The sequence below is a fragment of the Macrotis lagotis genome, chromosome 3 (genome assembly GCF_037893015.1).
Source record: "Macrotis lagotis isolate mMagLag1 chromosome 3, bilby.v1.9.chrom.fasta, whole genome shotgun sequence".
NCBI lineage: Eukaryota > Metazoa > Chordata > Mammalia > Peramelemorphia > Peramelidae > Macrotis > Macrotis lagotis.
Window position 1 is genome coordinate 61,780,379 of NC_133660.1, and position 72,089 is coordinate 61,852,467.

Here is a 72,089-nt window from a genome sequence, read left to right on the forward strand (position 1 = left end):
GGACCTTGAGCCTGGAGCAGAATGGGAACGGAAAGAAATAAATATTTACTAAGTGCCTATCCATGTGTCAGTCACTCTGCTTAGTACTTTTACAGATATTATCTGTTTTAATCCTTACAGGCATGAGGCAATGTCTTGACTAGGGTCATATAACCATTTATATTTGAACTCAGGTTGTCTATATTCTAAGTCCAGTACTTCATCCATTTTACCATATAACTGCTGTTGGAGGTAAGATAGGAGTCTATGAATATATTTTGGGGAGCCAGAGATGATAAAAAAATACATCTTTATTTTTACTACTTCTAATTGAAATTTATCATTCTTGTCAAAAATGAATTAAATAAATACAATTTTGAAGAAGGATAAGTAGACTGTACCAGATTGCCAAAGGAGTTTGTGACACTAAAAAACGATCAAATATTTAGATTGATGAACTGATGAATAATTAAGGTCCTCTTTTTTAATATTTTATTTATTTTGAGTTTTATAATTTTTCCCCTAATCTTACTTCCCTCCCTCCACCCCACCACAGAAGGCAATTTGTCAGTCTTTACATTGTTACCATGTTGTACATTGATCCAAATTGAGTGTGATGAGAGAGAAATCGTATTCTTGAGGAAGAAACAAAAAGTATAAGAGATAAAGAGATCAGACAATAAGATATCAGGTTTTTTTCCTAAATTATAGTTAATAGTCCTTGGTCTTTGTTCAAACTGCACAATATTTTTTCTTTGGATACAGATGGTATACTCCATTGCAGACATCCCCAAATTGTCCCTGATTGTTTCTCTGATGGAATGAGCAAGTCCATCAAGGTTGATCATTGCCACCATGTTGCTGGTAAGGAGTACAGAGTTTTTCTGTTTCTGCTCATCTCAACATCAGTTCATGCAAATCCCTTCAGGCTTCTCTGAATTCCCATGCCTCCTGGTTTCTAATAGAACAATAAGTGTTCCATGACATACATATACCACAGTTTGCTAAGCCACTCCCCAACTGAAGGACATTTATTTGATTTCCAAATCTTTACTACCACAAACAGGGATGCTATGAATATTTTTATACAAGTGATGCCTTTACCCTTTTTCATCATCTCTGCAGGGTAAAGACCCAGTAGTGGTATTGCTGGATCAAAGGGTATGCTCATTTTTGTAGCCCTTTGGGTGTAGTTCCAAATTTCTCTCCAGAAAGGTTGGATGAGTTCACAGCTCCAACAACAATGTAATATTGTCCGAAGTTTCCCACAAGCATTCCAACATTATCCAGAGGATAATGATCATTATCCTTTCTGGTCATATTGGCCAGTCTGAGAAGTGTGAAGTGGTACCTCAGAGAAGCTTTAATTTGCATTTCTTTAATAATTAATGATTTAGAGCAATTTTTTATATGGCTATGGATTGCCTTGATCTCCTCATTTGTAAATTGCATTTGCATATCCTTTGACCATTTGTCTATTGGGGAATGGCTCTTTTTTTAAAATTTGACTCAGCTCTATGTATGTAGAAATGAGTCCTTTGTCAGAAATACTAGCTATAAAAATTGTTTACCAGTTTACTACATTTCTTTTGATCTTGGTTACAGTAGTTTCATGTGTGTAAAAGCTTTTTAATTTAATGTAATCAAAATCATCTAGTTTGTTTTTAATGATGTTCTCCATCTCTTCATTAGTCATAAACTGCTTCCTTTTTCCATAGATCTGACAGGTAAACTAGTCCTTGATCTTCTAGTATTGTTTTTTATGTCAAAATCATGTGTCCATTTGAATCTTATCTTGGTATAAGGTGTGAGGGGTTGGTCTAATCTAAGTTTCTTCCATACTAACTTCCAATTTTCCCAGCAGTATTTATAAAAGAGAGAGTTTTTATCCCAATAGCTGGACTCTTTGGGTTTATCAAAAAGCAGGTTACTATATCATTTCCTGCTATTGCACCTAGTCTATTCCACTGATCCACCACTCTATTTCTTGGCCAATGCCAGAAAGTTTTGATGACTGATTATAACTTTAGATCAGGTAGGGCTAAGCCACCTTCTTTTGCACTTTTTTCATTAAATCCCTGGAAATTATTGATTTTTTATTTCTCCATATGAATTTACTTACATTTTTTTCTAACTCATTAAAATAATTTTTTGGAATTTTAATTGGTAGGGCACTAAACAGATAGTTTAGTTTTGGTAGAATTGTCATTTTTATTATATTAGCTCTACCTATTTATGAACAGTTGATGTTTGCCCAGTTATTTAAATCTTATTTAATTTGTGTGGAAATGTTTTATAATTGTTTTCAGAAAGTTTCTGAGTTTGCCTTGACAAATTATATTGTTTGAGATTACTTTGAATGGGATTTCTCTTTCTAGCACTTCCGGCTGTATCTTTCTAGTCAAATATAGATAGAAAAGTTGAGGATTTATGAGGGTTTATTTTATATCCTGCAACTTTGCTAAAATTGCTAATTGTTTCCAGTAGCTTTTAGGAAGACTTCTTGGAATTCTCTAGGTATACCATCATGTCATCTGCAGAGATTGAGAGTTTTTTCTCTTCCTTCACAATTCTAAATCCTTTAATTTCTTTTTCTTCTCTAATTCCTGAAGTTAATGTTTCTAATATGATTTTGAATAGTAGGTGATAATGGGCATTCTTGTTCCACCCTTGATCTTATAGGGAATGCCTCTAGCCTCTGCCCATTGAATATAATGCTTGTTGATGGTTTCAGATAGATACTGCTAATTATTCTAAGGAACAGTCCATTTATTCCTATACTCCCTGGTGTTCTTAGTAGGAATGGGTGCTATAAATTGTCAAAAGCTTTTTCGGCATCTATTGATATAATAATATAATTTCTGATAGTTTGTTGTTGATATAATTAATTAAACTAACAGTTTTCCTAATATTGAACCAACCCTGCATTCCTGGGATGAATCTTACTTGGTCAAAATCCTAATGATAACTTGTAATCTTTTTGGAAGATTTTTAAAAAGATTTTGGCATCTATTTTCATCAGGGAGATAGGCCTATAATTTTCTTTCTCTGTTTTAACTCTTCCTGGTTTAGGTATCAGCACCATATTGTTGTCACAGAATGAGTTAGGCAGAGTTCTTTCTTATCCTATTTTCCCAAAGAGTTTATATAGAATTGGAATGAATTGTTTCTTAAATGTTTGGCAGAATTCACTTGTGAATCCATCAGGTCCTGGAGATTTTTTTCTTAGAGAGTTCAATGTTGGCTTGTTGAATTTCTTTTTCTGAGATAGGGTTGTTTAGGTATTTAATCTCCTTTTCATTTAACCTGGGCAACTTATATTTTTGTAAGTATTCATCCATTTCACTTAGATTGTCAAATTTATTGGTATATAGTTGGGCAAAATAATTCCAAATTATTACTTTAATTTCCTTCTCATTGGTTGTGAGTTTACCTTTTTCATTTATGATACTAGGAATTTGGTTTTCTTCTTTCTTTTTAATCAAATTGACCAGAGGGTTATCAATAGTATTGTTTTTTTTCATAAAACCAACTCTTGGTTTTATTTATTAATTCAATAGATTTTTTTTGCTTTCAATTTTATTAATTTCTTCTTTAATTTTTAAAATTTCTAATTTGGTATTTTATTGGGTTTTTTAAAATTTGTTCTTTCTCTAATTTTTTTAGTTTCACATTTAGTTCATTGATTTCTTCTTTCTCTAATTTATTCATGTAAGCATTTAAAGATATATTATATCCACTGATGGCCTCTTTGAGTGAATATCACAGGTTTTGGTATGTAGTTTCATTATTGTCATTATTTAGGATAAAATAATTATTTCTTTCTATAATTTGTTGTTTGATCCACTCATTCTTTAAAATGAGGTTATTCAGTTTTGAATTAGTTCTGGGTCTATATCTGGGTCCATATATGCATTGTGATCTGAAAATTATGTATTCACTATTTCTGACTTTCTGCAGTTGATCATTAGGTTTTTATGGCCAATTTTTGTATAAGTTCCATATACTGCAGAGAAAAAGGTATATTTCTTTCTATCCCCATTCAATTTTCTCCATAAGTGTATCATATCTAGGTTTTCTAACCATCTATTTGCCTCCTTAATTTCCTTCTTGTTTATTTTATGATTAGATTTATCTAAATTTGAAAGTGGGAGGGTGAGGTCTCCCACTAGTAGAATTTTGCTGTCTATGTCTTGTAGTTCTTTCAGCTTCTCCTCAAAGAGTTTGGATGTTATTGCATTGGGTGCATACATATTCAGTATTGAAATAACTTTATTGTCTATGGTACATTTTAGGAGGATGTAGTTTCCTTCCTTATCTCTTTTAATAATATCTATTGTTGTTGCTGCTTTGTCTGAGATAAGGATTGTTACCCCCACTTTTTTCACTTCAGCTGAAGCAAAATATATTTTGCTCCAACCTTTTACCTTTTATATATATATATATATATATATATATATATATATATATATATATATATATATATATATATATATATATATATATATATCTGCTTCAAATGAGTTTTTTGTAAGCAGTATATTGTAGATTCTGGTTTTTAATCCACTCTGCTATTTGCTTACATTATAAGGGAGAGTTCATCCCATTCACATTCAAAGATATAATTACTAACTCTTTATTGCCCTCCATGCTATATTCCCTCTGTTTGTATTCTCCCCCTTTTTTGTCCTTTATCTGTATTCCTCAGTATTTTGCTTCTGAATGCCACCCCCATCAGCGTTTTTGCCCTCTTATATCCACTCCCTCCCCTTTCTTTTGCCTTTCCCTTTTTCCCTTTTCCCTTCCCTTTCTTTTGTTAGTTCCCCTTTTTTCTCTCCCCCTCCCTTTCTCCATTCCTCCCTCTTGTTTTCTCCTTTTAGTACTTGAAAGGTTAGATGTTTTTTAAGTTAACTGAGTATGTGTGTAAGTTGACTTTAAGTCAAGTCTGATGAGAAGATTCAGGTGTTTCTTCTAATCTCCTCCCTTCTTCCCCTGTATTACCATAGGTATTTTGTACCTCTTAATGTAATGAGATTTACCTAATTCAATCCCCTCTCTCTTCCTGTCTCTTTCTGTTCCCCCTTTTAAGGAGGAGGTGTTTTTAAATCATTCTATCTGAGTCATAGAAAATTCTGAGTATCCATCACTTCTAGCTAAGTATATCTATTAGAGTTATAATTCTTGAGAATTATTAGAGTCTTTTTCCCAAGCAGTGTTATAGCCAATTTCATCCCATCAGATAGCAGTCTCATGGATAGGTCATGCATGTCCATCACTTCTGGCTAGGTATATTCTCTCTGTCATAGTTGCAATTCTCAAGAGTTATGAGAAGCTTTTTCCCATGCTGGGATATAGCCAGTTTCATCTTATTGGATAGCAGTTTTTTTCTTTACCCTCTCCCTTTTTGAAAACATTTTCATGTGTCTCTTGAACCTCCTATTTGATGTACAAATTTTCTATTTAGCTCTGGTCTTTTCATCAGGAATTTTTGGAATTCTTCCATTTCATTAAATTTGCATCTTTTCCTCTGAAAAAAGAAGGCTCAGCTTTGCTGGATAGTCGATTCTTGGCTGCATTCCAAGTTCCTTTCCTCTTTGGAATATTTCATTCCAGGCCCTTTGATCCCTTAATGATGATGCAGGTAGATCCTGCATAATCCTTACTGTGGATCCTTGGTAAATAAATTTTTTCTTTCCAGATGCTTGCAGGATTTTCCCTTTTATCTGATAGTTCTGGTATTTGACTGCAACATTTCTTGGTGTTTTCATTTTGGGATCTCTTTCCAGAGAGGATCGATGTATTCTTTCAATAACTACTTTGCGCTCTGGTTCCATGCTATCAGGGCAATTTTCCATCACTAGATCCTGTAATATTATGTGCAAGATTTTTTCTCTTCAATGTTTCCAGGAAGACCAATAATTCTCAGGTTATCCCTCCTCAATCTATTCTCGAGGCCCGTGGTTTTGCTGATGAAGTATTTTACATTTTCCTTTTTTTCTATTTTTTTGTTTTGTTTATCAGACTCTTTCTGTCTCATGAAGTCATTAATTTCTGCAGACTCCATTTGTTTTTAGAGAGGACTTTTCTTCATTTACCTTTTGCAACTCCTTTTCCAATTAGTCAATTCTATTTTGAAAGAGCTTTCCATTTGACTAATTGAGATTTTGAGAGAATTATTTCTTTTTGTATTTGTCCAGTTGAGGATCTGAGAAAATTATTCTCACTTTGTTTTTATCCAATTGAGGATCTGAGAAAATTATTCTCATTTTGTATTTGTCCAATTGTATTTTCCAATGATTTGTTTTCTTGTTGCAGGATGTTAGTCTTCTCTTGGGTTTTTTTCCCAGATTTTCCAGTTGATTTTTACGTTCCTTCCTTCTTTCTTCAAGGGAGTCTTTCTGTGCTTGAGACCAGATCATATTCTCCTCGGAGCTTCTAGGTCTCTCTGAGTTATAGTCTTTTCCTTCCAAGAATTTTTCTATAGGTCCACTGTTCTTCTGACCTTCCTTCATTTTGCTAAAACCTTGAGTTGGGGAGGGGCTGGTTCATAGTGGTTTGATGTAGGGATCCCTAGAGGCTTTACTTACTGAGTGTAATATCTCCAGCTGGCCAATAGGGAGTGCTAGAGGATTTGTTCACTGAGTGTAATTTCTCCAGCTGGCCAGTAGGAAGTGCTGGTTGCTTTCTCTGGCATGTCTGTGACCTTGATTGAGGTCTGGAGGGAGTGATAGGAGCTGTTAAATACTTTTTCTTCAATCAATGGTGGGTTATACACTGGGGTGAGGTCATCCCTCTCCCTGTTGTCAAGCTGAGGTGATTCTGTTGCTCACATACCTGTGCCTGGGGCAGAGTATCTTTAATCTGGGAAGAGGCTTCAGCTGAAATGGAGGCATGAGCTTGGAGTTCCTCAGACCAGAGGAGCCCAGGGATCACCGGTGTCTCCTGCACTGGAACTCTCCCCCCAGCCCTGGCAGCAAGCTGCAGATGGTTAGTGCCACCACCAATGCCTCTGTTCCTTAGATGACCCAAGCCTCCACAGTCAACCAGGCTCTAGCCCCGCAGCTGATCAAGCAGGTCCAGTTCTTGGGCCCTTAGGCTCCCAGGTTCCAGCCCTACCACTAATCAGACTGATCCATGGCTGATCTGCCCTCTGTGCCTGGACTCACTCATGACAGAGGAAGACAAATCCACAGGTAGATGTTCTTTCTCCTGGCTTTTCTTTCTGGGTTTTGTTGATTGGATTTCTGTTAAGAGGTTTGTTTCATATCATATATGGGGAAAGATCAGGAGATTTTTAGAACTGTGCCTTTCTTCTCTACTGTCTTGGCTAGAAGCTGGAGGTGTTTCAAATAGAGTCTCAAGAGTAGAGATTTTTAACCTGTGGTGGTTTAATTTTTTAGATTTAATGTTTTGAAAATTATTTTTCAATATATTTGACTTCTTCCATGGGGTTCATCAGATTGACTGTCAAAGGGGGCCTTCCTAGCCATGTGTTACCTGAAACTCAAGGTCCTCTATTTCTAACAAGTTAGTAAACTCTTTTAATATATTCCCCAGATATGAATAGCTTCATTGGGTATGAAGTAAAACTGTGCAGCAATTGAGATCAATGCTTATAGTACAAGAAAAGGATATCTCTCTGCTTCATCTTACATCTTAAAACTTAGCTTGAATAATGCATTGTGACTGAGTTGAACTATTCTACATACATATCATAATTAATAATTTGCTTTCCTTTTACATTGAACAACTTTAGAGACTGAGTGAAGCATTTTTTGAATCTGGTTGTAAAAAAATTAAGCAAAGTACTAGTTTTAGTCTCTGGCACATCTTCAGTAGGGCACATGGGCAAGTTGGATGCATCAGACAAGTAGACAATGGATCTATACAATGTCAAAACCACCAGTCACAGAGATTTTTCAGTCATTAGGTTAGTAGATACTTGAGAAACTCTAGTCATCCACTTGTTCAGTTATACTTCTCATTCAAATGATCATTGACTTCCTTGCTGATATATAAATGTCACTCCATTTCTCAATTCTAGGCATTTTCCTTTCACTTTTCCCCCTAAGTCTCCAATGCATTCCTTTCTTATCTTTCCTTACTTTAAGGTGCAATTAAAATCTTATTTTCTATAATTAAGCCTTTCCCAACTCCTCTGAATTTTAATCCTTTTTTCTCTTTTAATTATTTCCTATTTATCCTATAATACTTTGCTTGCAAATGTTGGCTTGTCTCCTTCATTTGATTGTGAGCTCCTTGACAGCAGGGACTTTCTTTTGCCTTGCCCCCTTTTTATTCACTGGGTTTTGTTGCTGTTCATTCATGTCCAATTCTTTGTGAGCACATGACTTAAGCAGACTTTGGAGTTTTCTTGGCAAAGATACTGAAGAGCTGCACCATTGCCATCTCCAGTGGATTAATGCAAACAGAGGTTAAGTGAGTTTCTCTGTAACACAGCTATCTGTGTTTATTTGAGAATAAAATCTGAAGTAATTGAGACCAGATATAAACCTAAGTCTTTCCAACTCTAGGTCTATCCTATCTAGTGTTCTATCCACTGAGTCATCTAGCTGCCTCGAAAGCGTATTCTACAAACTATCTAATCTATAATATTCTGCCTTAACTTAACTATAGAAGAAAAGAGGGAAAATACAAGAGAAGAGAGTGGTCATCAAAGTAGGGCCTTAGAAACTATTTATTAATTGATTGACAATCAAGAATCTACATACATGAGTTTTCCAAGTAACTTTTCAGGGCCATTTCTTCAGTCTACCTTTAATTATCTTTCTTTCTTTTTTTGTTATTTTTGTTTTGCTTTTGCAAGGGTTAAGTGACTCACCCAAGATCACACAGGTAATTATTAAGTATATTAGACCAGATTTGAACTCAGGTCCTCCTGACTCCAGGGCTGATGCTCTATCCACTGAGCCACCTGACTGCTCCTGGAATGCCTTTAATTAAAAAATTGCTTCTCTCAGAAATTAGAAAAACAAAAAGAATCACTTTGAGTTTTTATTCATAGGAGAAAGTGAGAGGGAAGACTATAATTTCTTTTGTCTGTTTTTATGTGTAAATAAGTACATTACACTCAAGAAACGAGGAGCCTCAATTCCTTGCACATCAGAGTAAACACTTAAGATATTTGCTTCATATGAGGAAGAGAGAAGACATGTATTTTTCCATTATTCATAAGGGAATCATTTCCTATGTTTGCAGTTTTCATTCATTACTATTATGTGTAGTATATTATACTATCAAATATGCTATGCTATATATAACCATCACCACCATATTTGTTTGGCTTTCCAGATACAGTGCCTTGCACTCAAAGATTATCTTGCAACTGCTTTGTATACACACTAACTTTTAGTTCTCTATAACTCTTCCTTCCTTTCCTCCAGATTAGTTCAAGAGGGATGCCATATCATTGGCTTCTGTGGATGCTACACTTTCCTCTAGAGAATGTAAACTCCTTGAGGGTAGGGGCAGCTTCACTTTTGTCTTTGTATTCCATAGTTTAGTACAGTGACTGGTTTATCATAGATGTCTCAAGGCAGAGCAGTTGTATAATTGAGCAAGCACTGGACTCTGAGTAAGGAAAACCTTAGTTCAAATATTGGCTCTTTTTTGCTATGTGACACTTGGGAAGTCATTTACTCTTGGTCATCTTCAGTTTTGTCATTTGTAAAATGAAGATAATAGTAGCATCTACTTCACAAGGTTGTTGAAAAAAATCAAAATAAATAGCATATGTAAAGAGTTTTTCAAACCTTAAAATACTTTACAAATATCCACTTATTATTATTATTATTATTATTATTTCCTTAATAGATGCTTGCTTACTATCTTGATTATTATACTATGATTTTGTCTATGCTTTTATAAAAGACAGTTGACTAAGCCTCTACTGAGGACTAGAGCCCCAAGAAACATGGGAAGGGGAGAATTGTCACTGACTTTGATGAATGATCAGTTGGCATTGGAATATAGAATCACATAATTTCAGAGTAGAAAGAAATTTCAGTAGTCTTATAATTAAAACTGTACCTGAAAAAAATTACTTTTTAATTCCTGCATAACTAATGATCATCCAAGCCTTGTTGGAAGATCTCTAATGGGGAGATATTTGCTATTTTTTTCAAGTAACATATGTCCCACAGTCTAAATTTGACTTATTAAATTTTGTTTTCCCCCTGAAGCCAAAAAGAACAGAAAAATTTAACCACCCACCTGATAACCTTCAAATACAAAGAGTGCTAAGAGCCATCATGCTCAAAACACCATCACCCCACCTTCAAAACATCCCTCAATCAAAGCATGCTAATTCCTTTAGATGATGATATATGGATTAGACTTAGGTTTTATGAAGCATTTTTAAGCATTTATGAAAATATAGACAAGGATCTAAATTCTTGACAGGAAAGTATTTACACATGAAAAGAATCACACTGGGATCTTTTTCTTTCTAAGGGCACATGAATTCATTGAAATTGAGAGCACCAAAGAATTCTTAGAACTCAAAGATACTTTTTAGGTGGGGCAATGGATAGAGCATTGGGTTTGCTGGAAGTCCTGATTTCAAATCTAGTTTCAGACATTTATTCACTTTGTGACCCTAGGAAAGTCCATTAATCTCTGGTTGCCTCAACACTAAAAAGCAGAGAAAAACAATCTACATTGAAGAGTTGTTGTGAGGATAGAATGAGATAATAATTATTTGTGCTTAACAAAGTCTCTTGAATATAGTAGGTATTTCATAAATGTTTATTTTCTCCCCTTCACTCTCCTTATTGGCTGGGTGATATAACCTATCCCATGAATTTTCATATGAAGAGATCTATGGAAGTTAAATGCCTTGCCCAAGGTCAAATGACATGCTAGCAGGTTGGCCAGGTCTATTCTACAGTGTCTGACTTTCTAGGGGAGTTGCTCCCCCAGCATGCCTCTTGTATCACTACCTCTTGATCTCACAAAGGATTAAAATTAAAGATCAGAATCTGTTTCTCTCCATAATTGCTAATCACAGTAACTGATACTTTTGGATTCTTACCAACCACCACTCCTTATATCTTGTTTTTTATTTCAAATGGAAACCTTAGTCCAAGTAGTACTACCATCAAACATGAATTCATAAATAAAGACAATTCAAAGAATGTTAGTGTATAAATGCATTTTTGGAGTGTTTTTGCAAGGCAATGGGGTTAAGTGACTTGCCCAAGATCACACACTTAGGTAATTATTAAGTGTGTGAGGCCAAATTTGAACTCAGGACTCAAGTCCAGTATTCTATCCACTGCACCACCTAGCTTCCCCAAGAATAAATGCATTTTAATACAAAGTTATTCAAAAGAAAAATGAAGCAGAGGTAACCATTAACAGTCAGTAATGGTAGGTATGGCCATCTATCCAAGCACTGACCAGATCCAAATCTACTAAAATTTTAAAAAATTAGATAAGACCAAGCTTATAGAATTTTCTTGGGGAACTCTTCCTTAAGCATTTGAATTTTTGACCCTTAATAGCAGCTGACTTTGTTTTCATTATTTATTCATCCCAAGATACACTTATAAATATGAAATATCATTATTTGAGTTTGTTATTCCATTAGCTTTAAAATTTTATAAACTATTGAACAGGTGACAAATTGAAGAAATTAAAAAGGGTTATTGTGGGAAAAGTATATTAGCATGAAATACTCTATCCTAAGCAAAGACACCTATTTCAAAACCATTAAAAAATTTGCTAAATGAACCCAGAGAAAATTATGCTTTTCAATCTTTCAAAAATACTTATTTTTTTAAAGTTTCTCATGAAGAACAGTGTTGACAGTGTCAATAAGGATTTAACCCTGGCAATAGCAAGACCTGAGTTCAAGTTTTTCTTCTGACTTATGTGACAAAAGCTAGGACAGTTAATTTCAAGTTATGTTAGGCCACAATCTAAGACTCTACATTGCTGATCAGTTAGCAATCTGCATGAGTGGAGGATATTTTGATGCTAGAATTTCCCTCCACTGATGAAATCATAAGTATAGGTAAAAAATAATTCAAGATAATTGAAAATAAAATCAACAGCCAAAACTTATAACAATTGTGTTTTAGTATTTAATCAAAATGATCATTATAGATTATTAAATGAGATAATGTATAAAATATTATATACATTCTAATAATTTTGTATTATAACAAAATTATTTTAAAGATACAAAAATATCAAAGGCAAATGTAACTGCAATAAAAATAATCTAACTACATGAATTCTAGGAACTAGAAATATAATGGAAAAGCATTTGGAAGGGTATAAAAATCATTTATCAATGTAGTTAGATGGTAGAGTGGATAGAGTGCCAGTCCTAGAGTCAGGAAGGCTCATCTTCCTGAGTTCAAGTCTGGAATCAGAGATGAATTAGTTGTGTTATAGAAGAAAATAGAAAACCACTCTAGCATCTTAAAAAAAAAGCTCACAAAGAGTCTGACACAACTGAAATGAGTGAACAAGAAATCATATATAATGCCTTTACTGTGTATCAGAAACTTTGATAAGCACTAGGGAATACAAAATACAAGCTAGTAATGTGACCTCAAGGGGCTTACAATTTAATTTAGAAAAATAATTCATATGGAGGAGTAGTGACTAGGGAGGCATTTATTGGTAATGGTCATTTATTTCTTGTTCTTAGAGCTGGAGAGGGAAAGAGAATAGGGAGAATAGGTATTTATGGAATGGGATGGTAAGAATGAAGAATGGAATAAAGATGGGTGAGTTATTAGATTGGAAGGTCTAGGACCAATCTGCATTTGATGGAAGTTTACCAAGTAGGCAGAGGTCCAGGGTCTTAGAGTGGGATCTTATAATGCCTATTGGAGGTGGAGGTTGGATTACAAAGGTGTAGTAGCATGAAATGGAGATGAATTTTGAGATGGATCTGGGTCTAGGCTAAACTCTGAAAACTCTAGAATGGATTGCTAAACAGTAGCTTTGGGACTACTGAAAAAAGAAAGGAGTGAGTTCAAAATAAATATAATACCCAAATAACTTTATTTTCTCTCTGATGAGATTGCTTAGCTATTAGAAGATTGTCATAATTATAGATAGTACATCTTGAATTCATAAAATATTTGACAAAGTCTCTTGTGATATCATTCCTCAACATGTGCTAAATACCTATAAGGTGTTAGGTGGTGAAGGAAATATGAAGATAAAGATAAAGTTTCTACCCTCAAGGAGATTATAATAAAAAAATTATTTACAAATATTAGAGACAAGACAGATAAATAGGAATGGAATGATTACACAACTAAGTTTGATTAGGAGTCTAATGCATTTATGCCTTCAAATTTATCCTTAATGGGTAGTTAATAAATACCAATCTAGAGAAAATTCAGTAGTGGCATGCCAGGAATGTCGGTCTCTGGTCTTGCCCTGCTTAATGTTTTTATCAATCACCTAGTTGTCAAATTAATGACTATATAAGACTGAAAAGGGATAGGTTATAACACAGATTAAATAATAGGATCCAAATACATTTGCATATATATATATATATATATATATATATATAGATACACACACACATCCAACACATATATCCAAATAATTAAATATATGTATATATTTGTATCTATATATAGTATATATATATAGTATATATATTTGTATATATATAGATGTATATATATATATATACAAATATGTGTGTATATATTTGAGCCTAGATGGGTATTTATTTATGTTTCAGTGCATCTGTGTATAAATATGCATTTATGTATTGTTGAGACCCTGTTTGGATGTCACATGTTGAGTCCTTTTCTAGACTCCCTCAATCTTCCCCAGGTGAGCATCGAAGGGGCAGGAGATAAGGAAGACAAGGATGACAAGTTCTCCAAGATCCCCAAATACTCCAAGGTCTCCATTTATTCACCAGAATGCAAGTGCTTAAATATCCTCTGGTCTTCAATCCACTCCCACTACCATGACATTTAGTAAAACAATGTTCTGGTGCTCAAGGGCACCAGGTGATGAAAATTTACAATGCTCCCACACACAATAGTCCCTAACAATGTATATGTACATATTTACTTAAAAATTTTAAAACTGGGGCGGCTAGGTGGTGAAGTGAATTGAGCACTGGCCCAGGAGTACCTGAGTTCAAATCCGGCCTCAGACACTTAATAATTACCTAGCTGTGTGGCCTTGGGCAAGCCACTTAACCCCATTTGCCTTGCAAAAAAAATTAAAAAAATTTAAAACTAACCTGTCTAATATAGATATAAATATATCACATATAAATATTATATATTTATATGCATATTCTTTTATATATAGATTTGCTAAAGGATAATTTGAGGGAAGAAGGCTTTACCTTCATGTAGGATATGGAGTTTGGGGAAGTCATGGAGGAAACTAAGAGGGAGAGTTGGGGAGTGAATTCATTCTATTTATTTCTAGTGCAAAAGTATAGGGATGGGAGAAGGTTTGTGAAGGATAATTCATGTAACTCCAATTCGACTAGACCATAAGTTATATAGAAGGCAATAATAAGTGATATGACTGGAAAGGTAAGCTGTATCCAGGTTGTAAAGAGTTGTGAATCCCAAACAGAGGAGTTTATTTTTGATCTTTGAGGGGATAAGGGAGATACTGAATAGGGAAGCTAAATTATTATACCTGAACTTTAGGAAAATCACTCTGACAGTTGTATGTATGTGGGAGAACTACTCCATTGATATATGGAAGGCTTTGAATCTGGGAATTCACTTAGCAGGCCAGTGTCTGACCTGAATTATGGTGGGTTCAGTAGACAAAAAAGAAGGAAGGAATTATGAGAAACATTAACATTTGATAGAACCAACAAGATTTGATAAATGATTTGGTGGTGTGGGGGGGCAGGAGGGAGAATATGGGTAAGAGAAAAAAGACTAACCCTAAGATTTTGAGTTTAGGCAATTGGGGAGATTGGCGATCCCATTAAATGAAATAGGGAAGATGGGAGAATGAAAAAGTTTAAGGGGAAAGAAGATAACTTCAATTTTGCATGTAGAATACAAGAACTGTCTCCAAATATTTAAAGAGCTGAAGAATGAAGTAGGTTTTCTTTTGTGCAGGCCCAGAGGAAGGAACTGGAATCAATGGGTGAAAGTTACAGGAAGAAGACAGATTTAGGATCAATATAAAGAAGAGCTTTCTGACAATGAGTCATCCCAAAGTGGAATGAGCTGCTTCAGAAAGTGGTGAACACCATGTCTTGAGAGGCATTCAAGCAGAAATTGAACGGTCATCTGTTAGAAATAGAAATGGTTTCAGGGTTTATGTTAGTAAAGTACTTTGTCAAACATTAAGTGCTGTAGAAATGTGAGCTGTTATTATTATTTTTATACTGAAAAGGTTATGCTAGATAGATGACTCCTACGATTTTTTCTATCTGGAGGATTCTGTGTTATTTGGCTACCATCCATCCTACCAACTCGAACAATTCATAAGAACTGAGTTGCAGGCCAGTCTTCTTGTAACCTGTTACTTTTCTAGGGAAAAAAAAAACTATTTAAAAGAGAGCTTAAGAATTCTCCAAAGCATCCATCATAAAGATGAGCATATAAATTGATATTCTCCAAATATTCAAATGTTCATAACATTTTAAAGTGACATTTTAACATACCATCTTCTTTACCCCATTTATATAATTTTTAAGGTATATGAGCACATAACTATGCTATTTGTAAGATAGGGAAAATATTATTATCCTCATTTTAAAGGTAAGAAAATAGACACAGAGAGGTTGCATTATGGTCCAAGGTCACATAGTTTGCAAAGTTAAGTGATTAGGATCAAACTCAGGTTCTCTGATTTCAAAACCACTGCATTTTCTAATACTCTATATAGATTATTATAAAAATACTCTATATAGATTCTTATACAAAATAATTATTTATTTCATGAAGTATCACCCAAGCATCATATTGGAAGAAATCATCTAATTATCTCAAACTAGAAATCCTACTCCAAAATGTAGTATCTATGTTATCTGTTCTCTTTCTATAATGACTCTGATAATCCCTCCATATTTTAGTAGATACTCTTTGTGTGTAACTAGCACTTAAAAATGCTCATTTCATTGTCAGTCTTCTGGTGGTGAGTTTTAGCTGGATTATTCATCAAATGATATTGCTTGACCTGGCCTTAAACCTTTCCATCTTGATGGAACCTGATTGAGCTTAATTTTTCCTGAAGAACATTCTTCTCTTTCAGAACTGAGGTCACCTTCAAGCTTTATTATTTCATTCAAGTAAGATTTTAGTGGAGGCCATGAATACAATTAGTCCTTGACAGATTTTTGTTGAAATAAGTAGTTAAATGAATCAATCAATAAGTATTTGTCAAAAATCTGCCTAATGTGTGCTCAGTCATATACTAGACACTTGTTCTTTGGAAGAATAGAGATATAACCACCAAAAGTTCAATGAAGTTTACAATGGAACAACTTCTCTATTGTATTCATTAGAAAAGGAGCATGGTATAGTGGATGCAGAGATGGCCTCAGAGTCACATCAAATCTGGATTTTTTGTTTAACCTCTGAGACATTAGTTGCATATTCTAGGCAAGTCACAATCTTTTAGTGCTTCAGTCTGATTTCTAACATTTGCAGAATCAATGCCAATCTGTATCAGAGACAGAATTTCATCTTTTCCTTCTTTCTTTTCTTTCTTTCTTTCTTTCTTTCTTTCTTTCTTTCTTTCTTTCTTTCTTTCTTTCTTTCTTTCTTTCTTTCTTTCTTTCTTCTTTCCTTCCTTCCTCTTTCCTTCTATTTCTCTTTCTTAATTAGTGCTTCTTTTAGTAATTAAATTTTAGGTTACTCAATCTCTCTCTGTACTTTACTCAGTGCTAAATGCAACTTACTTAACATTTATAATGCATTCAAAAAGTATTTCATACCCTTACCATAAAGGCTTTACAACATACTCCACTTACTGAAAAAGACTAGTTTATTGTCTACATACATCAATGTAAAATTATTAAAGTTACCCTCTTAAGAGAAATGGCAAATATCTAAAAATATGTATATAACTTTGGATCAATTACTAAACTATTTAATTAGCATCTCATATTCTTGGCAGTGAGCTAGGTGCTTTTGAAGGGTTTAGTTAGTTCCTTCCCTTAAGAACATTTACAGCTATTGGAGAAATAGGACTAACATTACCAAAAAACAGTGATAAATGCAAGGTAGAGCTAAAGCCAGACCTTAAGGCAAAAGTAGACCTTGGGCTAAGAAACTCAAAGGATGATTAGAATATCGATGGTTAAAGATAAGATATTATAAGTTAAGAAAAGCATGATGACTAAAGTTTTAGAAACTGGAATGAGGCAGTGGGGAAATCAACATGAATTGAACAAGGGAGTTGAAACCAATAGAAATAGAAACCAAATTTGATTATGTAGGGGTAGAGCAGCTTATGGGGACCAGAATGCTAACATGAAATGTTGAGACTTGACAGAGTGAAGTACCAGGAAGGATTTTTGAGGTTGAACGTACCATGATTAAATAAGTATTAAAAAAATGTATGTCTGATGGCAGTTGGAAAAGAATTGGAATTGGGTCTCTGGGAGGCTGTTGCACTAATTCAGTTGAGAGGTAATGAAGGGTTGGTTTGGATGGGGTTCTGACAGTGAGTATTCAATTATATTGTAAGCTTCTGGGAAATATTGCAAAGGGAAAAAAGAACTCTCAATGGAACTTGGTATTAATCTTTTGATTTCTTGTCTAGATCATTGAGTGGTCACTTAACATTTGTTGTGATGTTATCTTTTAAAGTATATGTCCTGATTATCTAATTAAGCTATAAGGCACTTGCAGGCAGGATCTGCAACACTTATGTAGTAGTTCAGTTATTTTAGTAGTATTTTCACATATTGTTACTAAACATGGAGATAAAATTTAGAGGACAAGTCAATAGAAAAAAATAGTCCTAGAACTGTCAATCTTCACATTATTGCTCCCCTTTTCACTACTCTTTCATTAACCATATAGAACTGATGGAGGATGTTGCATTGATATAGTAGAAAGAGCAGGTGGTACACCTTTGATACTAATTACTTATATAATGCCATGCCAGTTACTTTGCTTCTCTTGCCTTTAGTTTTTTCATATCAAAAATGGCAAGGTTAGACTATATAGCCTATGCATCTCTGCTGCTCTAGATCCATTTCCCTTTTAAGTAGGAGTAAAGTTATACAAGACTGAGGTCATTTTGAACTTGTCTTTATTTTCTTTGTGCATAGTAGTATTCAACAAATATTCATTGATGATATAGGGGTTAAAAGAGAATTCTGGCAAAGATGATTTCAAGGTATTAAGAAAATATAACTGAATGCATAATCAGCTGCACTGATATTTTTCACAAAAGTTAAAAAGATAATTATATCAGTAAATGCCTTCTTCAAACTCTAAATCCAAAAGTTAATGTAAATTATTGTCATAAACACTGGTGTCATCACATGCCATTGTGATAAACCTACTCAGGTATGATTTCTTCTTTTGAGGACAGAAGGCACAGAAAACTGCAAAGAAAATTTTATAAGTCAACAGAGAGATACATACTTAAAACAGGAAGTTTTTGTTCATTAAGATTTTTTTTAAATGTTGTTCACATATCTTTTAAAGTTTCACAAGTATAATATAAAGCTGTATTTCTTTTTTTTTTGTTTAGAGTTCTGGAAACATGTGCAAACAACTGAAGTCTTCCTCTTCAGTTTATATTGTCACTTGAAACATTATACACCTGGGTATAGTTTATTCTCTGTGTATTATATGTTATATGTTATGGATGTGTTTTTGGACTATGCATGTGATTAATAATTTAAAAACTCAATATGCTGAGAAATGCTGCATTAATTATGAGAATCCAATAAGGAAGTGAAGAAGCTACATCTATTACTTATATCTGCAATCAATTGTGTTGATAGGTGCTCAATTAATTTGGGGGCAAAGCAAAATAAAATTAAAAACACTGCAATAGACCCCAAGAGAAAACAGAAGCTACTGTGGAAATAAAAAAAAAAACACATTGGGACCTCGGGTTCATTTGCTTTTCTTCTATATTTATGTTCAGAGCTCATATTTTGCTTTACATATGGAATTTAAGGTTATGTATTGATTTTGTTGTGAAGAAATTGAAAATATTGGGTGCCTGGGTTGCCAAACATATGTGATGTCTTTTGCAGCAGGGAATATGCCTTTAAAGTACGAACAGAGATCTAATTAGATGCTCTAAAATTGTTTTCTTTTTATTTAATAGCCATCCTATGTTACCACTGATCTTAAAACTTGGTGACTTATTGAGAGAAAGAAAATTATCTATTATATCCTTTTCAAAGAGAAGATTACTTTGCTTTTTGGTCATCCTTGGACAAAAACTCTAAGGAAAAGATTCTCATTAATCAGAATTAAGCAGTTCCTTTCAAATTAGTAAGTCTTGTAACTTACTAATTGTTTATTTCTCTTACAATCTTGAAGGGATTCTTGAAAGTCCCCCAATTTTATAGCTCTGTATTTTTTAAGATTTATTGATAAAGAATTATTCTTAGAGAATTCCATGAGAGGTTTACAATCAACATATAAGATGTAAAAGTAAGGATATACAGATAAGTATGAATTTTTTTTGACTTGCTTAGTAACAACTTCTTTGTCAAAAGGTACTTTACTTATATGGATAACATTACTCTTATAAACTAATGGTCATCAGAAGAATCAATAGAGCACCTTGGATATGAGCTCACATCTAATACTGTGAACATCAGTGTAACAATTCAGTAGTTTATTATCCATTATAATATAGTGGGAAAGAAATAGAATTTAATAATTTCTTGTGATTGGGGAAAGATCAGTATCACAGAATCCTCTTTTAAATAGTTCCAGAGAAATGTTTCAGAAATGGATATCTCTTGTGAAAAAAGACCATGTTAGAACTTGAGCAACCCAAGGAAGGTTTTAAATTTTTGCATTGTATTTCTTTTTTATTCTTAACTTAAATACCAAAATAGAGCATTAACATATGCACAGTAGAACACACAAAATTTTTATATATAACTGTAAATCTCCATTTCATGCCACTTATATTTTTAAAACATCTATCATAATTCCACATATCATATTCAAAATTGTCTTGCTTTTCTGTGCTTCCTTTTGAACATCCTTCTGTTCCCTTCTGTGCATTAAAAAATCAATGTAACTATTCTTTTTGGTATCGTTGCCTCTAACCCATCCTCCCCCATTAAAAATGAAAAGAGATAAAAATTTAAAAACCATCCTAACAAATGGAGGCAATCAGGCAAAATGAATTCACACAGTGCTTGTGTCCAAAAAGATAGCTCTCTGCACCCTTAGTCCATCACCTCTTTTTCAGGAGGTAGATAACATGACCATCATATTTTCTCTGTTGACATTGTTGATACATCGCATTCATCAAAATTCTTACATTTTTTTCAAAGTTGTCTTTAGAGATTGTACCTCTATAAATTATTCTCCTGGCTTTGCTCCATTTATATTAACCATGTTGCTCTTCAATGGACTCTTTCATCATTTCTTTTTTTAAAAAAATATTTATTTAAGGCAATAGGGTTAAGAGTGATTTGTCCAAGGTTGCACAGCTAGGCAATCATTAAATGTCTGAGGTCAGATCTGAACTCAGGTCCTTCTGATTCTAGGACTGGTGTTCTATCCATTGTGCCACCTAGCTGCCCCCTCTTTCATCATTTCCTAAGATAAAATAATATTCCATTTTATGAATATGGATATATCACAAGTACTTTAGAAATTTCTCATTTTCTTCTAAGCAATTTATTCATTCAATTCATTCCTTCATAGTTTTTGCTTCATTAAAAAAAACATTGCTTTGCTACTTCTTTCCCCTTTAAGTCCGTAATTTCTTTTAGTTATGATAATCACTCCTTTTTTAGAGGAAAGGGCTTCCTAAATATGGGTGAATTAGTTTGATCTTTGCCTTAATCATTTCTCTAGCTTTAGTTCCTGAATTGGGGAATTGTGTCAAATTCAGTTTTTGACCAACTTGCTATGCTTTGAGGTGGAATAGTTAGAAGTATCTAGCATTTTTCTTTCTGGTTCCCAGATATCTCCTAGGTTTGTTTTACTCCAGCTTGTGAGGTTCCCATTCCCCTTCCCAGGCTTTGAAGTTCAGAGTAGTAGATATTCTGATTTTTCTCTGGCATCTTAGGACAGATTGCTATGATCCTGAGAATCCCTGGGTTTCCCAGACTATGTTATTATGCTGCTCTGTTTGCCACTGTTCTCTGAGATATTTAAGTCCCCACTTAGAATCTTTATTTCAACTGTACAGTTTTCTGACCATGGTTCCCTTTTTAAGGGGAGGAGAGAAGAGGGAATTTTATGTTCATAATGATTCTAGACATCTATATGTTTGTATTAGATGCATGTTTCTGCAGCTTGTAATTGATGATACTGGAGGGTCACTGTTTTATTTTTTCTTTTCTTTTTCTTTTTTCTTTTTCTGTTTTGCTTATGCTAACTTTGCTGGTGGCCCCATTTCCTTTTGTCTTTTCTATTCTGTGCTTCTGGTGTTTTGAAATTAGGGGAATAAAAGAAACCATTTACTCTAGTTCCCACTGAAATAATTGATCATTATTCAGTCCAACAAAAATTCCAGATTTTGGTTGTCATAGATATAAGAGGTAAATGGATTATCTCTGTTCAAAGAGTTATCTTAGTTGGAAGATACCTTGCACTGTTTTTGAAGTAGACACATTTTGTGATATCTGTAAACTTGAATGCTAAATCAGCAGTAGGTATAATAGAAAACATTAGAAATTCTGATTTTACATTTTCTGTGCAAAACTTTGTAAGACAACTCAATATTTACAAAGCTGTCCCAAAGTGGTCAACATGTAACTCTAATTCTGGTTTATAAGAAACTTGACACTAATTCATCTAAAACAAAATTCTAGAATGACTTGTGGAACATTGGATTTTGACAGTCCAGTGAATGATATACTTTATTCTTAAGTGGAAATAGTCTTTAAAAGGTGAAGTCAGGCCAAGTGATAAATGTCTGAAATCTATATTACTGGAAAAGACTCAGGTTAGTGGATTATTTGAGTTCAGGAGTTCTGAGGTTTAGTAGGGTTAAAGTTGATCAGTCACATTAAGTCAGATATCAGTATGATGAAGTCCCAGAAGAAGACAATCACCAGGTTATTTAAAGTGAGGTGAAATGAGGTGGGAAACATAAAAGGTGCTGGGTACTGATCAGAAGCTGAACTGGTCCATCACTGGTTGGTATACCAATAGCATAAGCAAGATAGATCCAGTTTAAAAAAAAAGAAAAGAAAAAAAAGAAAGTAGACAAGAGAAGAGGAGAGAAGAGGGAAAAATCATAACCAAAAAGATGAGACCTGAAAGAACAGCTTGACCTTAACAAAAGTATGCAGAAATAAACCAACCCAAAGGCATCTGACATTGAATTTCAAGATAATTCGGAGGAATAAAATTGAAAAGATTGTGAAAAAAAATCTTATTGTTACCAAAAAAAAAACCAGTCAAGGAGTTATTTGCAACTACTGATCCATGTACCTATTTTCTTTCTATATAACCTCTTTATTGAAATAAGTCTATCTATATATTGAACACATTCTTTTGTTTTTTTTTTTTAGGTTTTTGCAAGGCAAATGGGGTTAAGTGGTTTGCCCAAGGCCACACAGCTAGATAATTATTAAGTGTCTAAGGTCGGATTTGAACTTAGGTACTCCTGACTCCAGGGCTAGTACTCTATCCACTGCACCACCTAGCCACCCCTATTAAATATATTCTTAATGAATATGAAAGAAAGAATTTGACAGCCTTTCACAGATGGTTCCTTACAGTAGACCCCAACTTCAGTCACACCGTTGCCTGAAGAGAGCAACATTTTATAAGACCCTTCTGTGTCTTCTGTTTGATGATTACAAAAAAAGGAAAGAAAGAAAAGAAAAGAAAAACCCCACAACATATGACTCCATATACTAAAAATCATCATCACAAGTTCTTCTCTGACTTGATATGTCCCATGCATATTTTAAAATTACCCAAGAAAACTTGATCGGTCTACCACAGCTATAAGTATTTTCCATGATCCTCTGATTATCAAAATCCAATGAATCATAAAAGATGGGGAGATATGCCAGTGTCTTGGCAAACATCCTAAAGGAACTTCAAATAGAATTGTGAAGTCCTATGGATTATGAAGGTTTCCAGGTACCCTTGACTGTAAATGAAATAGTGCTAATACATGATTCTCCAGAGAATTACCAAAAACCATAGTCACTCAAAAAAAAGCTGACAATCATTCACAGAGCATAAAGGTGATGAAGACCATATATTGCTCAAACAATAGCCTACAGTTGGAAATTCAGTCCACTGATTTAGTACAAAGGTATCTATGGAATGACATATATATATATATATATATATATATGTATATACATATGTATAAACATAAATATACATACATTTAAAAGGAAGAGTGTATACTACTGTTATATAGTATAAAGTATAGACTTATGTATTTTGCATATATATAAAATAATTTCAGTCACTGTAATCTTATCTGAGACTTCATGACCCCATTGGAGTTTTCCTGGCAAAGATACAAGAGTGATTTTCTGTTCCCTTTCCAGCTCATTATAGAAGTAAGAAAACTGAGGGTTAGGAGACTTACCCAGGTCATGCAGTTGGAAAGCATATGAGAACAGATTTGAGCTCAGGTCTTTCTGATTCCAGGCTTGGTATGTTATGCTGAGCTATATGCTCACACATGCTATCTATATGCTCACATGTATATAGTGAATAGATAGATATATTTATAGTTCCATAGAAACTATGTAGTCATTCCTGAACTTCTGAGGGGATAGTGTTCCTGGAAAATGCAAAAATTAAAAATGCAAATACTAATACATTGAATCTATGGTAAATAGCAGATTAGGTTTCCCTGCTCACCCAAACTGTACTTTTACTATAAATACACTCTCATTAGTTCTGACAATATGGACCTTTTCAAGGGTTTAAATAATAGCAAGTTGCATCTGAGGAGACTGGGTTTCATCTCAGAAAGGATCAGAATAACCCTGGTCTTTTGGGTGATTCTGGAGCAAATTCATCCTCTGAGAAAGAGGAGGCAATTTTCTATTTCTTTGATTAGACCTTCATCTTCTTGAGCTGGGTTGTTTTTAGCCTTGTGCAAAGAAGGCAGACTGGAATTCAACATTTGAAATAAAAGGGAAAATGTGGTAAGTACAATAATAATAATAATAAAGACTCTGTAAAACTCAGGCCCCTTCCTAGACTGAAGACTCAATTACAAAGAAAGTAATATATTTGCTAAGCTGTTTATTCTGGTAAGAGGATTTTTAAAATTCACAAGTTTGAAATCTCACCATTCCTGGGACATAATTTGTTGAGAGGGAAGGAAAGGAAGTTGCATCCTTCTAAAGTACTCTACTAGAATTTAATGTAGACCAGACAGTGATTTAAAAAAACTGGTTTATTCCAACCCACCAGAAGTTCTGTTCAGCTGGGCTGATTGCTTCTAAAGCCATAAAACGGGAAAAGCTTGTGACATGAAAGCAAAACTTAGCCTTGCTTCTGAGCATGCCTCCTGTTAGTATTGGCCCCATACACAAGCTTCAGTGTGGAGGATGGAGTGAGAGGCAGGTAAATAGTAAAGCACTTTTCTCTCTGTCTGAGGGGAGATGAAAGAAACCTTTTGGCCCTGCACCAGGAGAGCATCTGTCTATACTTGTAGATACTCCCCTCTTCCATTCTGGTCGTTGTCCACATGGCAGCAATGACAACAGCAGGAAATAAATGACCCAAAGACCTCACATACAAAAAAGGTGCAGAATGGAACATCTACATTGTTCAATATGTCACAGAGGCAGTTGATCCTAGTACTACATTTGGTAATAATCAACCATCATTTAGAGCAGGGATTCTGGATCTTTTTTGTTGACCTTTTCTTTTTTAAAATTTTGGCCTCTTTAGGCCGTCTAGTGAAGTCCATGAATCCCTTCTGAGAATAGTATTTTTAAATGAATAAAATGCACAGGGCAACAAAAGAAATTGATTACATTAAGATATAGTTATCAAAATATTTTTTAAAAAAGTTCATAGACCCTAGGTTAAGAACATCTGATTTAGAGATACTTTAAAATTTTCATGCTCATTCAGTGTGGGCCACGAAAAGCCTTTTCAAAAAAATCAAATGTTAATGTTACAGGCTTTCAATTTTTTTATCCTCTTTGCAGTAGCTCCTGTGTAGCCTTGTCCTTGAGGACTCTCTCAGGGAAAGAACACATGAAAGCAAATTGAAAAAAAGGATGGGGGGTGATTTAAGTGGAGAAGGGTGGGGTCAGGATTGTGCAGGAGAATATAACAGAGTCCAAGGGGGGAAATAAGCAGAACTGGGTCTTCAACAATAGAAAAAAAATGAAAGCAGTTCACTTTCCTAATTAGACTAGACCATTTTCATTTTTTTGTTGAAAGAATATGAGGGGTTTGACTACTCCTTGACATAAGATCATTGATTTAGAATTAAAAGGGAACCTTAGAAATCTTCTAGTTCTACACTTTCATTTTGAAGGTGAAAAAACTGATATATTTCAGCTCTCAAAAATACTTTCTCTCGATATATATGGGAGATATTCTTGTTTCTGAATCGGCAATGATTCCAGTGAAACAAACAGTAAAAAAAATTTGCATGAAGTGCTATAAGAATGGGAAAATAAGCGAATATGAATATTGCTTACAGTATCAATATAATCTTACAGGCTTACAGAATCAATAGATGTAGTTAGCCAGTATGGTTGTATCTAATCTTGGAAAGCTAGTGATTCAATGGACAGAGTTCCAGACCTGGAGTAAGTAAATTCAAATCTGGCCTCAGAGATTAACTATGTGATTCTAGATAAGTCATTTCATCTTTTGCCTTAGTTTCCTTATCTTTAAAATGAACTAGAGCAGGAAATCACAAACTATTCCAGCATCTTTGCCAAGAAAAGCCCAAGTGAGGTCATGAAGAGTTGGACATGATTGAAGGAACTGAAGAACAGCAACAACATCTGCACTCAGAAACCTAAGTTCAAATCCTGTCTCAGATACTAATCCTGTGGCCATCACTATGTCTCAGTTTTTTCATTTGTAAATTGAAGAAATGATGGCAAATGCCTTACAGGTGGCTTTGAGGATTCAGTGAAATAAAACATATAAAGTTCATTTTATTACTTAAACTTAACTTCAGTGTGGAGGATGGAGTGAGAGGCAGGTAAATAGTAAAGCACTTTTCTCTCTGTCTAAATATTAGCCTCTAGTAGCTAGACTCTGTTGTTGTACAGACTTAGTTTTGACTTACTATTGTTCTGCTTTTAGCCCTTTTACACTCATGGTACAGAAAAAACTATTACCTTATTGATTCTCCATAGGTTAGCCTATAAGTCTTCCATCACCAGTGATGTTACAGGCTTTCAAGCCAGTGATAATTGAGTGCATCTCCACTCTGTGTTAGAACCTACGTACCAGGATAGAGACAAGGAAGAAATGGTTCCAGTCTGTAATCTCTGCACCTGAAACCATTGGAGTGCCTTTCTCAGATAAGGATTGTTTATCTTTAAAAATAATAAACAATTGACAAAACTGAAACTGAATGTAGTCACAAATCAAGATAATGGAAAAGAATTTTCAGCAAGGAGGTGGCTTCATTGATAAAGCATCAGTTAGCAGTATTTGGAAAATACATTCATATCCTGCCTCAGATACTTGCTAACAATGAGAGCCTGACCAAATTACGTAATCTCTCTTAGCCTTGATTTTCTCATCATAAAATTGGGGTATGAATAGCATCTACCTTATCAAGTTGTTTTGAGGATCAAATGAAATAATGGATGCAAAGCACTTTAGAAATCTTAGACAACTGTTTATAAATATTAACTAGTATCTTAATTTTCTTGGTCCTCATTATTTGTCTTTCACATGATTTCTCTATAGGAAAAATCTAAGAATTTCTATGTGAATTTATTCTGCAAACTGATTTTAGAAGCTGGCATTTGGGATTTCTAAGTGACAAAATATGAATAAATCTTACCCAAACTTCTTGGGTTAAGATAATTAGGATGGTGAGTACTAGAAAGCCACAAATACAAATACTCTTCATTTTTTCAGATGATGAAGTTACCTATTCAAACTGGAAAATTACATGCTTGTCATTACCTTTTTTACTGAGATGTATGCTATCAAGAATATTAGCTGTTTTAATTGTATACACAGTCTAGAAGGATTTGAGATATGGTCTATTGAAAACTACAAATCTAAGGAATAATCATTCAAAGTAGAAGCAAATGTGTATAATAATTATTCCCCCTGATTTAGAAAGCCAAGATGGTGGAGAAAAGGAAGTAACTCAGCTGAACTCTTTCAAAATTTCTCTTCAAATAATTTTAAAATATTGCCTCAAATTAAAACTTGGAGTGACAGAATAAATCAAATGTGGGGGGGGGAGGGAGAGACATTTTTCCAACTGAAGACAACAAAAGAGATCAGCAAGAAAAATCTATGAAAATGGGATGGAGGCTGGTCCAAAATGTGTATGGCAGTACCACCACCAGTGGTCCTTGGGGTTAGCTGCAACAGTTGCAGCAGCAGTTTTGGGAGCTCTCAATCTAAAGAGGGTAAAGGCTTCAAAGAACTGGTCAGAAAAAGATTACTGGGGACCCTTTCTTGGTATTGAGTGCAGGACCCTATTTCATAGACTATTTTTAGTTCCAGATAGCAGTTCCAGGGTGAAGAAAAACACTAGCATTTGTGGAGACAGAGGAGAAAGGACATAGTTGCAGGGCAGAGAATGTTCTAATTACTCACAGGGAAATAGTGTTGCTGTTCTACTTTCCAATGCACAAAAGATGACTATCACTTTTGACTATAGGAGAGCAGAGAACTTGGTCACAGTTCCAGGGCTAAAAGTTCTAGCATTTATAACTTCAAGATAGCAAGATTTCTTCTTAAGTAAATACCAAACCACAAACCAGGAAAGCAGTCACCACACATCTCTTTGGATCATGCCACATATGAAGTACCAAAAACTTCACAAAACTCCAGAACTAACTTTGAAGATAGCAACACACACAAAATAAAAAACCTGAAGCTTTTAATAGTATTCTTCCTAGGCAGGTAGGTGGCACAGTGGATAGAGCACTGACCCTGGAGTCAGGAGGACTTGAGTTCAAATCCATTCTCAGACATTTAATAATTACCTAGCTGTGTGACCTTGGGCAAGTCACTTAACCCCATTGTGTTGCAAAAACTAAAAAATAAATAAAAGCAAAAAAATAGTGCTCTTCCCATCCCATGAGCAGACACCAACTTTAATACAGAGGTAAAAGTCAATAAGTAGTAAAAAAAAATTAAATAAAAAAGAACAAAATCTTAAAATTACTATGATGATAGGGAATGTCAAGAGACAGTCTAACTCAGAAGACATCCATGTCAAAATAACTCCAAGCAAGAAAAAAAATCAGAATTGGAAACAAGTCCAAAAAGAATTCCTGGAAAAGCTCAAAGCGGACTTTAAGAACCAAAAACTAACTGAAGAAAAAAATTCCTTAAAATTCAGAATTAAGCAAATGGAATCCAATGACTCTGAGAAATCAAGAAACAATAAAATGAAACCAAAATAATGAAAAAATAGAAGAAAATGTAAAATACCTCATTGGAAAAGAAACTGGCCAGTAAAGAAGATTAAAGAATTACTGAACTACCTGAAAGCTATGATTTAAAAAAAAAACTAAAAACCTCAATCTCAAATTTCAAAAAAAATTATCAAGGAAAACTGCCTTGATATCCTAGAAGCAGATGGTAAAATCACAGCTAAAAGAATCTACTGACCAGCTCCTGAAAGAGATGCCAAAATGAATGCTCTCAGGAATATAATAGTCAAATTATAGAACTTTCAAGTCAAGGGGAAATACATGCAAACAGACAGAAATAATTCAAATGTCATGGAGATTCTTAAACAGGACAGCAGCTTTTATGCTAAAGGGCCAGAGGGCTTGGAATATGGTATTTTGGAAAGCAAAGGAGCTTGGATTACCACTGAGAATTACCTATCCAGCAAGACTGAGCATAATCATTCTGGGGAAGAAATGCATTTTCATTAAAATGGAGAACTTTCAAATATTCCTGATGAGTAGAGCAGAGTTGAACAGAAAATTTGATTTTTAAATACAAGACTCAAGAGAATCATAAAAGGTAAACAGAATATAAAAGAAAACATGTTATTCAATAGTATTAAACTTTTATATCCCTAGAGAGGAAGATGATACTCATAACTCTTACAAACTGTATCGCTATTAGTTCATTTGAAGGAGTATAAACATAGACAGAGGGTGTGGGCATAAATTGACTTTCATGGGATTATATAAAAAAATTAAATGGTGAGAAAGAGGATTGCATTGGGAGAAGATGGAAGGTAGATGTAGAATGGGGTAAACTATAATGTATAAAGAGGCATGAGAGATCTAATATAGTAGAATGAAAGAAGAAGGGGGAATGAGTATTTACTCTCATCTGATTTGGCTTAAAAGAGGGAATAACGTATACACTCAGTTGGGAATAGAAATCTGTGTTAACCCAGAAGGAAGTGGGAGGAAAGGTAGACAAGAAAAAAGGGAGGGGGCTGATAAAATGTATAGCATATTGAGGGAGGTGATAGTCATAAGTAACACTGATGAGGAGGGTCAGAATGAAAGGAGAGAGGGAGAGATAAAATTTTAAACAAGTGAAAAATTGGATGGAGGGAAATGCAGTTAATAACCATAACTGTGAATGTGAATCAGATGAACTCCCACACAAAACAGAAGCAGCTAGCAGAGTGAATTAAAAAAACAGAATCCTACAATACAATGTTTATAAGAAACACACCTGCAGTAGTACCAGATAAACTATTTGTAAAAATAGGAAAAGGAATCCTGTCAAATTCTTTTACAAAGCAAATATGGTATTAATAGCTAAACCAGAAAGAACAAAAACAAAGAAAACTGTAGAACAATTTCTTTAATGAGTAACGATGCAAAATTTTTAAGTAAAATATCAGCAAGGAGATTACAGTAAAGATGTGATTAAGTAGGATTTATATTTTGAATGCAGATCTGACTCAATATTAGGGTAACTATCAGCATAATTGATCACATCAATAACAAAAACACCAAAAAGTATATGTTTATCTCAATAGATGCAGAAAAACCTTTTGATAAAATACAGAACTCATTCCTATGAAAAAATATTGGAAGGCAAATGACTAAATGGTGCTTAATGGAAATACTTTAAAAGCCTCCCCAATAAGATTACTGGGTGAAGCAACCATGCTTGTTATCACCACTATTATTACATATTGTACTAGAATGATAGTAATAGCAATAAAATTTGTAGGAATTAGATAAGTCAATGAGGAAACTAATCTATGATTCTTTGCAGATGATATGGTGATATACTTAGGGAATTAACTAAAAACAACTAGTTGAAATAAGAATTTATCAATATTTCAGGCTATAAAATTACCTCAAATAAGTTAACAGCCTTTCTATATAACAAAACTCAGCAGGAAGATATAAAAAGAAAAATTCCATTTAAAAGATCTGTGGACAATTCAAATATTCAAAGTGAAACCCTGAAACTATATGAACATAATTATAAAATGCTTTCCATGCAAATAAAGACAAATATAATCTATTGGAGATATATTAGTTGCTCATGGAAAGGTTGAACCAATATAATAAATATGACAATTCTATTTGGGTTAATTTACTTATTCATTGCCATATCAAACAAACTACCAAAAATTATTTTATGGAGCTAGGAAAAACTAATAACAAAATTTATCTGGGAGAACAAAAGGCCAAAAATACTAAGAAAATTAATCAAAGTAAAAAAAAAACTGTGATAATATTTTAAGTTACTGAATCTATGAATGTAGACAGGCACAAAAATGAGAGCCTGGAAATTATTTGGGGTAGGAGTTATTCAATCTTTTAATGATCTAGTTGGATCAACATGGATATTGAAGGGAGCTGTGTTTTAGAACATTAATAGTCCTTTAACTAATGCTTCCATTGTGAACATTGAAATTCAACGCTTCCCAACGTTTTGATGGCAAAAGCCTCTACCTTACTGTTTGAGAATGTTAAAATATATGTCCTAAAGTAAAACTATTTATTGCCTCAGAAAGGAAAATATCTAATTTTACTTCTACCTACTACACTGACTTTCTGTTGACTATTTCTTTACTCCAGCCTTCCCCAGAAAATTTCTTGGCACCAACATCTTCCAAAACAGCTTATTGTGGGGTGGCTTAGTGGCGTAGTGGATAAAGCACCGGCCTTGGAGTCAGGAGTACCTGGGTTCAAATCCGGTCTCAGACACTTAATAATTACCTAGCTGTGTGGCCTTGGGCAAGCCACTTAACCCCATTTGCCTTGCAAAAACCTAAAAAACAAAAAACAAAACAGCTTATTGTGGCTAAGCCTCTTCATACAGATGCTCTCCTTCCTTCTATCCATTTCTGTCTATCTTCCATCCTAGAAATCCAAACCATAAAATCATTAGAATGAAAGCAGATAAAAAATAGAAACTTAGAAAAGTTTATCTTGGGACCTGATAGGTCTCAGTTATAGAACTATCCTACAAAAGATGAGTTCTTCTTTTCACTGCATAATTTTTGAGGTTCCCTGACAGAAAGCAAAAAGGATAATGAATTTTCCATGTCAGAACTCTAAAAATTGGTCTTATAATCTCTTTTTCTCTATATATTCTATTTCCATGCATTCAGGAGAAACCAGTAATTCATTGAGATGAATGGCAAGCAGTGTCAAAGATTACATTAATAAATTCTAGTTCATTCTTGATTTCTTCCCCTAACATTTTTTTATGGTAATAACTGAAACCTTGGCTTCTCTTGAAAACTGTATATTTCTTGCTTCATCCTAGAAAAGTTCTTCTAAACTGCCTTGTTCTCCTGTGACTTTTCTACTGAAGACCAGGAAGAATAATCATCCTCCTAAGGCCCCATTGCCATTTTTGCATTCTTTCTCTCCTTCCACCTTCAACAACATCTCCTCTGAATCATACCAACTTCTGATTATGTTAGAGGACCTGGTGGGTATTGGCTACAGAACTAGTTATAAGTCAGGAAGACCTAGTTTCATCTTATATTCAAACTTCCTCTGACCATTGTACTGTCAGTGTGGTCCTATGTTACTTTAGTTCTCTAAGCAATTCCTTTGAATTGCAGCCTTTGAATTGCACACAAGATGCAGACCTGCACTGGTACACTCAACAACAGCTTCTTCTATTGATGAAAAGTATAGGTCCATTCCTTTTTCTTGATTATTATATCATCTTGATCCCTCTATCTTTTTCCTCACAGGTTTTCTCTTTACCTTAATCCTTGCTTTTATCTGTGAGAATTTAACATTTTCACATTGATAGCCTTTCAGTAACCTGACCAATCAGTTAATGGATATGCCCAATTTTTTATGTAATGTAATTTATTTTATTTTTAATTTATGGCATTAAACAAGCAATTTCTTAGTACAGTATAATAAAAACAATTGCAAATGAAACTTCATGTTTATTGTGTACAAGTTATTATTTTTTTTAAAGTTATGCAAATTTTCTTCCTCTCCTCCTGTTTTTCCCCTAATCTCCCCAACCTGGAGAAGCTATCTATAGACACAAATATGTATGACCTCCTCAATTCTTTCAGTGTTCATCATCAAGACTAGCCATACATTGGTCTTCAGTACCACCTCAAAATGATCTACATTTAAGACAAAATTTTACTCTGAAATTCTCCTTTATTATTTCTGTTATCTCCTACTCCTTTACATCTTCTATACCCTTATTCTAAGAAAGGTAGGGAATTATGACTTTACTTCACTTTAGAATCTCAAATGCTATGACCAACTAGGGTAAAAAATATTTTGCCCTGGATGTCTAGCCTAATAAAAAAATTGGAAAGTGAACCTTTATGAAGGAAAAACAGAATTAAAATATGGAGGAGTTTTACTAGGAAAATAGTTTTGCATTAAGTATTTCTGATAAATATCTTATTTCTCAATCTATAGAGAAATTAATTTAAGTCATCTCCCGAATAATAAATGGTCAAGGGATATGAACAGGTAGTTTTCAGACAAAGAGTTACAGACTGAATACATCTATCTATCTATCTATCTATCTATCTATCTATCTATCTATTTAAAGTCATGTGAAAAGAACACATTCTAAATTACTACTTAGACAAATACAATTTAAAGCAACTCTGAAATGCCACTTCATACCTATCAAATTGGTTAATATGACAGAAAAGGAAAATGATCATTGTATGAGGGGATGTGGGAAAACTGGAGCACTAAATTGGTGGTATTATGGACCAATATAACCATTCTGGGTAGCAATTTTGAACCATGCCTAAATGGCTATATAACTGTGACTCAACAAAAACACTATTAAGTCTGTATCCCAAAGAGATTAAAAATGGGGGAAAGGGCCCTTTGGGCCCTTTGTAAAAATATTATAAACATTTAAAATATAAATATTATAGAATATTTGTTACAGCCCTTTCCAAAGAATTGAAAACTGACAGAATGCTTATCAATGGGGGAATGCTTGAACAAGCTGTGGCATATGATTGTGATGGAATACTTTTATGTGGTTAAAAATAACAAGCAAGAATCTCTAAGAAAAACTTGAAAAGACTTACATGTTCTGATACAAAGTGAAGTGGCCAGAACCGGAAGAACATTGGACATAGTTAAATAAACAGCAATATTGTACTGCGATCAACTGTGAATGACTTAGTTATTCTCAGTAATACAATGATTCAACACAATCCCAAAGGAATCATGATGCTATCTTCCATAGAAAGAACTAGTGTTTTCTTTCTTTCTTTTTTTTTTTTTGTTTGTTTTGGTTTTGGAAGTGGTTAAGTGACTTGCTCAAGGACACCCAAGTGTCTAAAGACAGATGTGAACTCATGTCCTTCTGATTCCATACCTAGGCACCCCAGAACTGATGTTTTCTGATACGGACTAAACCATTACTTTCTCTCTCTTTTTTTCTTTCTTTTTTGCTCTGTTTCTTTGTAATTTTCTTTGTTTCTTTTTCTTCCTTTCCTTCTTGAATCTTTCTGCACAAAATGACAAATATGAAAATGTTTCACATGATTGAACATATATAACCTCTATCTGATTGCTTAATGTCTCAGGTATGGAAAAGGGGAAGGAGGGATAGAATTTGCAACTCAAAATTAAAAAAAAAACCTAAACATTTATTTTTTCATGTAATTGGGGAAAACACAAAATATTAATAAATATGTAGAGATTTTAATGGAAGTAAAGGAAATTTGGTATGGGACTACTAGATTATGACATTTGGCTTGTATAACACCCTTGAAGACTTTCAGCATTACATAAATTTACTCTTATAAGGTTTGCTCTTCCTCCCCTTCCCCAGTAACAGCCTCATTTATTCCTCGGTCCCTGCACAGTGCAGTAAATTGGGCCAAGCTGTTCCTTCAGGCACTGAGCCAACCCCAGCACCATTATTGGGGAAAGGCCAATTAGAGAGAGGGAAGAGTTGGAATTCTTGGGAAAATACTAGGCTAATGGGGAGTTCATATGAGTCCATGGAAGGAGAAGGCTTATAGTGGGAGTCCCAACTCTACTAAAGACTTGCAGTATTTTGTAGGATTTATGAGGTATTGCCATTTCAGTCTCAACCTTCTGCACTATGTGCATCATCTGTAATGATGTCTCTCACTATTCTGCTGAAACACCACAAGCCTTTCCAGTGAACACTGGAGACAGAAAATATATTGAATAATTAAAAGAATCATTTTGCCTGAGGTCTCCTATTTTCCTAAGGGGGAAAAGGATAGTTATATTATTATGGAATATATACTCTAAAAAATCAGTGATATCATGTGTACCAAAATATTTTTAGTCACATGGTTTGTGGATTAAAGAACCAGAAAAAACAATGTGAGTACTCATCATTTGGGGAATTGCTAAAAATTATAGCATATAAATATAAGAAAATATTTAATATTGGAACAAAAGAAGGATAAATAGAAGGGATTCAGGGAAACTGGGGAAAAATTTTATGAATTGTTAACAGAGTGAAGTCAGGTGAACCAGGAAAATAACCTATTTATATAAAGCTAATGCTAATGTAATCAAAATGTAATAAATTTTTATCAAATTCAGTAAAAATAACAATTTAACAAAGTTGAATGCTATGTAATTGTATTGAACAATCTTGGCAATATGAAAGAATACAGTAAATGTAACTCCTTTCTTTGGGGATATAGGGGATTATGAGTACCAAATATTTCATTTGTATTTTGACCTGATCATTGCTGCCAGTTGGTTTTGCTCAAAAACACATATCACTCCCTTCTTAGGTTGGTGTTGGAGTTAGTGTTGACAATTTGTTTAACTGTTTTTCTTTCCTCCAAGTGAAGGATAGCTGGGGTAAGTGAGATTTGAGTAGGAAGGAGACATTCAGAAATGATTGTGATGCATAACAAAACTATTCAAAAAATCTTTCTTAAAGATGGGTGAGGGGCAGTGTTATGATCATTCGCAGTAGTTTATATGGAGGTAACAGTGCCCTAGGAAGTTACAATAAGCCCAAGATTATTGTAGTGAGCACTTGCAGCTATTATGATTGGGAATGGAAATTGCCTTAATTTTATTGCTAAGGGAATTATTAGCTCCACCAGTGTCAAGATCACTCTTGCAAAATCTCTGGGAATAGAAACTGGAGTAAAGCTTATCTCTGTCTTCAATTGAATTTCACTGTTTGAAGGAGCAAGGAGGTCTATTATTGGGGGCTGTCAAAGTCTATGAGAAAAATCGGATCCTAATGTTCTCAAAAACCAAGCGCATGACATCAAACTCAGTATTGCTTGCCCAGGTGAAGGATATCTAAGACAAATGCTAAGACCCATCATTTCCATTGTTTACTCTTCCCTTTGTATCCATTGCACTCACAACTGAAACAAAGAATTGCCCAAATCGCTGTGATCACCACTCTTAGGTTGGCTTTATTTCTATCACTCTACTATATTCACCCAACAAGGCTGTGTATTTCCTTAAGACTGTTCAACAGGAGGTAACCTTTTCTGTATCATGGTGCCCTTGGTAATCTAGAGGAAACATATTGACTAATGAAATGTTTAATTTCAGTTATAGGTAAGTGAAAAAAAAAGTTGTATCTTTTTTCCCCGTCCAAATTCATGAATCTGACATATAAGAAAGGCAAATTATCTAAAACTACCAAGCAAGTCAGAGACTTCATTAGAATTAAAACAAATCTTCTTCTAGACCCATCAGGAGCCATGACTTGGAAAATTCTCTGGTTTTTCTTATCCAGATTTTCTACAATAATAACAAACTCGAATAATACCTGCAATGTACTTTATATATGTCTCAATTCCTCTTAGACCATAATCTTCACATCTTCCCTTTCTTTAATTTCCAGAACTTAGAACAGAACATGATGCACAGGAAGCATTTATTAAATTCTTGTCAACTCACTGACAATTGAGTCCAATCCTTATTTTATAGATAAGGAAACTGAAGTTTTGTTATTTGATCTTCATAATAACTGTGGGATGTAGACTCTGTTGCTATTTCCATTTTATAGTTGAGGAAACTGAGCCTGGAGGTTAAGAAACTTGACCAAAGCCATACAGATATAAGTAACAGAGGTGGGAATTGAACACAGGTCCTTTAATGTCAAATCCAGTTCATTCTATCTGATAATTATAACTATTCATAGATGTATTAGAATTTCTAGGTTAATATAAAGTTTCAAAGTAAATTTATATGCAAAGGAAGGAAATAAGGTAGATTTAGATTCAGGTAAACCTGAAATTAAATCCATCCATAGACACTTAATGGCTACATGACACCGGGCAAGTCACTTAACCTCTGCCTACCTCAGTTTCCTCAACTGTAAAATGAGGATCATAATAGCACCAATCTCCCAGAGTTGTTGTAAAGGCAAATGGGATACTGTTTGTAAAATTCTTAGGCAATGTGGATAGCATATACTTGATAATTATGTTTCCTCCCTATTTGTAAGCATTCTTGTTTTAAAGGAAAATGAAACAAAAGAGAAAGCTCCCATTCTTCCACTCATCTCATTGTAAGGTCTATGATGGTCTCTCTGAAAAATGTAGCCAACATCCTGGGAATAGAGGAAAATACTAATTACTTTAAGGAAGAAGAGGGTTCCTGGGGTTTCTGTCCAGAAGCAACCAATGACCCCCATAATGGCTTACTCTGCCATGACTGGACCTGTGGAGAAGAATTCTGACATATTAGTGATTAGTACCAACCCTAAATTCAGTGGTTCATTGAGGATGACCAATTTAAAAACATGGAGTCAGCCACTTAATTACATTGGCAGCAGTAACATGAACAAGGGGCAGCTACTGGAAGCTGATAGGGCAATGAGAGCGAGGCAGTCATCCATCTGTAATGCTCCTAGTCCTTGGACACAGTTGTTGTGGCTGTCTAGGCATCCATAGAAGGAGGCTGGGCTGGGTGGGGTTGCTAGAAGTGCTTAAGGGAAAATCTAGCCACCATGAAAAGAGAATTTTCAAGCTTTCTGAATGTTATTTCAGGCAGTGAGATATTTAAAAATTTTGAATAATTCTAGAGCAAATCTTTTCCCTTGAACTTCTTGGAATATGCAGGATCCTTGTTATGAATGCAACACTTTACTAAGGGCAGTTCTGAGCCTTGGGGATCATTGAATAATGCAGAAATCCTGGCATGGGAAGAGTCTAAGGTAATGATCACCAGGCTGTAACAATCAGTAACAATCACAGTATAGCCATAGCACCCCATAGTATTTTATCTCTCTTCCATGGTGTGATCACTTAATCATTTAATCATTGTATTTTATTAAACCCATACTTTTTTTAAATTTATTTTTTATTCTCATTTTGTACAAATGTTTTTCTTTACATTAATAAAATATACTTGTTTACAAGTAAACAAAATACCCCTCCCCCATGAATATAGATAGACTTGCTTGGGCAAAAAAGTAAAGGGGGGAGAAAAAATTAAAATTAAAAAAAATAATAGTAATAATTGTAGGTATGGCCAGGTGGTGCAATGGATGAAGCACCAGCCCTGGAGCCACGAGCACCTGAGTCCATATCCAGCCTTGTAAACTCAATAATCACCCAGCCATGTGACATGCAAGCCACCCGATCCCCACTGCCCTGCAAAAACCAAAAAGAAGAAAAAAAAAGACCCAAAATAAAATAAAATAGTAATAATAGTAGGGGTGGCTGGGTGGCAGACAGAGCATTGGCCCTTGAGCCAGGAGCACCTGGGTCCGAATCTGGCCCCAGACACCCAATGATCACCCTGCTATATGGCCCCAGGCAGGCCACCCAGCCCCACTTGCCCTGCCCCCTCCCCCAAATAATAATAACAAAAAATGTGTTTCAGTCTTTGTTCCAACACCATCAACTCTGTCGTGAGTGGATCATATTCTTTATGATAAGTCCATCACAAAAGTTACTTCCATATTTTTCCAACATTGCCATTGCTGATCGCAACTCCCTCCTTTCTTATTTCTCCACTACCATGTACTATATTTTCTCTCTCCTTTCACTCTGACTCTGCTGTAGGGTTGCTGAGTGGCGCAGCAGAAAGATCCCTGGTCGCGGGGCCAAGAAGCCCTGAGCCCCCATACCACCCCTTAGGCCCAGAATCCACCTGGCCCTATGGTCCTGGGCAGGCCTTCCAATCCCAGCCCCTTGCAAGAAGTAAAAAAAGAAAATGTGTTATATCTGACCACTGTCCCACCATGGTCCATCCTCTCCTCCTTTATTCACATCCCCACACCTTCCCCCTGTTCCCCCCTCCTTCTTACTCCAGTTGTCTGTACCCCATTGAGTATATATGCTGTTTCCTCTCCTAGCCATCTCTGATGAGAGCAAAGGTTCCTTCATTCCCCCTTGCCTCCCCGCTTCCATATCATTGCAAAGCTCATTGTAATAAAAAAAAATCTTATTATGTGAAATAGCTTGGCCTATTCCCCCTCTCCTTTTTCTTTCTCCCATTCCATTTCCCTTTTTTTCTTATTGACTCCATTTTTACACCATATTTTATCTTCGAATTCAGCTTTCTCCTGTGCTTCAACTATAAAAGCTCCCTCTACCTGCTCTATTAACTGAGATGGTTCATATGAATATTATCAGTATCATTTTTCTATACATGCAGTTCATCCTCATTAAGTCCCTCATATTTCCCCCCTCTCCTCCAATCTCCATGCTTCACCTGAGTCCTGTATCTGAAGATCAAACCTTCTGTTCAGCTCTGGCCATTCCAAAATGAACCTTTGAAATTCCCCTGGTTCATTGAAACTCCATCTTTTTCCTTGGAAGAGGACATTCAGCCTTGCTGGGTAGTTCATTCTTGGCTGCATTCTAAGCTCTTTTGCCTTCTGGTCTATTGTATTCCAAGCCCTACAAGCTTCCAATGTAGCTGCTGCTAAGTCCTGTGTGATCCTGACTGCAGCTCCACGATATTTGAACTGTGTCCTTCTGGCTGCTTGTAATATTTTCTCTTCGACTTGGGAGTTCTGGAACTTGGCTATAATATTCCTGGGGGTTGGTGTTTTGGGATCTTTTTCTCGGGGGGATCGGTGGATTCTCTCCATTTCTATTTTGCCCTCTGCTTCTAGAATATCAGGGCAATTTACCTGTAGTAATTCTTTGAAAATGATGTCAAGGCTCTTTTCCTGATCATGACTTTCAGGTATTCCAATAATTTTCAAATTATCTTTCCTAAGTCTGTTTTCCATATCAGTTGTTTTTTCAATAAGATATTTCACATTTTCTTCTAATTTTTAATTTTTTTGGTTTTGAAGTATTGATTCCTGATTTCTGGTAAATTCATCAATCTCCCTGAATTCTATTCTTTGTCTGAAGGATTTATTCTCCTCAGAGAGTTTTCTTATCTCTTTTTCCATCTGGCCAGTTTTGCTTTTTAAAGCATTCTTCTCCTCAATAACTTTTTGAACTGTTTTATCCATTTGACCTAAGCTGTTTTTTAGCATGCTACTTTCTTCAGCATTTTTTTGGATTTCCTTGACTAAGCTACTGACTTCATTTTCATGTTTTTCCTGCATCTCTCTCCTTTCTTTTCCCAGTTTTTCTTCCAACTCCCTCATTTGATTTTCAAAGTCTTTTTTGAGCTCTATCACAGCCTGAGCCCAATTTCTGTTTTTCTTGGAGTCTTTAGATGCAGGAGCTTGTGCTTCCTCATCTTCAGACTGAGCATTTTGATCCTTCTTGGGCTCATTTGCAAAATATTTCTCAATAGTCTTCCTCTTGTTTCTTTGTTTGTTCATTTTCCCAGCCTAAGCCTGTTTTTGGGGGTGCTTCCTGAGCTTTTGGGACACTCCCACAATGGTCTCAGTGTGTGAGCCTCTGTCCTCCCTCTTGGTCTGTGAATGACCATAAGGTGGGGCCATAAGGTGACCATGAGGTGGGGGGGGCCCTGCTGTTCTATGGGGGGGCCTAGACTGCGATCAGGATCTGAATGTGGTCAGAGCCCCAGAGTCCTGTTGCAGGGGCAGAGGACAGAGCTCTGTAGTCTCTCTTCACTCCCCTCCCTCAGCTCAATGGGCTCATGCCCTGGGGGCTCCTACTTACCAGCTCCACCTGCTTCTGTTTCCAGGTCTAGGCTGCTGAAAGACCAAGCTGCTGGCTGTGTGCCCTGAGGGCTGTGCTCCACGTGCTTGCTCTGGAAGAGGTCCCCCGCTGTTCCCCCACTCTGTGCCGTTGCTCCCCAGGGTGCAGCCCAGGAGACTCCCCCGCTGCTGTGAGCTGAGGCTCCCAGTGCCCTGGGGCTGCCTCCGGGTAGCTGAAGTTCTTTGGCTCTGGCGGGCCACCCCTCCGACCCTGGGGAGCAGAGCCTTTATGCTCTTTTCCAGGTTACCTTGAGTAGGAGAACAGCCTCCCTGGGTCCCTTTGTGGGTTCTGTCTCTCGAAAGTTTAGTTAGAGTCCTTAGTTTATGAGTTTTTATCAGAGAGCTCCTAAGAATCGATCCCTTCATGTCGCCATCTTGTCTCCACTCCTAAACTCATACTTTTGCTTACAACTTGATAGGTTGTAATCCAAAGGATCCAAAGGCAATAAAATGAAATATTCTTGCCTTCAACAACCTTAGATACTTTGGGAGAAATAGTATCCATCCATCCATTCATCCATCCATCCATCCATCCATCCATCTATCCATCCATCCATCCATCTATCCATCCATGCACATAAAATAATTAGGTATGAGGAAAGCAGAAGGAATAAAATGTATTATTATTTGAGACAATCAAAATTGGCATTGGAAGGTCCTTGAAGGAAGCTAAAACTTAAAGAAGGATAATTAAAATAATAATCAATGGTGTCTACTTCCCCTTTTAGATTTTGCTTTTATGTATAGAAAGGAAATGCAGTTGTGAATTAGATCCTCGAATCTACTCTATAAAAGGATTGTGTTCCTCCTTGTAAAATTAAAGCATCATGAATGCTTCTGTTAACCAGTTTTTTTCTTTTAATGTTAAAATCTAATTTTTCCAGAATTCAAAAATAGTTAGTTTCCTTTTTAGAAACCAGGTGTAACATTTGTTTTGACATCATTTGGCCTTAGGGTGATATAGTTCTCACCTTTCCTATATCCCCAAGGGTACTCTCAAAAAAGGGCAGTTAGGTGGCTTATTAGATAGAGTGCCAGTCCTGCAGTCTAATCTTTCTCTGATCAAATCCTCAGACACTTAAAAGCTGGGCATCTCACTTAATCCTATTTGCTTCAGTTTCCTCATCTGTAAAACGAGTTGAAGAAGAAAATGGCAAATTAATTGAGTATTTTTCCCAAGAAAATTTCAAATGGGGTCATAGAGAGTCAGACATGATTGAAAATTGACTTAAACTCTACAAAAAAAGGACAAGGTCTAAACTTAAGTATCAGTGCATATAAAAACATATGAGTGATAGAGTATGATATGGTCAACAAGAAATATTTTTGTCAAAACTTACTGATTCTCCTACATTCTCTCCATTTGTTTTTCCTTTTCCTTCCATCTCTCTGTCCATTCTTTTATTTCCTTTTTTGTGGTTGTTTTCACTTTGCTATTTCTATTCCTTGCCTCCTTTTTATTTCTGCCACTACTGCTAGCAATCCCTCTTTTCCATTCCATTTTAAGTTATATTGAATAAGTTATATACATATATTTATATACCTATAGCAGTATTTTAGGTTTTGTTATATAAGCATGTGTCTACTCACTCATCCAGTGAAAGTCAGCACCTTTTCTTCAATAGGTCTTAGAGAGTTGCAATATTTGATCTTTTGAGGAGTGAAGTGGGAGTGATCTGTGATTTCATTGATGGAATTATAATAAGGAAAACTCCTCCTGCAATACAGATTTGCCCCTGTGCTGAAATTCACAGAATTACTGAAAATACCAGGGTCATATAAGCAGCCTGTGTAAAAGGTAGGAGTTTAGTCCAGGTCTTTATGACTGGACTTCAGTTCTCTATCAGTAGAGCAACTCATGTTCCTATGGTATATTTTGCAAAGTTTTATAATTTTTGCTTAAAACATTTGGGAGATTAATAGCTTATACTTTGCTAGAATGGAAAAACCAATATAATTTAGTTTTTTAATCAATGACTCTTTGCAGAAAAAAATATCCTCAAGTTCTTTTTTAGCCCATTGCTCTGATACGAAAGAGGTAAAGAAGAATGTAGATTTGTACAGGACTTAATTGTTTTCTTGTTGTGTAATAAGTCCTTGACTAGCCTTATTTTCTCCTCATTCAAAAGCAACAGCAGAAATTTTCTTTTTAGCATTTTCCTGCATGGCTATCAGTCCTGATCTCAGTTGAATCCCATCAAGTGAGATTAGGAACTGGAGAATGATTGACTGATTCTATACATCTGTGGGCAGTGGGAAGGCAATGACGTATTGAGAGGCCTCAAAGAAGAGGACATTTTGGTTCAGGAGACTAAAGATCTAAGAAAAATGTCTTAACTCATCTAAGAGGCAGAGGGCTAAGGAACAGAAGCATTGTCAAGGAATAGTTGTGAACAATGAACAATGCTAGGGACAGCAAGAAAAATGGAGAATAAGATATAAAATATCTCCCAATAAGATATAAAATACCTCCCCAATGTCTGCTGATTTAAGCTATTAAAGTTTTAAACTGCACTAAGACTTTGGAGATACTCTGCATTCCCTCATTATATACACATATACATATATGTATATATTAGCATATATTGATACACGTGTATATTTGTGTATATTTATATTTATTTCATCCATATCTATGGATAGATGTTTAGTTGAATAAAGATAGACTAGGTGCAGGGCAGGAGGGACCTCATGGAATGCATCAAAGAGGGTGAGGGACATGAAGGAGTTTTGAAAGATGCTTTGAAGGAAGGGGAGACTTCTGAAAGAAGGGACACATTTGAGATATTCATGGGCTATGACATTTATTGGTCATGGGAAAGGAGAGGGAAGAGGTGAAAGTGTATCTGATATTGGGTGACTAAGAAGATTGTATTGGACTAAGAGAAAGAGGGAAGTTTGAGTAGAGGTAGGTTTAGGGTATTTAGCTATTAATGGTATTTTTGTAATATTTAGATTTATATTTTAATAGCATATTCATTTGAGACAAAAATATATTGATTTAGCTTGGAGAGGTTAACATTCCAAAGCAATTCAACTAATATTTATAAGTGTCTATAATGTGTCAACTATTGGGTGGGTAATGTAGATTTTTCAATTATTACTAAAGTGATGGATGCTTGAGAAAGGCTTCTTATAAGAGGTGAGATTTTAACTGGGCCTTGAAGGAAATGAAGGGAGACAGGAAACTGAGATGAGAAGTGAGAGAATTCCAGTCATGGGAAACAGAATTCATAGAGTTGGGAGATAAAGTGCATTTTGTGAGGAACAGCAAGGGAGCTCTAGGCTAACTGATTTGAAATGTGCATAGAGGAGAAGGGAAGTAGAACTGGAAAGGCAGGAAAGGGTCGAAGTTGTAAAGGGCTTTAAGCATTAAACAGAATTATGGAGATGATGGGAACCACTGAAGTTTATTGAATGGGATTGGGAGGTGATAAGGTTAGGACCTCACTTTAGGAGGATCAGTGTGACAGATCAGTGGAGGATGAACTCTAAGTGGGGAGAAGTCAGGGATACTGACCAGCAGACTATTGCAATAAGTCCCCATGTGAGGTGGTGAGGGCTTGCACTACTGGAGTGACTTTATCAGAAGAGAAAAGAGAGTAAATGCAAGAGATGTTATCAAAGTTAAATACACAGAACTCTGCAGGAGGGATGACAGAGAGGAAAGAGTAGAGGATGACATTAAAGTTGTGAACTTGAATGACTAGGAAGTTGATGAAATAGCAAAGTTTAGAAAGAGTGGAGGGCCCAGGAAAAGGGAGGCCATTCAACTTTTACAAAATGAAGCTTATTTCATAGTAGAATAGCAGGGAAAAGATACTCAGCAATGTTCAGGTAGATGCAAGCCCCTCTTTTATATTCAGAAATATGTACAATCAATGAAGTGTTTTGAGTTTCAAAGCAGTGGTTACTCACAAGGCAGTGTGATATCCATTAAGCTTAAGAGGCACTGACTTCTTATGGATTGATCTTTTTGTATCCCAGGCATCCACATCAATGAATAATCCAGCTCAGTCTCCTAGATCAGGATTGGGTTACTATGGCACTTCACTTGTTTTTTGGATGGTCCTGGAGCTAATAGTGGTTTTACATTTTCCATTCTTGCTCATTGGCCATATCAAATGGTCCTCTGGGCCATAGTTTGCCAACTCCTGACTTATAGTAGTCTTTTGGACAGTTTTTATTCTTTCTAGGAGAAAATTAGGTAAGCATATATGTCAAGGGCCTGGTAAATATTACTTCTATTACAGATTAAAATTGAATTCATAGGAACAGGTAAGATCAGCAAAGGAAAAAATAAAATAGTAGAAAAGGGCTGAAACCAAAGAGTTTACATTGAAGTATGGTTAAATTTGAGATAAATGAAAATAAGTGGGGAAATCATGCAGGAAGAGAGAATGACGTAAACCAAAAATGCTAGGGCAAGAATAATGTGCCATATTCACCACAATAGAGATAAGGAAATTGACAGATAAAATGACTTGCCAAAGGTCATAAAGCTAGTAAAGAATAGAATATATATTGGATCTTAGATGGACCCTAGTTCCACTGTGCTTTACATTCCAAAACACTGGCATGTTAATCCAATTTTGTAAGAATTAAGTAAGCTTTAGCTTTCTTTTTGACTCAATATAATAATCAAATATTGAATTCTAATCTTTCAGATAGTGTTAGATGAATGAATAGTGCTACTTGGCAAATAGCATTTTTTTTTTTTATTATTGAACACCTATCTTTTTTCTTGGCTTAGCTCCTTCCACTAAACCTCCATCCCCAGGCAAGAGGCCATTAAACTATATCACCATTCTTTACAGTTGATAACATCATTTTCCATTTTCATTTAATTTTTCCAGAACAAAGCAACTTATCTTTAAAATATTGTAGCTTTGACTCCCATGTGGTCTTTTTTTAGGAGTGTATTCTTCTAGTTGATTTCTTCTAGAGTTTTGCAAAATCTACTGATTGGGTATTGTGGGTTTGAACAAAGTGAAAGGATCACCTAGGAAATCAGCAATGGAGACTCCAAAAGGAGCACTTAATCATTCATTCATTCATTCATTCAGTAAAGATTAGTTGAGTGTTCATTTAGTATTTCTTGCTGTAATATGCATCCAGGAGGTTAAATAAACTGTAAAAGAAACTCTCAAGATATTCAGAGTCTAAAGAACTGATAGTCAGATGACCAGGTCTGGTCATACAATCAGTAAGACTAATTCCATTTTCCTCACTAAATAATTTAGTTTGTAGAAAAAGTTTGGGTGCTCTCCAAAGGAGAAAATATGCATCCAAATGCCACAACAACAAGTGGATTCTCTAATGAGACAGTCTAGTAGAATTCTACTACTCTACTTTTGGTTACTGTATTTTCAGTTTTATCTTCATCTTTATAAGAGATCTACAGGAGAAGGTTAGGTCCCATTGGAACAGCAATGATGGGGATGCATACAGAGTAGGGTTTTTCAATTGATGTGTCTAGATCTGTCATTGATATATTAAGGTAAATCAAGATGTGTTTATAGGAATAGCATTTTCTTTCTATGGGATGTCTTGGTGGTTCTCAAAACCAAAGCTCCTGTTCTTTTCCCTTCTTTTCCTTCATTCAATTTCCAACCCTTTTGCTAAAAGGATACTAATCTTTGTATCAGCAGTCATAGAATTATAGGATCAGGAATGAAAGGAGAATTGCTTAGAGAGATGTAGTGATTTGTCCAGGTTTTAAAAAAAGAAAAGAACTAGTAGAGCTAGGGACTGAACTTATTTCATGTCTAATGGCATTTATAGTATACCTTACCACTCTGTCTAGGTTATAGTCTAGTAAAGAAGGGAAGGAGGAAAGAATCAGATAAAACTTGGAGAGTTCCCTAAGTTGTGCTGAGTAAGTAGAGAAAATTTTCATTGCCTAAGCAAGAAGAGGAGTGGACGTGAAAGTGGGGGCTTGGGGAAAGAGGATCATTTTAGAACAGTCTCCATGGGAGTCAATAAGAGGAATCTGAAGGATTCCTGTGGGATCACAGATTTCTTGAATTTTTACTATGTCCCTTTAGCACAGTTTTGTGACTGTCCCTAAAATAAGTTACCTATTTGGGAATGAGAGCAAATAATAAACCTAACTCAGAGTAAGGAATCAGTCAAAAACCATTAACAACAGCAACAACAACAACAAAGCAAGCAAGAAGGCAAACAGAAGGGGATGTAGCATTTGATCACGGAGATTGTTGGTCAAAACCTCTAGGGGAAGTAGGGGTGACAAAACTAGATCTGTGCTTTAGGGAAATTACTTTGGCAGTTGTGCATAGAATGATTTGGAGTGAGCAGAATCCTGAGACAAAGAGTAGGCTATTGCAATAGTCTGGGGAAATGTAATAAAAATCATGAAATATGAGATTTTGACCTGGGTGTAGTATAGATAGATCATATTATTTGGAATCTGCTCCTCTCTACATTCAAGTTAGAATGGGATTTCTGGCTTTATGAAATACATGAAGGATGTCACTGAGTTTTTGCTTTCCCTTCCCTTGCTTATTTTATTTTTTTTTAGATTTTTTTTGCAAGGCAAATGGGGTAAAGTGGCTTGCCCAAGGCCACACAGCTAGGTAATTATTAAATGTCTGAGGCCAGATTTGAACCCAGGCACTCCTGACTCCAAGGCCGGTGCTTTATCCACTACACCACCTAGCTGCCCCTGAATTCTGTTGATTCTTGATCCAGATCTTTCCTATATAAAATATGAGTGCAACCAACTATCCATTTAAAACAACATAAATCCAAGCTAATCTGGGAGTATGTAACATTGATAACTGAATGAAAATAGAAAAGCCTCATCTCTAAAATGGCTTTTGATTTGAACTTTAAAAGTACAAAGAAGTATGGGAAAAGAAAGCATAGAAGATAAGAATATTGATCATTCTTAAAATTGATTTCTGTATATAGTCCTGGAACTTATCCATAATAGCCCATTTCTAAGACAAGAACACCAAATTATTGATGGCCTAATGAGTCTCAATATCAATGAATCTCATACTAATGAAAGTAATGATTTCTGGTGGCCAATAATTCTCTGAAAAAATATTTCTAATTCATCTAAACTGATGTAAATTTGCTCTACAAAAGCAAAGACTATTGTATAAATGAGGCAAGACTTTAAATGACTGTCTTTATATGCCTGTTCACATTTCTGGTCCAAACCACCACCAAATGATTTCAGACTGTTTTGGGTAGATTGCCCCTTTTTGACTTTGAACTTTTGGTTCTTTTCATCCACAAAGGTATTTGGGAGATGGTCAGAGACTTTGAAATTCCTTGAAATATTTCTGATATTAACTATTGAAGTTTAGGGGGAAAAAGCCTCAACTTTTTATATGGATGTGGTAGGTTATGAATCTTTTTATCTTACCTAAAGATAGTATGGTGTAATGAACAGATTGCCAGACTTGGAAGAAAGAAAATCTTGATTTGAATGTTGCTTTAGACATACCACCTTTGTGATCATGGACTTTATTTGAGCCTCACTTTCCTCATCTTTATAAAATGAGATAAAAGATATATCTAATACCCATTTGAGCATGGCCAATGAAGTGACTAAATAAAATATTTCATATGAATAGCAAAAATATTGTTTCTTTGATTAGTGCCCATTGAAACAATGTAACCCATGTATTTGTCAGGGACTCTACAAGTTCCATACTTGCTGAATGAGAGTTTTAAATCAAAGACTTCTTGCAATTTAAAAGCTCAATCACTTTTCCTTCAAGAATTTTTTTTTTAATATGAGATCATCCTGATGAACTAACACTTGAATTCATTCAGATCATTAACTATTTTTTTCATGTGCCTCTGAGAGGTGGCAAGGATCCCAGAAATCACTTGGAATGTGTGCCTAAATTGGCAGAATCTTGAATGAAATACAAGACTGTCTTTTCATTATCTCCATCTTCCACAATGATAAAAAAAGTATTTACTATTTATTTCCAACACTCAAACCTATCTCTGCTCAGTCCAGAATACTTTCAGTTTGTGGCATGGCAAACTGATTCATTTTGATTATTTTCAAAGTATAATAATCTAAATAAATTCAAATCTTTCTAATAATTCCATATCACCCTTCTATAAGATACTGGGAAGCATGGACATTTACTGTGTATTGTGCCTCTGATTCATGTAACAAGGACATTGAAAAATTCTTATGCTGGGTTTCTTTCTCAGGAAATGCATCCATTCCTAAGTTATCAGAGGATCATTCAATGGAACATCCAGTAGAGAATGGTACCATTCCATATTTATCCATTTATAATATCTTTCATTACTTCAGCTGGCTCCTTGCTGGTACCTTGAATAATCTGAATAGATCCTAAAAAGCACCACAGTTCCATCAAGATGTTTAAGGATAGATGAGCCACTTAAAATGGGAATGGAAAAGATCATAGTTTCCATGTTAACCAGTAGTAGAATCAGATCAATATATATCCACTACACTTCTAACCTGGGAAAGATGAGGAACTGGTGTTAAAATAAGATCCTCAAGTGGACCCTACAGGTATGTTCCCACCTTGTCCTTCATTAAATTGATATAGAGAAAGAATGCCAATGAAGAATTCCCACTGACAATACAAATTGTCAGCTTCTTTACATCTTAAAGACTTGACCAACTGTCTGAGTGTACTGAGAATTAAATGGCATGTTCAGAGTCATGCAGTCTATAAATAAGAGAGGTGTAACTCAGGTCTTCCTGACTCCCCAATTCTTAACTTGCCCATAAATTTAACATTATACAACACATTCTATTTAATTAAAATTTATTGATAGTTCACTTGAAATGGATTACCCAAACTTCTTGTGTACCCTTGGTCCTACTAGGATGAGAGGTTCTGAGTGTTGGTCCATCTTCTGTCAAATGTGACTTGTAATCTCTGATGAGATCTGGTTGGGCTGAAGCAAGTTCTTTTTTGAACTCTATTACACCTACCTAAGAATATGTCTTGGAAACACATGAGTTGTCCTTTAAAAGATCTCTATCCACCACTGTCTTCTATAATACTATTTACAGGTTTTAATTGGAGGACTATCCTTGGTGTATATGCATTGGAAGTAATTATAGCTTCCATGCTTATCAGCATTGGAATTAAGCCCATTTAGTGGCAATTGAACTTGCACTGTGGGTAAGTAGAGAAGCTTAGTGTAAAATAAATGCTACTATAACTTTTCATGTTGGAATAAGGTGGGTCAATTTGGCTTGGTGTATATGCTCCCCAGGCACAGACTCTTTGATTATTGATCTCTGAAATTCATGTCTTGCCATTTATCTGTTGTGGTGAACATGACTCTTGACTGGAAAAACTTGAGTCATGAATTTCAGTGCTAGTCAGATCCCATCTTCATTGCTAGAAGGTTTTTTTTGCTATATTGAAATAAGCTACAGATAAAGGAGGAATAAGACTTCAATATGACTTAAATTATTTAGAGGAGAAACAAAACCCTATTGTAACATAAAACTATTCAACGGGAAAAATCTAATAAGTATAAGACTTAAAATTCACTGAGTTCTCCTAGAAGAGAAAAAGGTTAAAGGAAGGGCTGAATGATATAAATATTTCTTGTAAAGAGATTCTCCAAATGAATGTCATTCAAACTAATATAATGAAGGAAGGCAAAGAAAAAAAAAGATAGAGAGGAAATAGCAATAGAAGTAAACTCAAAGTTTTTGAGGCTACATAGAGCAATAGAAGAGGGGAAGAAGAAAATGACATAAAGTAAAAAAGGGATACTCTATATGAAACAACTGGGGTAAGATCAGTGTAAAATAGGGAGGAGTGATATCCTAGGGACTAAATGCTGGTTAGAAAAATGAATGAGCACAAGGAGCTAAGATAGTAAAGTGAAGGCAGAAAATCCTGGCAGCTCTCCCCCCCCAGACCAATTCAAATGCCTCTGAATGATGACTCTAGTCAAATTCTAGTGACAGAACCCACAGACAATTTTCCAGTCCTAGGCAACTTGGATGATATACAGGAAAAGGCTGTTACATCAGGATTAGAAAGAGCCACAATGCAGCCAACCATACCAGACTGAACATACTATAGTAAATTAGGAAAAATCCAGAGGCCCCCTGGGTCCCTGTGGTCATCTGGGTCCATGACAGTGACAGTGCTTCCAGATCTCTCAAACTAGGAATTGCTAAAGACAAATTTGAAGGTCAAGCATGAAAACTCCGTTGCACCAAAATGAGCAGTCCTATGCCACACCAGTCCAGTGCAGGTTTCAGGAACTTGGAGCTAGCCTGTGGAGCTGCTTCCAGAGATGATAAGGGTGTCAGGGGAGACTGTAGAGATCTTTCTGCTATCCCTAAGGCAGGACTCAGTTGCATTGCCTGCATTCAGATCCAGGTCACAGTCTAGGGTCCCAGTCTCAAGAAAAAGAACTTTACTTCCCATAGTGGAGTAGGGAGCCTCCTTACATTTCCAGCACAGAGGGGAGTGCTTGTGGTCACTCACAGACAAGGGCACAGACCAGGAGAGCCAATAGAGCCTTTCATAAGGTCTTGAAGGAATTGAGGTCTCTGGGATGGGGGTGGGAGACTCTCCCTGAAAATAGCTTCAAAATCCCTCAAAATCTTGGAAAGCAGAGCCCCACCTTAACAGAGTTACAATCAAATCATAAACTGAGGAAATGAGGAAACAATGGAAGGAAAAGAATCCAATCATAGTCAATTACTTTGGCCCCATGGAGTAACAAAATGCATACTCAGAAGATAACAAAATCAAAGTTTCTGAATCTAAAGCCTCCTAGGAAAAATATGAATTGGGCTCAGGCTATAGAAGACCTTAAAAAGATTATGAAAAATAAGTAAGAGAGGCAAAGGAAAAATTGGGAAGAGAAATAAGAATGATTTGGGAAAATTATGAAAGCCAAGTCAGCAGCATTGTGAAGAAATTGCCAAAAAATACTGAAGAAAATAACATCTTAAAAGCCAGTTTAGGTTAAATGGAAAAATCAGCCCCCAAAAAACCCAGTGAAGAGTGTACCTTAAACAGCAGAATTGACCAAATGGAAAAGGAGGTACAAAAGCTCTCTGAAGAAAATATCATTGCATTAGTTGTCATATAGTGATATTTGTTGCCATATGGTATCTTATAGGGTCATATAGTATATTGATTGCATGGAATTATTTGATTTGCATCAGTTCATGTAAACTCATATTGGTTAGTTTTTTCTGAATTATTCATATTGGTTATTCTTTAAATATAATAGTATCCATAATTATACATATTTAATCCATATTAGAGTGTTCTCTAAGGAAGAGGAGAAAGAGAAGGGAAGAAGGGAAAAATGTGGAATTTGAAACCTTGCAAAAACAAGATTGTTGAAAATTTCACATGTAGATAGAAAAATAAATACATAAATTCATTTAAATTTTTTTAAAAATGTAATGTTATTCAGTTTCATTTATGATATAATTTGTGGTCATTACCTAGTTTTTAGGCCCTGTTATTGTTTTTAGTTATTGGCTACTGCAAATTATATCATAAATGGAACTGAATAACATTACATCTTTAAAAAAACTTTTTTATTGTATTTATTTTTTGTGCAAATGATGTTCTTTAAAACATTAATAAAATATTCTTGTTTAAGAGTAAGCATAATACCACCTCTTCCCCCCAAAATATACACCCTCATGAGCAATGAAGTAAAGGAAAGGGAAAAAATAAAAATAAAATAATAAAAAAAGTGCTTCAGTCTGTGTTCCAACATGACCAGCTCTGTCATGGGTAAAACACATTCTTTATGATAAGTCCATCACAAAAGCTATTTCCATATTTTTCCACTGTTGCCATTGCAGATCACGTACTTCCCCACTACCATACATCATATTTTCTCTCTCCTTTCACTCTGTCCCTCTTCTTAAATGTGCTATAGGGTAATTGAGTGGTGCAGCAGACTGATCACTGGCCTTGGGACAAGAGGCCCTAAGTCCACATACCAACCCATAGGCCCAGCATCCACCCGGTCCTGTGGTCCCCAGAAAGGCCATCTAATTCCAGCCCTTGCAAGAGGTAAAAAAGAAAATGTATTATATCTGACCACTCTCCCCCATGGTCCACCCTCTCTTCTATTACTCACATCCCCCCTTCCCCCTGTCCCCATTCTCTCCTTTTACTCTAGATGTCTATACTGTAGTATATTGTGTGTATATATGCCATTTCCTCTCCGAGGCACCTCTGATAATAGTGAAGGTTCCCTCATCCCCCCTCACCTTATGCCCTTCCATATCATTGCAATAGCTCATTGAAATAAAAAAATCTTATTATATGAAATATCTTAGCCTATTCCACCTCTCCTTCCTTTTACTCTCATTACATTTCCCTTTTAGCCATTGACAGCATTTTTTACAATATATTTTATCTTCAAATTCAGCTCTCTCCTCTGCTTCATCTATAAAAGCTCCTCCTACCTGCTCTATTAAATGAGAAGGTTCATATGAGTATTATCAGTATCATTTTTCTATGCAGGAATACATGCAGTTTATCATCATTAAGTCCCTTATATTTTACCCTTCTCCTCCACTCTCTATGCTTCACCTGAATCCTATATTTGAAGGTCAAACTTTCTGTTCATCTCTGGTTGTTTCAACAAGAACAATTAAATTCCCCTGGTTCATTGAAAGTCCATCTTCTCCCCTGGAAGAGTATGTTCAGTTTTGCTGGGTAGTTAATTCTAGGTTGCATTCCGAGCTCTTTTGCCCTCTGGAATATTATATTCCAAGCCCTACTAGCCCGTAATATAATTGCTTCTAAGTCCTGTGTGATCCTGACTGCAGCTCCATGATATTTGAATTGTGTCCTTCTGGCTGCTTGTAGCATTTTCTCTTTGACTTGGGAGTTTTGAAACTTGGGTATAATATTCCTGGGGGTTATATTTTTAGATCTCTTTCTGCGGGAGATTGGTGGATTCTCTCAATTTCTATTTTGCCCTCTGCTTTTAAGCAATTTTCCTGTAGGAATTCTTCAAAAATGAGGTCAAGCCTCCTTTCCTGATCATGACTTTGAGGTATCCCAATAATTTTTAAATTATATTTTCTGAATTTTTTTCCAGATCAGTTGTTTTTTCAATGAGATATTTCACATTTTCTTCTAAGTTTTCATTCTTTTGGTGTTGAACTATTGTGTCTTGACTTCTCATAAAGTCAACAACTTCCTTTAACTCTATTCTAGATCTGAGGCATTTGTTTTCCTCAGAGAGATTTCTTATCTCTTTTTCCATCTGGCCAATTCTGATTTTTAAAGCATTCTTCTCCTCTACCTTTTTGAACTGTTTTATCCATTTGACCTATGCTGATTTTTAACGTTATTTTCTTCAGCATTTTTTTGGATCTCCTTGACTAAGCTGCTGACTTCATTTTCATGTTTTTCCTGCATCTCTCTCATTTATTTTCCTGATTTTTCTTCTATCTCCCTTACTTGATTTTCAAAATCTTTTTTGAGCTCTGTCATAGTCTGAGCCCAATTTTTGTTTTTCTTGGAGTCTTTAGATGCAGATGCTTGTACTTCCTCATCTTCAGATTGAGTATTTGGATCCTTCTGTGGATTCTGTCTCTCGAAAATTTAGTTAGAGCCATTATTTTATGAGTTTTGAAATATTATATATAGAGAGAGCACACCTAAGAGAGGCAAACGCCAGGCCTAGACCAACATCTCACATCATGTATCAAAATAAGGTCAAAATGAGTACAGAATTTAGATATAAAGGGTGACATCAAAGATAAATTAATAATCTAAGAAATACTCTATCAGATCTATGGAAAGGGGACAGATTTATAATCAAACAAGAAAAAGAGTACACTATAAATTTCAAAATGAATGATTTTGACTATATTAAACTAAAAAGGTTTTGCACTAAAAAAAATCAATGCTTCCAAAATTAGAAGGAAAGAAGAAAGCTGGGAAACAATTTGTACAACTAGGAGTTCTGATGAAGTTCTCATTTCTAAAATATATAGAGAATTGTATCAAATTTATAAGGTTACAAGTCATTTCCCAATTGATAATGGTCAAAGGATAGGAACAGAGTTTTCAAAAAAGAAAGTAAAGCTATATACAAACATGGAAAAATACTCTAAATCATTATTAATTAGAGAAATGCAAATTTAAAACAACTCTGAGTTATCATCTCATACCTGTCAGATTGGCTAAAATGAGCAAAAGGGAAAATGATAAATGTTGGAGAGATTGTGGGAGAATTGGTACATTGATGCATTGCTGGTGGAGTTATGAAGTGGTCCAACCATTCTGGAGAACAATATGGAGCTAAATCCAAAGAGCAATAAAACTATACAGTCCCTTTGACCAAGAAATTCTAATTTGAGGTATATATCCAGAAGAAATCATAAATCTTGGAAAATGTCTCACATGTTCCAAAATATTCATAGCAGCTCTTTTTGTAGTGGCAAAGAACTGGAAATTGATGGGATGTTCATCAATTGGGGAATGGTTAAACAAGCTATGGTATATTATTGTTCCATAATAAACCATAAATGGCTGAAGCATGGAAGGAATTACAGGATCTGATTCTGAGTAAAGGGAATAAAGCCAAGAGAACAATGTACACATCAACAACATTATCAGATGAACAATGTTGAAGGAAACAGCTCTTCAGCAGTTCAGAGAACTGAGACAACTGTTTTAGACTGACTATGGACAATGCTATCCCCATCCAGAGGAAGAAAAAACAAAAGGAAACCCTTCAGAATCTGTTGAACACTTTATAAAAAGTCTCTGTGCATATCTTTCCCTTACTCCTAATTCATTATACTTAAAATGACTAATCTGGAAACATGTTTATCACAAATATGTAAGTATAATGTTAACCTGACTGCTGCTATGGGGAGGGGGGTCAGAAGGGAGGGTGGAAGGCAATTTTGTACATACACATGGATGAATTTTTAAAAACTTCACAACCTGTATTTGTAAAATAAAATATCAATTAAAAAGAATTTTATATCTCTCATAGTGTTTTAGAAAAGGTTCAGTTTATTTTAGACACTGAACTCATAATATTTAGTGGTAAATGTATTTGAAAGGATTATATTTACTCTAAGATTTCATGCCTCAAGGTTGGGCATGGGGTTGATTGGAATTCCAAAATTATGCCTGAGAAAAGGTAGAATTTGGCAAAGGGCTACAATATAGAGAAACAAATGTACTTGTTGCCTAAAGAGTCTTTGTGTGAATCAGATTTTTCCACACATGGAATGTTAAAAATTAGCAAAATGAAATAAATGTGCATGTATACTTAGTAGGGCTGCCTACATTGAAGGCTTCACTCATTGTTATTTTGGGTTCTGGAGATAGGAAAGAATGAATACCCCCAAATGCAACTCTATGTGCAGAGATAAATTGCTTGGTTCAAGAGTGAGTTGGAAAACTGCACACTTTTCCTTCTGGCTAATGGAACTAAGTAAAGAAGAGCAGAGAAAGATATCTTCTGTTCAAACAGAAAAAGTAAGAGATGCTCCAAGGAAAATCTTTCTTGGAAACTTGAACCTTTAGCTCAAGAATGGAAGATAGACTCAGAAATTCCCTATTCACTTAACAGTAACACATTTCAAGGTTTTTCAGTAATTTTTTCCTTTTGCCCAAAGTTTGTTTGGGGATGAGCCTAATCCCCTAAGAAGAAAATGTGATTTTTTTTCTCATTTCTTTCTTATTTTTTGTTCAAATGTTTTAATATTAGGATGTCTGTTCTTTGTTCTGATCTAACAGTGAGGTAATATGACATATATATATATATATATATATATACATATATATATATATATATATATATGCTTTCTAGGAATAGGGGTAAATATATGTATATATACATGTTTGTGTATTTATTTTGTTTCTGATTGGGAGGATAGGGAGCCAAGAGAGGATGGACATTGAAAAATTATGGTCACTTGATCAAGGTACCCTGTCTAATATGATAGATTTTGGGGAGGGTAGAATGAAAATCTTGGACAAGTTTTCAGAGTACCAAATGACATATATAGTATTTTTTGTCTTTATTTTTTTATTTATTTACACATTACTAAGATATTCTTGTAGTAAGAGTAAACATAATCCCCACTCCCCCCCACAAAAATACAAAACCTTATGAGAAATAAAGTGAAAGAAAGAGAAAAAATGTGCTTCCATCTTTGTTCTGATACCATCAGCTCTGTTTCTAAGGTGGATCACATTCTTTATCATAAGTCCATCAGAGAAGTTACTTCCACATTTTTCCACAGTTGCTGTTGCTGATTGTAATTCCCTCCATCCATTCCCCCACTACCATTTATTATATTTTTCTCCTTTCATTCTGCCCCTCTTCAAGAGTGGGTTGTGGGGGGCAGCTACGTGGTATAGTGGATAGAGGACCAGGCCTGGGGTCAGGAGGAACTGAGTTCAAATCTGGCCTCAGAAACTTAATAATTACTAGCTGTGTGATCCTGGGCAAATCACGTAACCCCATTGCTTTGCAAAAAAACAAAAAAATGTGCTGTGGAGTAGTAGACAGGGCACTGTCCCTGGGACCAAGAGGCCAAAAGCCTACATCCCTTCCCAGAGACCCAGCAACAACTCAGACCCTTGATCCTGGAAAGGTCATTTAATCCTACCACCTTACCAAAAGTAAAAAAGAAAATGTGTTATATCTGACTATCCTCTCCTATGATCTATCCTCTCCTCTGTCACCTACATGCCCCACCCCTCCCCTGTCCCCTTTCTCTCCTTTTTCTTCTAGATTTCTATACCCTATTGAGTATGTGTGCTGTTTCTTTGAGCCATCTCCGATGAGAATGAAGGCTTCCTCATTCTCCCTTACCTTCCCTCCTTCCATATCATTGCAAAAACTATTTCTTGACTCTTTTATATGAAATATCTTTGCCTATTCTACCTCTCCTGTCTCTTTCTCCCAGTGCATTCCATTTCCCCCATTGTCTCCCTCTTTATAATTCCTGCATGTATATTTTTACAATATACTACATCTTCAAAATCATCTCTCTTCTGTGCCTTGTCTACATATGCTCCTTCTAACTGCTCTAATAAATGAAAAGGTTCACATGAGTATTATCAGTATCATCTTCCCATGCAGGAATACACTCAGTTCATCATCATTAAATTCCTCAAAATTTACCCTTCTCATCCACCCTCTCTATGCTTCAGCTTGAGTCCTGTACTTGGAGATCAAATTGTCTGTTCAGCTCTGGCTGTTTCAACAGCCACATTTGAAATTCCCCTGTTTCATTGAAAAATCCATCTTTTCCACTGGAAGAGATGTTAAATTTTGCTGGATAGTTGTTTCTCAGCTGCATTCCACTCTTTTTCCTTACATAATATCATATTTCAAGACTTATGAGTCCTTAATGTGGATATTACTAGGTCCTGTGTAATCCTGACTGGTTCCATGATATTTGTATTGTTTGCTTCTGACTGCTTGTAATATTTTCTCTTTGACTTGGGAGTTCTGGAACTTGGCTATACTATTCCTAGGGGTTATTTTTATCTCTTTCAGGAGGATATCAGTGCATTCTCTCAATTTCTATTTTACCCTCTGATTCTAGGATATCAGGGCAATTTTCCTGTAGAAATTCTTTAAAAATGAGGTCAAGGTTATTTTCCTGATCATGATTTTCAGGTAGCCCAATACTCTTTAAATTGTCTCTTCTGGATCTTTTTTTTCCAGATCAGTTGTTTTTAACAATGAGATATTTCACATTTTCTTCTAGATTTTCATTCATTTGGTGTTGAATTATTGTGTCTTGATTCCTCGCAAAGTCATTGACTTCATTTAACTTCATTCCAAATTTTAAGGATTTGTTTTCCTCAGAGAGCTTTTTTATCTCCTTTTCCATCTGGCCTATTTTGTTTTTCAAGGCATTTGTCTCCTCATTAACTTCTTGGATTGTTTTATCTGTTTGACCTAAACTGTTTTTTAATGTTTTGTTTTCTTCAGCATTTTTTTGAATCTCCTTGACTAAGCTGTCTTTCATGTCTTTCCTGCATCTCTCTCATTTCTCTTTCCAATTTTTCCTCTTCCTCCCTTACTTTATTTTCAAAATCTTTTTTTTTTGAGTTCTGTCATAGCCTGAGATCAATTGCCATATTTCTGGGAGTCTTTTGATGTAGAAGCTTGAATTTGATCATCTTCTTGGCTCCACCCTGACATATATAATATTAAAGAAGCACATTCTGGAGCTTTATAAAGAACAGTTTATCAATCAATTTCACAAAGACAGAACTAGAATTGAATTAAAATCAAGTTCCAAATTTGTTTCAATTCAACAAGTATTAAATACTATGGGCAAGGCATTAGGAATATAAAGAATAAAGAACCAATATCAAACTATGAGAAAATAGACTCTGAACTGTTAAATTTTTCTTATCATACCTTGAGTCTTTCTGTTTTCCTTTGGAGTTTCCTAGAAATTTTCTTTAGGAAAAAATTTAAATTTGTGCTTTTATCAGATATTTGGAGGGAGGAATGAAACCAAATGAAATCTATCTAATTTTTTCCTTGCAATGAATTTGAGATTCAGTGAATTCCAGAAAACCAGGGAAAGTGGTAGTAGCTTACAACCAGAAATGACATCATTGCAAAATGACTTGAATTTGCTTGTGGGAAAAAATGATATTAGATATGAGTTGTAGGAATTTCATTGCACTGTATGGCACCATGCTCCATTTAGATATCATAAGCTCTGCTCAGATTGCAAAAAGCTAAAGAGAAACATTATGGAAAAATAAAGGAAGGAAGAAGAGAAAGAGACAGATAGACAGACAGACAGATAGATAGATTAGATAGATAGATAGATAGATAGATAGATGGATAGATAGATAGATAGATAGATGATAGATGGATAAATGATAGCAAGAGAGAGAATCAGAATATCAGTTTATTTAATTTTAATTTTGTTACTGACTAGCATTTTTTCCCTTTCCATTTCCCTTTTTTACATATCTCCTGAGTTTTTCTGTTCAGTTTAGGTCTTTGTGTCAGAAAATTTTGAAATCCTTCCATTTCATTCAAATTCCATCTTTTCCCCAAAAGAATATGCTGAATTTGGCAGAGTAGTTTATTCTTGCTTGTAATCCAAGGTCCTTTGCACCTTGCAATATCATATTCCAGGCTCTCCAATCCTGTAATATTGAAGCTGATAAGTCCTATGTAATTCTGATTATGACTCCTTGATATTTAAGTTGATTCTTTGTGATTACTTGCAGTATTTTCTCCTTTACCTGAGAATTCTGAAATTTGGCTACAGTATTTATTCCTTGGAGTTTTTATTCTGGAATCTCTTTCTAGAGGTGATCAATGGATTCTTTTAAGGACTATTGTCTTCTTCTTTTAGGACTTTAGAACCACTTTCCATGATAATTTCCTGAAACATATTCTTCCAAGTACTTTTTTCAATCTAGACTTTCACATAGCCCAATAATTTATATGTAGATAGCTATAGGTCTCAGATCTATTTGTCATATTATTTGTTTTCTAAAAGATATTTTACACTTTCTTCTATTTTTTTTTTGATCTTTTGGTTTTGCTTGATGAAATGTTGAGGTCTCATGAAGTCATTAGTTTCCATTTGTCCAATTCTAATTCTTAGGGTTTCATTATCTTCAGTTAGTTTTTGTGTTTCATTTTCCAGATGATTATTTTTACTTTTTCATAATTTATATTCTTTTTCCATTTGATCCTTTTTACTTTAATAAGTTGAGTTCTTCAGTAATTTTTTCATAATTCTTTTGCATGACTCTCATTTCTTTTCTCAGTTTCTCTTCTTTCCCCCCTTTTTTTGGTTTTTTAAAATCCCTTTTGATTTCTTCCAAGAGCTTTGGATTCATGAACTCCTTTGAGACTTCACATATAGGCAATTTGAGATGGTATTTTTGTCATCCCTCTCAGAAAAAAAAAATTTTTAATTTAAGGATTTTGAGTTAAGTGACTTGCCCAAGGACATACAGCTAGAGAAAAGAAGTGTTTTTTAATGGTTAGTACCCATTTTTTGCTCATTTTGATAGTTAAGCTTTGCTCCTGGGGTTCAGGGAGAAGAGTCCCAAGCTTCTAATCTGAGGTTCAAATCCTCCCTATTGGCCTGCTATCACATTGGCTTGCTGAGCCAGCACTAGAGTTGCAGTGTAAGTAAGAATCTCCCACTTACGTTCCTGCTCTCCCAACTATTCTGGGTTATACTTGCCCTTTACTCAGAAGTGACAGATCTTTACTGCAGATCCTCTGCAATATCCTTAGTTGAGACCTTGTATCTCTCTTTTATTGGTTGGATCTGTAGCACTAAGGTCTGTCTAGAGGCTTTCTTTACAGTTGTTTTAGGAAAGAGCTTAGGGTGCTTCACAGTTTTGAACTGCCATCTTAGTTCCATCCCAGAAGTTTAATTTTAATTTATTGTTTCAATTATCTTTAAAGATAACTTTCAACATTCATTTCTGTAAAGTTTTATTTCTTCTACCATTCTCTCCTCCCACTCTAGGACAGCAAGAAATGAAAATATCTCTTTAAATTGAACCGAATGAAGCTCAGGAGCTGTTGAACAGTTTCCGTCAATTCTGGGTAATCTTGATTAGCCACACAATAGCTAGATCATAAGTTATAGGCCTCACAGAATTACAAGGTACCATAAAACTCTGAAATTTCTAACAACACAGATCAAAGGTCTTGAGTGCAATATGGAAATTGATTCCAGTTGTAATATACCAATAATCATTAAAATTGTCTTCCACAATATCATGTTACAAAGCAAAAATTGCTGAGGCTACTTTCATTTTTCAAGATTAAACTGATCATCCAGTGAATACTGGAGGGAACTATTGCATGTCTTATTTGTATATTCCCTTCATAAATAAAACACTTTCCCTCATCTTTTTTTTTTAAATGAATGATATAAATAGCTATTAGAAAGGAACCTATTGCTACCACTAGCTATCAGAATATAAAGTCTTCATTCCATTGGGGTGTAATCAACATATTTCTCAGGATGTTCACCAAGGCAATTAGAGGTTTCTGAGGGAAGCAAGGACTTTTTCAGCTGGATCAAGTCATTGTACTTAGGGTCCTGAGACATGATAGGTAATTTTTTAAAACATATTTTTTTTTCCTGAAACCATACCACCATGTCACTTTTAGGTCATGTTTCAAACCCTGCTAATGTATACTCTTTGCCTTCCTCCAACCATCATTTCTAGATCTCATTGATGTGTTATCTACTGTCATTAAAATATAACCTCTTTTAGGGATGTCTTGTTTGATTATATTTGTAACTTCAGAATTCAGCCAAGTTCCTGGCAGATTGTAAATGCTTTATTATTCCTCTTCATCCATTCATTAATTAATTCATTATTCAATTATGGAAATTTGGGAGTTTTTTTGCTTCTAAATGGAAAAAATGTGGAAAGAGATTTTAAGCATCTAATCAAACCGGTTATATATCTGCATTAGGTTGTACCAATTATGCCAATTCTAAAATGAGACAGCTAAGTAAGACTTTGTGATTGATAAAATTGCACTGTTAGGAAGTCACTTAGATAGTTACCATGATCAATGTATGGAGTGCTCAATGAATTGATGTCCTTGTTGAATAAGATCTTTAAAAATCTCAACCTAAATCAAGCTTTTAAGATTTGATTATTTATAATGTTTGCCAAGGGAATGTTATATACTATTTACTCATCCAAGTACATTACAAACTAATTATCTTTAGTTTGATGATCTTTATAATGTTCAGTGCTTCACTAAAGTTCTATTTTTAGTCATTTAATACTATTTGGAATAATAAACACTTGGAATTTTATTTCTAACTCTGGACATATACTAGCTTCATAGGGCAAAAAATTGTCCTAAGAAATTCTATACCTTAGACAACTTTCTAAAATGTATCTCCTAACATATATAAGTTTCAATATACAATCCATTGGTTGAGATCACACTGAGAAATAGATATATGATTATAAGGTCATCAGAAGAAAAGAAAGCTATCAGTACTCTTGGGTTGTTGTTCAATTGTTTTCAGTAGTATCTGATTCTTTATGAGTCCATTTAAGATTTTGTTGGTAAAGATATTGTAGTGGTTTTCCATTTCCTTCTCCAGTTCATTTTAAAGATGAGAAAACTGAGGTAAACTGGGTTAAGTTACATGCTAGGAAGCCATATTTGAGACTTCCTGATTCCAGGTCCAGCATTCTATCTCCTGTTCCACCTAGCTATCCTACCTTAGTTAACTTGTTCTTTTCTACCAAAAACTGATTCAATTTTAAAAAGTTTCATAGAATAAACAGAGTTTTATTTATTGTTTGATTTTATTCTTGTAATAATTCTGTTATCCTGCATTATCAAGAAGTTTTGATGCCACAAAATGTCCATGACCCATTTCTTCTAGCTGATTAAATCATGCAGGAAAAAAAATTGTCATGTCTCTCAATTGGGATGGTGATGATAAAGGAGAAATTGCTATAGGAATGTTTCATTCAAAATGCATTAACCTGAATTATCTAGACATTAAGAATGGTATAATGAGAGAAATCATCTTGTTATTCCAGAAAATGGTTGTCACATTCTTCTGGTTACACTAATTCAGGAGGTATTTAAATGAAAAAAAAAATTGTCAAGAAGTTATGTCTTGTGATTTGGAATACAGAAGAGTGAATATCAAAAACAATCTTTGCTTTTGATTTCTTGATTTAAATGGCTTCTCAGGAGGAAAAAGTCAAGACTAGTTTCTGAAATGATTCCAAAAAATAATTTTGTATTTCATTTACCAATGCTATCTGTCTTACTACTGCTTGGTTTCTTACCGTTAATAGCTAATTGAGAGTGGGACGTAATTATGTGAGTTCTTGTGTCCTACTGAAATTATAAAATGAGGTCTATACATGTCTTTTCATTCATATTCTATAAGTGGATAGGTTAACATTTAGGTGAATCCCACTGCAAACTCCCTGACCACAGTATGTCCCTCCCTAAAACAAACTTCATTCTCTTATTTCCATGAATAACCTTATGGAGAGAATACACTGAAAGAGCCAATCTCAGGAAGTTCATTTGTTTAAAATGTGCCCAATAGAGTGTGAAATTATGTAATTATTATATAAATACATTTTGTTAATTAAAATTTTCATTGAGAAAATTAATTGGAAAAATCTTGCTTGGCAAATTTGGATATTATTACCCTTCTTTAAGAAACCTAACACCTCTATTTCTTCTATAATTTTTATTTTGGACAAAACAATTTAATTGGGATAGAGACACAATCTGTGGTTTTATTGGCATAGAGAATTCTCCAATAAGGACACTCCTTTGTACTGAGGTAGGCCAGAACTTTTCCTTTATTTTATAGTCCTAGACTATTGCCTAGAACAATAGCATCAAACTCAAACAGAAATGGAGTTTATAATAAGGATCCCAACTAGCCACATATTGACTTAGAAACCATGTGTTAACATTTTATTTTATTTTTATTTGTTTTGTCATATATTTCCAAACAACATTTTGGAAATATAGTAGATCACATATATACCTGTCATTATATTTGACATTTTTGGTCTAGAATACTGGGAGGCAGTGAATAGATCTAAATGGCATAGTCATTACATGTTAGAAGTAGGATTTGAATCCAGGTCTTCTTAGTTGCAAGGCTATTTGACTCTTTAGTCACTGAGAAAAAACTGTTTTTCATTGTCTTCATGCCAAGCACCTCACCACAATTTCACTTTTTTCCAGCACTGATGTTCACAAAGAAATTGTATATGTTATGTCTAACACAAAAGGAAAGTAACATTATAATGGGAAGTCAATATTGAGTAAAATCATTAAAGATAGGATAGTAAGGGTTATAGAGATCACTGAGTAAAAACTCAATTTTATGAATGAAGAATATAAGGAATGGAGAATATGAGTGTTGCATGGAGTATAGAAATAGAATGAAGATACTAATATTTGTCCTTCATTCTTTAAGAAGACAATGACATCAGGGAAGTGATACTAAGTTGTATACATGAACTGGATCTGAGTGAAGGAGATTCTGTGCTAAGACATCAGCATCACTTTCTCCTCCAGAGCCATCTGGGTCCAGTGGCCAGACATCATCATCATCATCAGTATCATCATCATCATCATCACCACCATCACCTTCATTTTCATCATATTTTTTGCATAAGCTGTAGGTATTCATTAGATAAAAGGATATTCTTTGCAAGAACCTTCAGGTAGAAATAGGAATTGCCTTAGAAAAGCCTTTGAAATATGTTATTTACACACATGGAACAATCTTCTACCATCACATTCAAATATAGTTAGAAGGTAAGCTCTGCCAATAATGTGAACTTGGTCTTTTTTCTAAATTGAAAATTATAAACAACATAAACTAAGAAAGTAGATTGTTGGTTCCCTTACCCTACCATGTATCCATTAGAAGAGATGATCCTGATAGTATTCTTTTTCTTTGTTAGTCTCAAAAATGGTTTCATATTTTATTTATCACCCACTATTCTATGTTAAAATAAGGTAAATGATTACATCTACCTGTTTGTGCTGTTGTGAGAATAAGATTGAATAATATTTGAAAACTGCTTTGTAAACCTTAAAGTATTGCAGAACTATTAATGCTATTATAAAACCTTTAGTATTTAAAAATCATTTTCCCCAAACAATATTGGTCTCATTCAAGTTTACATAAAAATAGTTACAGATAACTATTTTCTATTGTCTTTCACCTGTGGAATAGCCAGGGATGTGCTGGCATAGCCTTATACTGATTTGGGATGAGAGCCAATTGTTAAATTTTGAGTGGGAGAATTTACACCTTGAAAATCAACAAATATTGCAAATTAAAGTTTGATTTATTGTTTTGTTGATCATTTTGATTTAAGGAAGTGATGGAGAAAACGATTATACTTAAAAGTGTGTCGTGTGCATTTTTCTTTTTCATTTAAGCTTGCTTAGTATTTTCCCAGATACATGTAAAAACAATTTCTAACAATCATTTTTAAAACTTTCAAGTTCAAAATTCTCTATGTTGCTCCTTTCCAAAACACTCCCCCTCCAATCAAGAAAGCAAGCAATACTTTAGCAAAGCTATACTTTACATACTGTGAAAGAGAATATTAAACAAAAAACCTCTAAGAAAAATAAAATGAAAAAAATATGCTTCAATTTGTATTCATTCCCTCAATTTCTAATTCATTTATACTTTTATACATATATAAGCCCTTTTCCTTTTTCTTTGTTCTCTTTGGGATGCATACCTAGTAGAATTGGTGGATCAAAAAAGTATCCCCAGTTTTATAACCCTTTTAGCACAGTTCCAAATTGCTCTCCAGAATGATTGGATCAATTCACATCTCTACCCAACAGTTGATTGATAGTCTACCTAGTTTCCATCATGGTATCCAGCATTCTGATGGGTTTGACAAGGACATCAGAATTATTTTAATTTGTATTTCTCTAATCAGTCAAAATTTACATATTTTATATGACTGCTGATAGCTTTTATTTCTTTATCTAAAAGTTGATTTTATCCCTTGACCTCTTATCGACAAGGGAAAAGCTATAATTTTTATAAATATCACTCAGTTAGTTCCCTAAATACTTGAGAAATGAAGACTTTATCAGTGAGACTTGTAAATAATTTTTTAATATTACTTAATTGTTTATGGTATCTCTTAGCAAAACATTGTTTCCCTGATTATCTTGAAAATTGGCTCTATTTTTTTTTTTGCTTTGTTGAAATCATGATTTTTTGCCTTGCATTTTTACTTCAACTGAAGGGCTCAAGCCCTATATTTTAACTTTGTGCATGTCCTTCTATTTCAAATGTACATATTGCTAGATTATGATTTCTAATCTATTTTTTATATCCACTCCTATTTTGGAGGTGAGCTCATCCTGTATATTTTTCTCTATCTTATTTTCTTCTGTTTATCCATCTCTCTCTCTCTCTCTCTCTCTCTCTCTCTCTCTCTCTCTCTCTCTTTCTCTCTCTCTCTCATTCTTTCCACTGCCTACCTTATTCTTTTTTGGGGGGGGGGGATTTGCAAGGCAAATGGGTTAAGTGACTTGCCCAAGGCCACACAGCTAAGTAATTATTAAGTGTCTGAGGCAGAATTTGAACTCGGGTACTCCTGACTCCAGGGCTGGTGCTCTATCCACTGTGCCACATAGCTGCTCCAGCTTACCTTATTCTACTTTCCTTTTTTTTTTTTGTTTTGTTTTGTTAGCTTTTTCCTAGGCAAATGGGGTTAAGTGGCTTGCCCAAGGCCACACAGCTAGGTAATTATTAAGTGTCTGAGACCAGATTTGAACCCAGGTACTCCTGACTCCAGGGCTGGTGCTTTTCCACTGCACCACCTAGCCACCCCTACTTTCCTTTTTAATGTTCCCTTCCAAACCCCTCTATCTTTTCTCTACTTCCACTCATTTTTCCTTTAGGGTAAGTTAGATTTCTCTACCCCTTTGATTGTATGTGTATAATGTGTGTGTATGTATATATACATACATATATATATATATATATATATATATATCTAATATTCTTATTTCTTTTAATCAATATTTATAAAAGCCAGGTTTGCTTACCACCCTCCTCCACCATTTTCCCTTTCACTATAATAGTTCTTCTTTATGAGTTTCTTTTATATGAAAAAAAAATGTCCACATTTTACCTTTCTCCACTTCCTGTGGGTCCATTTTCTCATCATTCATCTATTTATTTGTTTGTCTGTTTTGGAACTCATCCCAAATATTGACTAACATTCGTACCTTCTGTCTATAAGGATTCCTTCAAATTGAACTAATAATCAGAAAGTTCTTAGAATTTACACATATCATTTCCCCAAACAGAAATACAGATAGTTTAATTCTGAGTCCCTTATCACTACAGTTTGTTTATCTTTTTGTGATTTTCTTAAGTCTTGTGTTTTTAATTCTATTTCTATTTTAATTTCTTTTCATTATTTTCCTGTATAATTCTCATTTCTTTTCCCAATTTTTCCTTTACTATTCATGTCTTTGTTTAACTCTTCAAGAAATTATTTTTTTAGATAGGGCCAATTAACATGTTTCTTTGAGGATTTCAGTGTCATTCTTTTTACATTGGTGTCTTCTGAATTTGTGTTTTGATCTCTGACATCAAAGGACATTTTTATGGTCAAGTTATTTTTATGTTGTTGTTTTCTCTTTTTTTCCTGGCCTATAACTTGACTTTGAACTTTGTATTAATTTTCTTCTCTTTTTACCTAGACATGAGGTTGCACTATGTCAAGCTTCAGGCATTTTCATGCTTCTATTTTCAGAACTAGTTCTGGGGGCCTTCAAATTAAGGTGCTTCAAGGGGGCAACTAGGTGGTGCAGTGGACAGAGCACCACCCCTGGAGTCAGGAGAAGTTGAGTTCAAATCTTACCTTAGACACTTAATAATTACCTAGCTGTATGATCCCGGGAAAGTCACTTAATAACCCCATTGCCTTGCAAAATAAAAAAATAAAAAAAAGATTAATGTTTAAAGTGTTTCCAAGGTCTTGCGATTGAAGAAGATGTGTGGGCATTATTCTCCAAATATATGCTATTGTCTACTCAGGAAGGGCCCTGTTCACCTGAAGTGACAAGTAATAATACTCCTCTTGATCCTGAAACTGTGACCAGTTGTCCCCCTCTCTTACAGGTCTTTATAATTACTCCCTGAAGAAAACTGGAAGTTTAAGGACTTTAGTTGTCATTGGTGGCAAATTGAAAAAAAGACATCAAAAGGCATGCCTCCTGAAGAAGGCATCAGTGACTCAAGAGCTGGATTTTTTGGTGGGAGAAAAGTAGTGATGTTAAAAGATGACAGGTATCCCGTTTCCTTTAATACCATAAGCTTTTATAACAATTACTGGTCTATGGGACAATACTGATCGATCGTAAATTTTTATTGGACTGAAAAATACCTAAAATCAAATATGCTTATTAATATCTACAAATAGAACAAACTGACAGACAGGGAGAACTGTATCCTAAATTAATCAGGTCAATAATGCCCATTTATTTAGGGGGATAGAAGGTTGCACTGATAATCATTGGATTAGTTTATTTTATTTTCTGATTTTTCCATATAGTTCAGATTCATTACAACCAAAATTAAGTTTTTCATTCATGTAATAATTTCATATTAAGCATTTAAGCTTTTTGTTTTTTAGTTTTTGCAAGACAATGGGGTTAAGTGGCTCGCTCAAGGCCACACAGCTAGGTCATTATTAAGTGTCTGAGGCCAATTTGAATTCAGATACTCCTGACTCCAGGGCTGGTGTTCTTTCCACTGCACCACCTAGCCACCCCAAGCATTTAAGCTTTTTTCCATTAGGTATAATCGTTTATTCACCCAAATTGTACTTATCTATGCTTATGAGTCAATATTTATATAAAGTTTTGGTTTTGTACTTGTCATTTTTATGTAGCTCTTGAAAAGTTAATATAAATATTAGTTATAATAAGAAAGTACTGAATTCATAAATGTATAGTTCTTCAAGAATAAATAAGGTTAGGGATATTATTTCTTTCTACTAAAAGTCATTGAGGTGGAGTTGAAAAGGCTGTGTGATTTTTTGACATATAACTGAAGTATTTTTAAGTCAAAGGATTTCTGATTGGGTGAAGCATTTTAATGACAAATAATGAGTTAAAAAGTTTGCTTACTTATGTGATAATTTTAGTTATAAATGAATTGACATTTTGCCTCCAGGGTATTGTCACTTTTTAACTTGTGAAAATAAAGAGATGTATTTAAGATAAAATGAAAAAAATTTGGTTCAAGCATACAGAAGAGAATAGTAACAAAAGCCTTAATTTTCTTCATTCCTAGGTTTAGACTTGAGTATTAAGAACATCATGAGCATTATTTATGAACCCTTGGAAGCAGTTTCTTGAATCTTCAATCACTGTCATCTATGAGAAGATGTATAATTTAATTTCATTGTGGGCATCTGGGTAGAGCAGTGAAAAGAAAATAAGGTATGAATTCAGGAAGACCTGAATTCAAATATAGCCTTGATCACTTTAGCTGTGTGACCCTAAGGAAATAACTTTTGACTACATAATATGAGAAATAATACTTATGCTTTTCACAATAGACACTAGTCTATATCTTGTAGATATGTCTTTGACCCCAAGAAGAGGGATAAAGTAGAAAGGAAAAAATCCTGATTATTCTCAGTTTAGGCAATTTGTATTTTATTTGAATTTTACATAAGCATATGGGAGACAGCTAAGTGGTGGAGTGAATAGAGTATTGATAAAAACAGATGTATCTGGAGTCAGGAGGACCTGAGTTTAAATATGACTCAAACACTTGCCACTTACAAGCCACTTAACCTTGATTGTCTCTCATTCCAGGGCCATTTCCAGTTGTTCTGATTCATATCTGGCCACTGGACCCAGATGACTCTGGAGGAGGAGAAGAAGTCTGGTGACTTAGCACAGCCCCCCTCATTTAAATTCAGTTCACATGTTTGTCATGACATCATTTCCCTGGTGTGTCACAGTCTTCTTCAAGAATAAAGGACAATCATCATCATCAGGAAATGTATATCTGTGTTCAAACAAAATTTCTTTATGGTACTATGTACTTTTTCATTAATGAAAGGAATGGCTGAAAAAAATTAAATTAAAAATTATTTTGTTCTATTTGTTCTATTTGTGGATAGCAGGAAGTATAGTGGCCAGCAGATATGTCTATATTTTCAGGACCAGTCTAACTAAGTTTACAGAGGCCCACTTGATCTTATTGATCTTTGCCAGGCTAAATCTCATCACTTTCTCTAAGTCCAGAGCAAAGTTTGGTCCTTCATCTTCTGGTCTGTGCCCCTGCTCCCTGCAGCCACTAACACTACTGTTCTTCTCTGCCCTGGGACTGTAATCAGGGCCAATGCTCCCTTGTGTGTGAATATAAGTACTTCTCCTTGCTTGGGAACTGTGAACCAGAATTGTGAAAGGACAATAGATTTGCCAATCAATCAGCCACACCTGGTGCCAGCAGGTGGTCACTTATAATCTCTTTCTGATCAGTGATCTAATCTCCATATCATCTGTAAACTGAAGCTACTGCTACTGTGGCAGCTGCTTCCAATGCCCACTGCTGATACTGCCCCATGTATATTTCTGACTGACCTCTACCCCAGTGTCATAGATCTCTCCTGGTGGCTCCTAATCTTTGGTTGAAAAAATGTCTTACTCTGACCTTTTGTTAGCTCTGTGTCTCCAATATTTGAGGTTTTATTTTAAAGTTATTTGGAGGGAAATGTTAGGAGAATTCAATTGGTTTGCTTCCTGATTGCACTTTCTTGGCTTCACACATGATGGTAATTTCTTCATGGAAATGGTCATTGTGTCCATAATTCATTAGACCTAGGTTTTCTGGGAAGAAGTAGAGATGTGAATACAAGAGTTGCTTCTTGAGTTGCATCCAATAATTTTAACGGCTTTCAGAAGATCATTGAAAAATTCTCAGTAAATTCTTACCTTGTAATTTCTCATAAAACTTTTTGTCACTTTAAAAAATCATTTTCACTCATTCAACTTCTTTTTCATTCAGTTTTTTTCAGATGCTTTTCATTCAGGATTTCCTTAAGTACAGACTTATATTTTTAGGAATTGGGTGGGGAATTTATAAAGAAAGCCCACACTGGTTAGATTCTTCAATTTGACAACAATTTTATTTAAAATATTTTCAGTGTGTAGTAGTGGTAAGAAAACTATTTTTTTTCGCAGACAAATGAATGGTTGAAATTTTCTTTTCTCAAATCAGTTCTTTCCTTTGCTGTCACTTTTTTAATGTAGCAGATTTTTTTTTCATTTTTATTGCCCCAATCACAAAATAATGTAGCAGTGTTAGATATACCTAAGCTGTAATTCTAGTAAGAAGAAAATCTACTTACAGATCTCCATGGAAATGTCAAAAATATGTGTGATACTTAATGTTCCTTAAGAGAATGTTCATGTTGTAAATATATTTTATACTTTTAAGAAAGATCCCATCCTTTTAGTCCAGAAGCTAAATGTTCAGCTTAATCATGATTAACAACACTTAGATTTATCTATATTATTTTCAAGTCAAAAGACTGTAGTTATTAAACACCTACTATGTGGCTGTCACTTCTACAAGCCCCAAGGATACATAGAAAGGCAAAATTAGTTCCTGCTCTCAAGAGTCTTATAGCCTAATAGGGAGGAAAACATTTATATTACATGTAAGTAATTAGCAATAATTACATAGAAATTATTAAAAGA